The following is a 72,089-nucleotide window of genomic DNA, read 5'->3' as shown; positions in this document are numbered from 1 at the left end:
TATGAGGTTATTTCTCCTTGTACTTCAATGAGTATTATACTGGTTTATATGTGGATTACATGGCTATGATTTCCTTGACATTTCTGTTATTATGTTGATTATGAATATGTATTATGATAGTGGCTATGTATGGATCCCATCATGATTTTACTTGTAAATGAATGAAAAATGTATCTATGACATCATGGATGAACTGATAGCTAATGTGTTGAGGCACCAATGCTTCTTAGTGATTCTCAGATGAGTATGAGACCCCTATGCTTAGATCTATTATTTACACACATAGATTACATATTTGTGATATGTTTGATGAAATTCCTATCATGGCTAGTAGGGGTCCAGTCAAGGGCTTGTTCAAGTATTCGCATTTGCCTCATTGTTTCCTTGTTAGCTTTCTATTATAAAGGTGTCATTTAATTATGTGTAGTGACCTGGGCTCTGGGCCTAAAAAAGTGTCTCAAATCCCGGGGACACTGGCACAACACTGAGAAAAATAGTCCTTGGACGCTGGCATGCCTTATTATGAGAGCGTCCAGAGCTCCCTGGATGCTGTCAGGCCCATAACATGGGAGATTCTAGGGGTAAAGTGGCCTAAAACATTAATGGTACCCAGGGGTTAGTTACTAGAAGTGTTGGGATAGTTCTTAGGGGTCCTGTAGCTGACGTGGAAGGTTTGTATGATGTGTTTCTGTCAATTCCATTTCCTTAAGGTCACCTAGGAGGTTAAATCCAATCATAGTAGCCTCTCGTCACATGTTTACCTCGATTGGTCGGTTACTTGGGTAGATGTGGGAGGAGGGTGTTACAAATAAAATTAAATTTAAGGTGCGAAATTTCAAAGAATAGTATGGTACCAAGTTCTTAGTCAATTTTTTTAATTATATTTATGGAATACTGAAGTTTCTCGGTCAGAGATATGTTTTTAATAGATGTATGGAATGTAGTAAAAGATAGTACCGAAATCTATTTTTATTAAATATATGTATCGAATAGTTTAGTAATGCATAACCCTAAAACCTATATCTGAGGCTATGGTCTAATGGCTACCCCTACAAGTCCCGAGGTCCATTTCTGGATAAGGCTATGTACTTTGATTCTTACAAATAATAACAAATATATATATATATATATATATGTATAAAAAAACCATATAAGATATATATATATATATATATATATATATATATATATATATATATATAGAATTTGGTAGGTATTTGTTGGAATCATAAGTTTGAGATGTGAACTCTCCACAATTCCAAGGCTTAACATTTAAAGAAAATGAAATGTTATTATTATTTTAATAAAATTTATTATAATTGCGCCGAGAGGCGTATTCTACAACCCAGTATGAGCCCAATGTGTAAGTATATCACGCCCTCAAAAAATAATGAAAATAATTTTCGCTAATGTTGATGAATCTTAAATTATATATAACTTTTTAATCTTATTAATCGATTAAGATTAATTATTAAGATATAACTATCTATTTGAATGGATAATAAATTATCTCACACATTTAATAGTTCCTTTATCATATACCTAAATTTTAATGGATCATAAATTTACCTTTAACATATTTTTTTACCACATTAAAGTTCCAAATTAGGTAAAATTTTAAACATTTTTACTCTTTACTAAAGCCAATTCCATTTCTTACATCAACGGCAAAATGTTAATTCAACACAAAGAATCTAAATTCTTGCTCCAAAATACTTTAATTTTTCTTTTAACTAAACATTTGTAAAATGAATCTTTAAAAGGAAAAACCATATCCTAGGGATATATGAAAATCTTTAAAGACAAATATTTCCACATCAAAGTTGTAATATTTGAAAATATTAATTTGATGTAGTTTTATTATAAATTTTGCTATCACGACATATAAAAAACTTCATTAAATCTAATATTGATATTATTATATCAATATTATATGTAATATTAATATTAATATATTATAATATTAATATTATTAAATTTGATAACTTTATATTAATGCAATATTAAATTTAATATAATATTAAAATTTGTTATAGTATAATATATTAATTTATCATGATATATATTAACTCTAGATATATATGGAGGGAAGAACAAAGACATAGAGTGATAGAGGTGGAGAGATTGGGGGAGTGAGAAGGGAGAGGAGGAGATACAATGAAGGAGAGGGAAGAGGAATGAAGAGACATGGAAAGAAAGGAGTGATAGAGGGAGAGAAGGGTAAGAAAGAGATAGGGGGAGACACAAAGATGAAGGGTGGAGAGTGATAATGACAAGGTTGGAGGGCAGAGAGAGAGATGTAGGAAGAGAGATAGTGACAAGGTTGGAGGGCAGAGAGAGAGAGGGGGGTATGAGAAAAAGGGAGAGAGGGGAAGGACCAAAGAGAGGACTTGAGAGAGAGGAGGAGAGAGGAAGGGACAAATATATGGAGTTGGAAGGGGAGAGAGGAAGTGATGAAGAAAGTCAGAGAGAGAAATATGGAGAGAAAGAGGGGGGAGATAGAGTGAGGTGGGAAAGAAAGGGACAGAGAGGAAGGAAGAGAGGGAGGGAGAGAAAGGGAGTTGGAGGGGGAGAGAGAGGTAGGTAAGAAGAAATACATAGAGAGAGAAAGGTGGAGAGAGAGAGAGGAGAACATGAGGGAAGAGAAATATAAGGGGGAGAGAGGGAGAGGGCGAGATAGAAAGATATGGAGAAAGAGTGTGTATGATTTGGGGGTGATATAGAGAGACAAAGGAGAGGCAGAGGGAGATAAAGATATAGATGGGAGGTGAAGAGAGGGAAGAAAAGAGAGATAGAGGGAGGGAGAGAGGGAAGGAGAGATAGATATATATGGAGAGAGAGAGTGTGTGTGTTTGGGGGGGTGAGATAGAGAGACAAAGAAGGAGAGATGAAGGGATAGATAGATATATATGGAGGGGGAAGAGAGGGAAGAATATTTATTGCACAAGATGCATTGATTTTAGTGTAGATGATGATTTATAATCCTATTTGATTGCTTGCACTAGATGCATTGATTTCAATGTAGATGTTCATTTGTAATTATATTTGTTTGTTTGCACTAGATGTATTGATTTGAGTGTAGTTTTTTTTATTTATAATCATATTTGATTGCTTTCTCTAGATGCATTCATTTCAGTGTAGATGGTGTTTTCTAATCCTATTTGATTAATTGCACTAGATGCATTGATTTCAGTGTAGATGTTGATTTCTAATTATATTTGATTGCTTGCACTATATGCATTGATTTCAATGTAGATTTTGATTTCTAATCTTATTTGATTGCTTGCATTAGACACATTAATTTCACTCACTATTAACAACATCCAATCCATCCTATTTGATTTCTTGCATTAGATGGATTGGATGTTGTTAATATTGAGACTGTAAAATATTAAAAATAGTTTTCAAGATTTGATGGAGGGGAGAGAGAGGGAAGAATATTTCTTGCACTAGATGCATTGATTTCAGTGTAGATGATATTTTCTTAGAATTATATTCAATTGCTTGCACTAGATGCATTGATTTCAGTGTAGATGTTGATTTCTAATCCTATTTGATTGCTTGCTTTAGATGCATTGATTTCAGTATAGATGTTGATTTCTAATCCTATTTGATTGCTTGCTCTAGATGCACTGATACCAGTGTAGATGTTGATTTCTAATCCTATTTGATTGCTTGCACTAGATACATTTATTTCAATGTAGATTTTGATTTTTAATCCTATTTGATTGCTTTTACTGGACACATTGATTTTAGTGCAAATGTTGATTTCTAATCTCATTTGATTGATTGTGTTAGATACATTGATTTCAGTGTAGATGCTGTTTTCTAATCTTATTTGATTGCTTGAATTAGATGCATTAGATGTTCTTAATCTTGACGTCTTAGATTATTAAGAAAAATGATTTTCGAGATATATTTAGTAAATACCTAAAAGGACAATATTAAGAATTAATTAGCTGTCAGAAATTGTGATACTTAGAATTAAAAGGAAATAGATGTGCATAATCAATCCTCTTGCAAAGTGAAAAATAATCCTTGACAAGATCATCTCCCTTCTACATCACCAACTAATTACTAATAGATAATTGCATATAATAATGTATTCATAATATTTATAAGAGGAAAATATATATTTATAAACATTTAAAACAAATCAAAATATTCTTGAATGTGATAATTGTTTTGAGAAACAAATAATGTAAATATTTTATAATTCTAGCCACTCATTAAAAAAAATAAAAAATACATTATTTCTTGACTTTGCTGAATAGACTATAGATAAAAAATCATCAAAATATTCTTGAAGGAAATAAATTATTTCAAACATTAGTAAAGAAAAAATTTTTATTTCAAGAGTAATCTTGACACAATAAATAATTAAAACTACTCTACAAGATATATTTAGTAATACCTGGAGGGACACTATCGAGAATTAATTAGTTGCCAAAAGTTGTGATACCTAAAATTAAATGAAATAGATGTGCAGTATCAATATTCCTACAAACTATTGACAAAATTGTCTCCCTTCTTCATCACCAACTAATTACTAATAGACAATTACACGCACATATAAAAATATAACACAACAACTGTAACATTCAAAAACATTATCATCCAAATCCAAACATATTAACATACAAACCACTCAAAGCATCCAAACACATATGCAAAGCATTCAAGCAAGCAACATAGACTAAATTAAAGAAGAGAATGATATGATCATGCCAAGGAAAGAAAACATAATGTGAATTTTGATTTAATCTCAAACATATACATAATAATGATAATCTAAAAATGTGAAAGTGTTGCCCTCAACTGGAACCTGTTTAGATCCATCTAACACTGGATATGTCATGCATCCAGAAGGATCAAATCTCTCGAGGTGCAAACCTTTACTCAAATTCTAAATTCCAAAAATAAGGTTTGCACCACAAGGGATTTGATCCCTCTCGAGGCATAATAGATCTAGTGTTAAATGTATCTAAGCTGGTTTATTTGTTAATAGATAACAAAATAAGTTCATTAATAATTGTTATGAATGTAAGATAGTTTAAGATTTTTTAATTTAAAATGATAAATTAGTGATTTATAAAGAGATAGACTTTTATTTTCACTAAATGAGTTTTAATAATTTATTTTCTTTTCTAATTTTTAAATAAATAAATCTCAACTTAAATTGTGTTTAAAAAAAATCATTTTCCCTTATAATTGTTTAAAAATTACATTAATTAAAACTATATACTTTTCAATAATATTTAAATTTAATTCCATAAATAAACAATATATTATTTTTAATTACTTTAAAATTATAATTATTTAATAAAGTCCGCTCGGGGTAGCTCAAGTGGCGATGGCCATGGAATGAAGTCTCATTGAACCGGAGATCTTGGGTTCGAATCTTGTGCTACCCTCCCCTGTAGTGGGGTGAATAATGGACACTTTGGAGAGTCCTACCAAGCTTACAAAAATAAAATAAAATTATTTAATAAAGAAATTTTACTTAAGCTTACAAAAATAAAATAAAATTATTTAATAAAGAAATTTTACTTAAAAATTTGTAACTCTCTCTTTTTTTTTTTCGTGGAAAAATCACAACTTTCTATTAATAATAAGAAGTTACATAAGTAGATGCACATAGTGCATTCATTTACGGTCCCAAGATGCACCACTCAAAAAGCTAGTGCCCATAGAAACATAGCAAAAAAAAAAAACTAAAAAAAAAAAAAAAAATGGGGCTAAGCAAAAAAATCTTAGTCACCCTTTTCTCCATTTCTTCTTTTCTGCTTTTTTTCATCCTCCTTGATTAGGAGTGGTCGTTACAATAATTAGTTGATTCTCTCCTATTTGCCTCATATGTTCCTTATATGAGTCTGAACTCCTAGATGTATAAGGATGTTTGGATCCTGCTACCTCTTTCTCCTTCGACATTTCTTGGCCTGAGTGACCTTCTGCGTTTGGATTTTGCGAATCTGATCCCCCTGTTTCATGCTGGCTCAATTCTTCATTCTCTGAAGATTTTTGTGGATTTGGGATTTCGTTAGTGATGGGGGGTCCCAAGTCCTCCTCTTCCTCTTCTTTGTCGGGTTGTGGTGTTGGGAAATTCCATCCCTTTGGCTTCTTGATAAGTTTCTTTTTCCTCCCGTGATCTTTCTTTGCCAAAGGACATGTGGTTTGTAGATGTACAATATGAAGACAAAGATAACATCTAAATGCAACGTTCTCATAATCTAAGAACTGAGTCCAACACTCGTTGTTGTGTGTCAAAAGGATACGATCATGTAGTCCTTTACTAATGTCTACCTCAACACATATCGTGGTAGAAATATAAATTGCTTCTTTAGTTCTTTGTGTATCCAACTTGATGTATACATGTTGCTGATTCCTTCAAGTACTTTTTGGTGCCAGAAGTGAAGGGGTAAGTTGTGCAGTCTTACCTAGACCGATATTTTGGAGACCGTCATTGTATTAACATCAAAATATGGGAACCATGGGGTGATAAATAATCCCACGTTTCCCCAAAACCAAGGACCTATATGTAAAACTTGATCTTTGATCTCTGATGATTCAAATTTTACTATGAAGAAACCCTTTGAGCATAAGTGAATCTCACAATTTATCGTCTAAGTCATAAAGATCCACTGAAAAAGATCCATAGGTTTTGTCCAGAATCCGTTGAACCTACAATTGATTGCCCAAGATTGTTATGTTGTACAAACATTATTGATCTCTGCTAGATCTACTATTATTTCTAGAATTTCATTCATCTACCTTACAATATAGGGCCCAGGAATATTGAGGATTTGTTCAGGTTTACCTAATATTGTAGCCTTTCATTTGAGGGCGTCTTTGAATGATGTAGATCCATTGGTTTGTCCTTTGGCTAACCTCAGGCCTTTAGGGATATTAGATCTTGCTGAACCCCCCGCAACCTCAGGTTAATGATGATCAAGGAATTTTGTTCTATGCCATAGTCTTGTAAGCGCCTATGGCAATGCATGGATCTGCCCGCATAGATAATAGGTTTTGCAACCCTATTGGAATACCATTTTTTTTTATAAATCACCAATTTCAGATCTCTCACCAGTGAATCCATTCAAGTCCACAAGATGATCGATCTTCCTATTGGGGTTTGTGCAAAAATTTGGAAATATTCATCCTTACCAGAAACATAAGTTTTCTCGTAGCTTACTAAAGATCTGCAGAAAACCCATGATTATTGCTCATTTCTTCATAAAAATTAATAAGTCTGTGGTTACCATTCTCCCAGTAGAGAGATCTACCAAATCTCGATCGCCAAAGTAGAAAACGATTGAAAAACCATTCCATTTGCTGCAAACCGTTTCTGGATGGGGGATCAACTTCCCCTACCTTGGATTTGCAGAAGACCAATCATTATTGCTCATTTATTCATAAAACTTACAATAGGTCCGTGGTTACCCCTTCTCCTAGTAGAGAGATCTGCCATATCTCGGCCACCAGAGTAGCAAATGGTCGAAAAAACCCTTCCATTTGCTGCAAATCGTTTCTGCCTGGGGGATCAACTTCCCCTGCGTTGTTCCATTCTTGACCGTCTTTGCATGCTTTGCTCCTTATGAACAGCCGATATCGCAGCCACCACGGGGCTCAAGAAACTTGATATATCAAATCGCTGCTAAGAAAAAAATATCGGGATCCAAGGACGTGCTCGCACTCTCCCAAGTAGACGACGATTATATTTTTAAATAAAATTAATTTATCCACATCCATATCTAGATTTATTTGCTTATTTAGTCACTATTCTCTCTTAATTTAAGTATTTTAAAGTTTTCAAAACGATAAATCCATCTATACATCATAAATACATTTTAAATAACAAAAAAAAAAAAATCTCACTAAAAATTATATTACCTAATTTCAAATAAAAAACAACTCATCCCCATTTAAACTATACTTATTAAAATAGAATGCAATACCTTATCCACCTAATGAAGAAGTTAAATACCAAAGACTAAAAAGTCTACTTCGCTGCTAACTCATCCCTGTTTCTACTTCACTGTTAAACCATCTCTATTTCTTAATTCTCATATATACATATTTGAAGGTCGGTGAAGCTTTTTCAAATGGAAAGTGGTACAACATCTACGAAATAAATTCAAGAACAAAAAGGTCATATTTCCTGGTAACTCTTTCCCATTTCTAAATTGTTTCAAATCTACACTTCCGCAGCATTTTAAAATTCAAAGTTCCAACAACCATTTCAGAAGATTTTGTTGCTTCATTCCCATTTCTTAAGTGTTTCTAATATACATATTTCTAGGTAGACGCAGTGTTTTAAAATTCCAAGTTTCATCAATTATTATTATTATTTTTTATTTTTTATTTTTTATTTTTATTTATTTATTTTTTTTCTTCAGGTTTTAGTAGTTTTATGCACAGTCTAACAAATAATTTTAAGGATTATCTTAGAAAATAATAGAAATTTTGACAATATTATAATAATAATAAATTTGAATTACAGTTGTCTAATTTTAAGATTTTGGGTGCCCAGAAGTTTTTAATGGTGCTGAATCAATTTCCACTATCAAAGAAACAAACGAATCAAACACTCCAACGATCTGATTTTTTGATTTCTTTTTACCCATTCCTGACAGACAACTTTTTTTTTGCAAATATAGTTTCGCTTTTTGTTTGGAATATTCTAATTCTTTTCCCCTTGTCTTAAATTTATATGATCTTAAATGTTTCAGACCTTTTAAGAAACTAAATCTATTTGTGTATTAATAACATATAATATCTGATTTTGATAATGTCCTTTTGATTAATCGCATTTCATGTGGCTGGTCTACGAAGTAACTAATGTGGTTCATCCTCACCTTTGTCCTGACGAATGAACCACATTATTTGGTTTGAAACTAGACCAACAACATGAAATGTGATTTGTCCGAAAGACATTATCAAAATCAGTATGGATCACAAAAGTATAAAATCAAACAACATATAACATCAATATAATATTAGGATGGTGATAACATAACTAATAAATGAAATGGTTTGACTTAACATGAAATGTGATTAATCCAAAAGACATTATCAAAATTAGTATGGATCCCAAAGTATAAAATCAAACAACATATAACATCAATATAATATTAGGATGGTGATAGCATAACTAATAAATAAAGTGGTTTGGAGGCACTCTGTTGAACAACAAAATTCCTCGTGTGCGCCCTGCTCTGCCTCTGCTAGGTCAAATTGCTATGCGTTTGTCTTGGCCTTCGGCTTCGCCATGGCCCCTCCGAACGCTACACTGGAGGTCGCTAATACCCAACAAGCTTTCTCAAACATGGTAAAATCCTTGCCCTCGCAGTGCCCTCATCCAGCCATCTCCAAGTTCGTAAAAAATCTTGATGTGCTTCAAGAAGTTAATCTTCCTCCAGCCCTTCCACGCATGGCTACCCTTTCTTTAGTAGAAAAATGACTCATTGGTCAATTCACAGGGCTCTAGCCATCCCTGAAGACTGTGCAAACATGGGTCGAAAGAAACTAGTTTGATAAAATCCAAGGCAAAATATCCATTAGATTTTGCGGGAAAGGTTACTTTACCTTTCATTTTGAATCTAGAGAAGACAAGGACCTAATCTTTAGAAATGGCCCTTATTTCATGGATTCTAGAGGCTTGTATCTCAATAAATGGACTCCAGATTTTGATCCAGAACTAGACGTTCCTAGTGCTGTTTCGGTTTGGGTTCGGCTTCCTCATCTCCCCCTTCATTGTTGGGGAGATGAATCGGTTCGAGCAATCAGGAACGCAGTTGGCAGATTCATTGATCGCAACGAACCAAAAGATAATATGCAAGCTTGTGCGCGTATATGTGTTGAAGTTGATCTAGGCAAAGGCCTACCTGAAGCCTTCAAACTTAAAGTGAATGACTGGAACCATATTCAGCAGCTGGATTACGAGCAGATCCCATTCAAATGTAAGGTATGTCATGAATACGACCATTTTTCCAATCGTTTTACTAAACTTGTTGATGTTGAGAATGGCTCACAAGATGAACAATGGGAAATAGTTAAGAAAAAGAAGATGGCCCCCATGGCCAAAGGCCCTTCTAAAGCTGCCCCCCCAGCTTCCAATGCAGCTCGCCCCTCCTCTTCCTCCCCCTCCAAATCTGCTCTCCCTCCCCTCTCTCATCTTCCTCCCCCTCCAAATTTGCTCTCCCTCACCTTTCTCATCTTCCTCCCCCCCTTCATCCAATCCTTTTTTTGTCCTCTCCTCCCCCCCCCCAGAAATCACTCCCCCAGATATTACCCCCCCCTTCTTTGATCCAATCTGATGCCTTCGAAACCTCTCTTCCTCTGAATATCTCCTCCCAGCTTTCCCTTGATCCTCCTCCTATTAGGCAAACCAGGAATTCCTCCAAAGAACATGGAGTAGCCAATGACTCTCATAAAAAACTTGGGCCGGTTAGGAAAACTGCTAAGCAACATAGAGACGAGAACGCTCAGAAAGACATAGCCACGGGTACTCAAAATCCTACAGAATTCTATATTCTAGTGCAATATGATAAATAAACAATCCACAAAGAACAAGGGGGGCGAGCACCTCTCCATACCTCACATACTAAATGATGAAGTTTCTTTCTTGGAATAGTAGGGGACTAGGGCACCCCTCCAAAATAGTTGCCCTAAAAGATCTTATTCATTGTGACAAACCAAAAATTCTCTTGTTACAGGAAACAAAACATGGTCAACAAGAAATGATTGGAATTATTGATCAACAGAGGCAGTACAATGGCAGCATTAGTGAATCAAGGGGCACCTCCGGAGGAATCGCAACTCTCTAGAACCACAACATATGGAATCATATATCGGACACTGTTAATCAGCATTGGATTAAAATTGTTCTAGAAAACAGAACAGATAAACAAATTATAGTCATCTATAATATCTATGCTCCTAATCACTACAGAGACAAGGAGCGTTGTTGGGATGATCTCAAAGCCAGCATAGATGCAGAAGAAAGTAATAATATCATTTTCGGGGGAGACCTCAACCTTATTCTTCATTGCAATGAGAAAAGAGGAGGCAGCTTCTCCCCTGATCCTTACAGAGCTCATTTAGAAAACATTATGCAAGATCATGACCTCATCGATGTTGCACCAAAAAATCGAAGGTACACTTGGAGCAATCGTAGGTTGGGTAAAGGTAACATTATGGAAAGGCTTGACAGAATCTTAATCAATGTTACGTTTCTCTCCTCCTCTGCGGGTTATGCCTCCATCCTTCCTTTCTCTGCCTTTGATCACTACCCTATAACTCTCACTCTGGAAACCCACTGTCCTCTTGGCCCCATTCCCTTTAAGTATAGGTCACTGTGGAACTACATTCCAGCTATCAAAGAGATCGTAAAAAACACTTGGTGCCAGCGTGTTGAAGAGTCCCCTGGTTACATTTGGGAAACCAAGCTAAGAAGGACTAAGCAGGTTTTAGAGGAATGGGCAAAAAACTGTTATAAGGAACCCGAGAAGTTCAAAAAGGGGATAAAGAGCAAATTGGACGGTATCCATTGAATAATAGAAGAGCATGGCCTTTCACAGGAGAACAAAGACCAGGAGACCGATCTTTACTCACAATTGTGTCGTGCAAACAGAGAAGAGGAACTTAAATGGAGGATAAAGTCCAGGCAGCTTTGGCTGCAAGGGGGAGATAAGAATTCAGCTTTCTTCCATAAGCAGGTTACTGTCCGAAAAGTAAGGAATAATGTAAATTCTATTTTGGATGTAGATGGAAATAATCAAAGCACACAAGAGGCTATTCAAAAGGTAGCCAAAGATCACTACAGAGCTCTCCTAACTGAAACAAAAGAAGAGGAAGATTATACAGATCTGTTGCAATATCTCCCCAACAAGATCAGCAAGGAAATGAATGATAATCTGAACAAGGAAATAGATGAGGAAGAAATAAGAAGAGCTATTTGGACCCTCCAACCTGACAAAGCTCCATGTCCTGATGGTTTTCCCATCCGCTTCTACCGAGTTTATTGGGGAATAATTAACAAAGACTTAATCAAAATGATCAAAGTCCAACGCAAGGGTAAAATTGGAGGCTTCACCAATGCCACCCACCTTGCCTTCATTCCCAAAGAAAATCGACCCTCTTCCTTTACTCGTTTTCGACCCATCTCCCTATGCAACTCCTCTTACAAAATCATGACCAAAATCCTTGATTCCCGCCTCAAACCCCTCCTCCCTTCCCTCATTTCTGAAAACCAAGGAGGTTTCTTGACCAATATACAAATCTTTGATTCTATCCTCCTTGTTCAAGAAGCCATCCATTCAAGTCAGTCTAGAAAAGAGAAAGGGTTTATTCTTAAACTTGATTTGGCTAATGCCTTCGACAGAGTAAGACACTCTTTCTTCATGGCTGTTCTTAAGAAGATGGGGTTTGAGGTGGCTTATCAAAGCTTGCATTTCAGGCCCCTGGATCTCTCCTCTAGTTAATGGCAGACCTGGAAATGCTTTTCAATCATCTCGAGGTCTAAGACAAGGGTACCCCCTCTCATCTTATCTTTTCATTATGATGGTTGAATCCTTTAGCAAAGCATTGGAATCCAATTAGAGGGTCGGCCTCATCACAGGCATTAAATTTTGGAATGGGGTAAAGAATATAAATCACTCTCAATTCGCTGATAACACTTTGCTAATTGGAGGAGCTTCCAATATAATAGCCCAACGCTTCAAAGCTCTTTTAGACAAATATATGCAATACTCTGGAGGAATGGTCAATCAGTTGAAAAGCTGAATTTATGGATGGAATACTTCAGCTCAAGTTCTTCACAATATCGCCAATACCTTTGGAGTCTCTTGCAATTATGATTGGACGCATTTAAGTTATCTGGGCATGCCAGTGAGTGCAGGTCTATTAAAAGCAGAAGTATGGGATACCATAATTGACAAAATGAAAAGGAAAGTGCAGCAATGGAGTTCCATCTAGCTCAGTCCAGTAGGTCACCTAATTCTCTTAAAATCAGGTATTTCCTCTCTGCCCTTCTACCAATTCACCCTTCTCCAAGCTCCAGACTCTTTTCACCATAAAATGGAAATCATCCCCCGTTAATTTCTTTGGCAAGGAGGAGAAAATAACAAAAAGAAGTTCAATTTGGTAAATTGGAAGCAGGTCATTCAGTCCCAAGATCGAGGAGGCCTTGGAATCAGATCCCCCAAGTTCCTCAATCTTGCTTTTGGAGGCAAGATTGCTTGGAGACTTATCTCCGACCTTTCTGCTTGGTGGAAAAGGGTGTTGGAAGCTAAATATTTAAATTTCCCAAGGCAACACCTTCTCGACCACGACATTCCTAACAGAGATTGTTCCAAAATTTGGAGACTGTGCAAGAAAGCAATTCCCTTTATGGCTCAGAACATATCTAAAGTCCCCAAGGGAGGTGCTAATATCAAAATTGGATCTAATAAAATCATGGGACAACACCCCATAAACAACCATGTTGGATTTGATCCAATCCTCTCCTTTTTTGACAACATTGGCATTTAGCACCTAGATCAGATTTCCTAGTGGGATCCCCAATCCCAATTATGGATAGGGTGGACCTTTCCACCCATTCCCAATAATCTTAAGGCAAGCTTCTCTGTTCTCCAAACCCATCTTCACAACATAGCTCCTATAAAAAAGAATGAATTAGATGACTTCCGTTGGGATCCATCTGGATCTAATTATACCATTCAAGCTGCCCACCAACATATCTGCAACAACAATCATCCCACACCCATCTGGACTCACTGGAAAACTGTATGGAAATCTGAGGGCCTTCCTAAAATTAAATTCTTCCTTTGGACCCTTCTTAAGGGGAAAATCCTTACTGTTGAAAACTTGCAAAAGCGAGGCATTAGTGGCCCTTCCTGCTGCCGTAATTGCCAAGCTGCTGAAGAAACCATTCAACATCTCTTTATTGCCTGCCCCTTTGCTACCACCTTTTGGAGATAAATATCCTACATCGATCACATTCCTTGGAATCCTCAAAATTCCATAGGAGAAGTTTTGCACCATTGGAAGAAAAATTATCCATGGCAGCATAAGAAGAGTAATATAGTCAAAAGGGTCTGGGATACCCTTCCCTATTCTACGCTGTGGAACATTTGGCTGGCTAGAAATTGCAGGGTATTCAAAGACAAAGAAACAATCATAAGAAAGCTCTGCAATAAGGCAAGAAGCCTCACTCTAGAAACTATATTTGCCAAAAACCAAAGAAATATTGATATCACTAGTCTTAGTGTCGAAGAGCGGAATTTTATTGGTTATTTGCTAGATAAAAACAACAGTAACCAGAGTGGGAACATCACCAATAATAGGTGCAACAATGCAAGTCATAACTGGAAAATAAGATTAAAAGAAGAAGAGTTCTCAACATGGCTTAAAAATTGCAACATCTATTATCTCTGTGTGTTGTTTTCTTCCAGAGTTTTCGCATCCATGATTTGTTTGTATCGACGTTTCGAGCCCTCCACCGTGGCTCATCATCAGGAATTACTTATCTATCCTGATGTGAGCTACGGTGGAGGGCCCGAAACATCGATACAAACAAATCATGGATGCGAAAACTCCAGAAGAAAACAACACACAAAGCACTGATCGTAGAAGCCTCAAAACAATAATCTATTATCTCTTCTTTGATGGTGCCTCCAAATCTAATCCTGGAATTGTAGGAGCAGGAGGAGTCATATTCCATGCCAATGGGGAACGCATTGTTACTTATGAATGGGGACTTGGCCCCATCTCCAATAACAGGGTTGAAGCTTTGGCTTTATATCAGGGACTCGTCCAGCTCAAAAAAATTGGCATAGGTACAACTTTGATATTTGGTGACTGGGCTGTAATCATCAGCTTAATGGCTCATAACAAAAAATCTCCCAATGTTCTTCTCCAACAGACCATTAGCCGTTGTCAAATCATCGACCAATCAATGGCAGAATTGCAATTTCTCCACATCCTCTGCACTCTCAACAAGGAGGCCAAATTCCATGCCAATAGAGCTTGTGCCAGACTAATGGGTAATCTACTTTGCAACACAGTGAAAACTCAACATTATTTACCATGATTTTTTTTTTATTATTCAATCTAAATTTGATCTGTAGTAATTCTAAGAACTCTGACATCTGCGCCTTGTCAAAGATTTATCAAATCCCTATCTCTACCAAAATCTGCCTTGAGCTCCAGCATCACCTTGAGTATCCCATTAATTTGCTTGCAATGATTCGTTTAGTCGTCTTCCATCATGTCGCCCATCCCTCCCTGTCTCGATCTTCCCTACCCCGTGATTTCCCCCACTTCTTCTCTGATTCTCCCTCCATTCCCCTGCCTGGCCCTCTGCATTCCCACCCCTTCTTATACGCCCCTTCTTTCGTTCATTCCCGCATCCTGATCCACTCTCAGTCTATCGCCCCGCTTCCTCGATCTGAGTCTTCCTCCCTTCTTTTGCCCATTCTTCCTTCATGCTCTATCGGTTTTGAGCTGCCCCCCTCGTCTCTGTTTACCCTTCCCTGCTTCGTGGTTCCTTCTGTGACCGTTGCGTGCTTCCAAGTTAAGCATCTTCTGCATTTTTCAACTTCTCGGTATACTCAACGCTCCAAACATCATCTTCTGTCTTCAACAATGGCAAGAAGTGAAGATTGTCTCCACTGCGCCGACCTTCAGGCCGAGTTGGAGCAAATTCGTGCCCACCAAAAGATTCTGGATGCCAAGATAGACAATCACAACCGGCTCACCAGTGAAAAGTATGAAGCTGACCTCAACTTGTTCCTCCACAGAATTTCTTCGCTCCAAGAGCAGTTCAATGAGCTCTCCAACAGGTGCAGTCACGCACAGGAATCCATTGAAATTCTGAAGTTTATGATCGAAAATAGAAACGCAGTCCATACCAGCTTGTCAAGTATCAAGCAAGCTGATGTTGATAACAAACCTGCAGAATCTACAGCTCGACAAATTAGCCATATCAACATAGACTGAGTATGCTTTGTAAATTTTGCTTTCTGTTGTTCCAGTTTATTAGAATCTACTCTTGTCTAGCTTTTTCAAAAGTCAGAAAAGGTAGGAACAAAGAGAAATTTTGTCCATCCCGTAGCATTTCCTCTCTTTGCTCTTCCAGCATAAAGTTTTGTAACACAGGAGTTCAGCCTCCTTACCTTTTTTCTGAAATATAATACAGCACCCAATTATGTTAAAAAATAAAAATAAATAAATAAAGTAGTTTGATTTAACATGAAATGTGATTAATCTGAAAGACATTATCAAATCAGTATGGATCACAAAAGTATAAAATCAAACAACATATAACATCAATATAATATTAACATGGTGATAGCATAACTAATAAATAAAAAGGTTTGACTTTTTAAAGATATTTTCCTGATATATTTTTGGAATCTTCAGTATAGATTTTCAAAAATCACAAACATAAGTTGTTTACTTTATAGAAATAGAATATCTCAATTTCTTTTTTAGTCTGGTTGAATCTATTTATGTATTCAAAAATACATTTTAAACCACCATAAATCATAATCCCTTTAAAAATTGTATTAAAAAATTTCAATCATGGATTATAAAAATTTCACCAAAACTAATATCACTCATTTCTATTTAAAAATAAATTTATTCATAAACCAAAATGGAAAAAACAATGTCACCAAATTCTACCATTTATTTAAAAAAAATTCAAAAACCCTTTATCTAAATAGCAGATTTTTGGAAAAAAATAATATAACCAAATTCGTCCTTTCAAAAAATTATATATATATATATATACTTCCTTCCTGATTAACCTATGCTCTTTCTTTTTCTGGAAAAGCCTACCGGTGCCATGAGTACCATGTCTGAAGTTAGGTTTGGATGCCTCTTGTTCAGCAGAGTTGGAAATATAAATGGCCAAACGGTATCATTATTACAATACAATGTCTGAGGTTAGTGTTGGATGCCTTTTCCTGAGCACTTTTGGATATGTGGAGAGCATAATGTGGACAATAGGTTAGCTTTGGATACTTGTCTGGAGATGCTGCAGAGAGGGGTATATGGAAAAGCGGATAAAATTATTAAATCAAATTAATTTGGATTCAGTTATGACTCTTTTTTGTTTTTGGTAGTTCAATTTCGAAGGGAATTTTTTGAAGTTTGTTGGCTAGATTAACCAGGTCTAATCCAAGAATTGACCCCGTCTTTTCAAACCATAACCATTGAGACAGATGACTGTGTTAAAATAATGCCCAGTCACATTTCTACGGGCACAATCCAGTAATTGAACTGACCTTCAATATATACTTCCCCTAACAAGCTATTGATAATCAACTCCATCTCTCTGTTTTAGCTGGGAATGTTAGAGTGTGTTCACCTTCATGGCTTACAGTCATCTTTGCTCTCTGATATTATTGTTACTATGCATTGTTTTCTTCTCTTCGTCGGGCACTGCTACCACCACGATCATAGTGGGAGCGGGCATGTTGGGTACTCTTAAAACCTTATCCAAGCTTCTTCACATGACCATGTCTAAATAGGCTCCTTCTTGTAACAGTAAGTTCTGAGTAAGTTCTGATTTTTTTGTTTGTAGGAATAATGGCATCAAAGACATTATCGGACAATGTAGTGAAAGACTTTGTGATACTGGAAGTAACCAACAGAATTGGGGGAAGAATGCGCAAGGAAACCCTAGGAGGGTATGCAGTAGAGGTGGGAGCCAACTGGGTAGAGGGCGTTGGAGGGAAACACATGAACCCCATATGGTCTCTAGCTCAGAAATACAAACTTCGGACAACTTATTCTGATTACAGCAATATCAGTTACAATATCTATCATCAAGAGTAAGCAGCCTGTCACACGATAATCAACATTGCATTATGCCCAGATCCGCCATTTACCCTGTTTTTGATAACTGTTTTTGTTTTACAGAGGAGGTATTCTACCACAGTCAGTCGTGGCACGACCATATGCTTTGGCAACAGCATCATCTGACTTCAGTTCAAGTCTCTCTGAATTGTTCCACAAGAGTGGACAAGAAGATATTTCGATTTTGGCATCTCAACGGGCATTTGGACAGTAAGACGATTAGCAAATCCCTCTGTACATTTTACTTCTTCACATAATCACAAAATGATGAGTTATAAACTGATATTAACTTGCACAATATGGGGTTCATAATGTTGATAAATAAAATTTTGCAGTGCGCCAGTAACGCCTCTGGAGATGGCCATAGATTACTACTTTTACGATTTCGAAATTGCAGGTTTTGATAATCTCTGGAAATTTATCTCAACAATTATTGGGTTTGACATTTGAAATGATAATCAAATAAATGAAAAAACAATTGATTGCATTTGGGTGTGCAGAGCCTCCAAGGGTAACGAGCTTAAAGAATGTGGAGCCGATTGCAACATTCGAATATTATGGGGACGATGAATATTTCGTCGCCAACAGTCGAGGGTACGAACATATTGCTCACGAGTTAGCCCAAGAGTTCCTTGAATCTCATAACGGAACTATATGGGACGACCGTCTCAAACTCAGGAAGGTAGGCTCCTTGATGAAGCATATTTATCCTTTAAAATCTTTTGTCCTGAAACACGCTCTTAGTAAAGATACTTTTTAGGTAATGATTTCATGGTCCAGATCATTAAAGAAATCGAATATACAAACAAGGGTGTCAAGATTTTGACTGAGGACGGTTCAGCATATACTGCGGAAAGCGCTATTGTTTCTGTTAGTTTAGGGGTTCTTCAAACGAAGCTCATTAGTTTTAAACCTGATTTACCGTATGTATATCTACTTGCTGTATCAAATTTTATATGAAGTCACTAGATCTATTATATTTAGTGAATTTATAACGCTACTCCATAAACACCTGCAGCTATGGAAGCTACTGGCGATATATAAGTTTAATATGGTTATTTACTGCAAAATTTTCATGAAATTTCCATCTAAATTCTGGCCGACTCGACCTGGCACTGAGTTCTTCATTTACACTCACGAAAAAAGGGGTTATTACAATTTCTGGCAGGTAATTAGTGCTTAATATCTTTTCCCACAGAAATAGCTAGACTTGAAATCATTCAACTGATTAACATGTTATTTACATTTTTTCCTTAGCACTTGGAAAGTGAATACCCTGGAGGGAACCTGGTGTCATTCTTTTACATATTGATACTTCAAAGTTGAGAACTGATGTTAAAACTTGAAGGAGGAGCTGGGACGAATAGGAAGAGTGAAGAACAGCTAGGGTTGAATTTGTGCAGGCGCTGTTCTCCATGGTAGGGCGGGGAGGAGGGAGCTCTACTCCCTCCTACAAGCAAGCGGTTACTTGCCATGGTAAGAAGCCACTGGAGGAAGTCAGAAGAAATGACGAGGTGAAAGAGAGCAGGGAAGAAGGGAAGGATAGAGACAAACATTTTGAGAATCAAAGCACTAGAGACAAGAAAGAAGATGACAAGGAAAAGGGAGCAAAAACTAAGGCTCAGAGTGGCCCTTGTAAGCCTAAATCTAAGGTTACTGTTGACACCTAATCCGAAACGGATGGGTGAACTGGACAGTCATCTAGAAGATGAACTGATCCGTTTTTATTTTTGTATATAAACATGAGTTACCTAATGAATAATATCAATCAGTTTTGTCTCTTTTTCAATGTGGAGTTACCCTGGCCTGACATGGTATCAGAGCACAGGTCCCAAAATAGTGTAACTCCTGCTGAGCGCTGTATCATCCTGAGCGATTCCCTGACTGCAATACGTTTCTGATTTTTATTGAATGCCCTGCACTCTCTGACTGCCAGAGACTGCGCATTGTCTTTTATAAACGTTTGCCCCTCTCTGCGCATACCTGAATTCGCTGCAGGAGAATTGATGCCGACCTGCAGCACGTTACTCTCAGGTACATTCCTGACACTGCGTCCTCTACGCTCTCTATTCCATTTCCGATTCAATAGCTAGGACCACCTCTCTTTTGTTTTTCTCTTCTGCGAAATTTGAACTCAGCATCACTTATCTGAGAGACCGCGGCCTTGATTATTGTGAGTGCTCGACTGATAGCTGTGGTAAAATCCGTGAATGCTGATTTGCATTCTTGGGTTTTTCGGATGATTTCAATGTCCCTGCGTCCTCCATCGATCCATTCAGAAACCATACGCTCAATATTTCGGGGTTTTATGAATGAGTAAAAACTGTGATTTGTATTCCTCTTGCTCTGGTCAGGGTGCTGGTCTTTGGGGTTGTGCTTTCGATTGGTTTTTTGGCTTGCAAATTGGCCCTGTTTGGATGAAAGGACAGGCAGAGCCCAATGCCTAAGTGGAGAGGTGCATTGATGTGGTATCACTCAGTTTTTTAAAGAGGCCTCAGTTTTATTATTCGCTGCGTTTTTTTTTTGAACTGTGGTATCGCTGCGTTTTTTGTAAAGACTGTGGTATCGACTGCGTTTTTTTGTAAAGACTGTGGTACACCTGACCCTCTGCAGAAATCTCATCACATCCGATTGCTTCTTCTTCCATAACTCCTCTATGTACTTATACGCACCCATGGATGGATTGCTCTTGGATCTGGATGAGCGGGACTCTTAATGGGAGAAACATGGAGTGTCGAATTAGAAGGGCGGAATTTCTTGGAAGTCGAAAATTCTGTATCTTCTTCATAACAATATGACCTCTTTCGTGACATGGAATTGCTGTAACATGGTTGGTATATGAGCAGAGTATTGTCATCAGTATATACAAATGGTTATACATAATGTCTGTTTGGTTGGTATATGAGCAGAGTATTGTCATCAGTATATGTAAGCGTTGTGTTTTTTATGAGTTGTTGATTTGGCAGCACGAGCCTTTAAATATTCCACAACGTTTTTTTGATTGAGCAGTTTTATGTGATAATAGCAGTTTTTGGTTGAGCAGTTTTGGGTCTAAAGCATCTGTAGTATTACATGATATGCATTGATATATATTGAAGTGATATATGTTGAAGAGATCCCTTAGCGCTTTTTTTTCTCTCAGTAGTGTGGCAGTGATATAAGAAATGGTGATGCTGATGCAAATGTTAGAAGAAAAATAAAATGCATAAGGCTATGATATAAGGATTTTTTTTAACAGAAGTTTTTTGGCAGAGATATTTTTTTTACAGAATGCATTCAATCATTTCTATGGTAGGAATAGTTCTCACTGGCAAAGAGAACTATTCAGAATGGTCTCGAATGGTAAAACACACCCTCATCTACAATGAGCTGTGGAAAGGAGTGTGTGTCGGAGAAGAAGACAAAGACCCTGTGCAGCCTACATCAGATAAATAACTTGTCATTTGGGAAAACAAGAATAGCAAAGCCTATGCATTGATCGCAGCATCTGTAAATGAGGAAGTAAGTCGTCATATTTCATCCTATTCCACTGCCTTTGAAGCTTTACAAACGCTGAAAGAACTCTATGATACACATTCTGCACTTGAAGTTGTTCAGCTCATGATTAAACTCTTCACTCTTGAACTGAAAAATAATGATCCTCTTGCTCTTGCATCTGAAATAAAGTCTATAATGCATGATATTAAATCCACTAAGGTTGAGCTGGATATCTCTCTTATTGCCTTTCTCAAAGCACTCTATCCTACCTACTCTAATTATCTTGAGTCTTTAACAATGTAAACTTTGAAACGGGAACTGATACTGTTACCCGTTTCGTAGAGATAGCAAAAAAGTGACCTGATTTTGAAAATGGGTGATGCAGAACACACGTGTTCTTTTTAGAGCATAGTTTTTGGCACTTTAATTTTTTTTATGTACATTACATTTTAGAATGGTAGTGATTTTCATGCTAATTTAAAAAAGTGGGTATTCTGCATCAGACCCTTTTTTTAAAAGACCTATTTTTTGACTTTAAATTTTCTAATGTATGAAATGTAAATAATTATTTTGTAAATTTAATAATTTTTGAAGTGGTTGTTTTCTTCATATTTTTTTTTTTTTTTTTTTAATTTTAATTTTAATTTTTTTGTAGTGAGGTTTTTATTGTTTTGCATTTTTAAATTAGAAGGTTAATATTTTGAATTTTCGATATTCTACATATTTATACATCCTTAATTAATTTTTCAATCCACATGAAATAATTGTTTCTAAAAAACAATATTTTTTTAACAATGGACATAAAAATAACTATTTTTAACATAAACATAACTAAAAAACTACACATTTTGATAATTTTTTGCTAGAATTGACATGTCAAAATCACAATTTTTATACGAAAATTTTAACTAAAAATGGTTAAATAATAGTTATTTTTATGAATTTCATGTCAAAAGAATAATAATAATCACTTTTTTTTTCAAAAAATAATGACTAACTTAAAAATTAATGCGAAAATCACATATTACAAATATTGAACGCATAACAACCTTAATTGAGTGTTTATTCTTCTCATAAAATGTCAAAGTCAAAACATTGCAAAGCTTGATTTCCAAGCATAGCTTAAATTAATCAACAATGTCACGTAATCCAAACTCTTCGTCCTCTAGAGTTTCATCATTGTCTTCTTTCACAATATTTTCTGCTTCTTTTTGCTCATTTTCCTCTTCTAATGCATCTTTGATGTCTGCGAATCTCCCAATGTATGTCTTTCCAAACATTCCATGTAATGGTGGTTGGGGTTCCTTTGCCTTTTTTGCCACACGTGATTCATTAAAGTCCCCTTTCTTCAACCCAATTTCTTGCATTGCATCTGGAAGAAATTGAAGAGCATTAATTTTTTGCTGAATGAAATTGCACTGTATTGGATCTTTTTCAATTGCAATGCAATTTCTTCCTTTTTGAAGGCAACATGCTAGTGTTGTACCTAATTATCAAGCACAAAAGAAATAATGAAGTAAATTAGTACAATGACATATAAATTAATAAATAACATATTGAAATTCAATTCCATATAATAAAACTTACCTGAGCCAGAAAAAAAAATCCAAAACCCAATCTCCTTCATTTGTCTGCCGTAAAGACATGGCTAAATTGAGCTCCTAAATAACATTGGGTTACATTGTTTAAGTGCTCAAACTACTCGATCGAGCGCTTAAAAAGGGCTCAATTGAACAATCATTTTTCCCACCCAAACGTGCCATCTCTTGCCAAAAAGTGTCACCCAGCTCCATGCTTTCACCCTTATAAATTATGAATTTCTAACAATCTATATCCTAATTATTATTATTATCCAATTTTAAGGTCATAGCCAAGCCAGACACCAAATTGGTGTATGAAACCCCCTTGTTTTTGGGACAAGAGACCCACCTCCATGCAACGATTTGATTATTGTCTACCAAGGCATACCTACTCTAACCCCTTCTAGTTTTTGAACCTATAACCTCTTAGGAGGAAACACATGCTCTTAACCATTAGGCACTTGATCTGAGATGCCTCATGTTTAACTCTAATGTTATAGGAGCATTTTCTCAAGAACTCTATCCAATAATTGGACCTCACACACTCTATTGACCTCTAATTTCAGCTGTGGCATTTCAAAATTTACTCTCCAAAACTCATTTAAGGCCATAAATCACACTTCATATTGGTTTACTATATTTGTGAAATTTCTAATTCTTTATAACTAGTCATTTAGTTTAGGTTGATTTTTTGGATTTAATTATAATGATTTGAGTCTTGTCAGTGTTAACTATAATACCCATCCTGGAACAATTGTCATAAAAAATCCTAAATTAATTATTCAGTGCTCATGGTTTAATGATAATACCACATATATATATTTTATAATTTATTGTTATAAATTAAATATTAAACCTAACTTTTTGATTAATATTTTAGCATCCATAAACATATGCTTTTAACCTTTAATAAAGCCATGCTAAAACTTCATATATATATATATATATATATAAATTTTATAATTTATGGTTATAAATTAAATTTTAAACCTACCTTTTTAATTAGTATTTTAGCGTCCATAAACATATGTTTCCAGATAATAATGATAATTTTGATTGTATCCCTGAGTTAAATCATATTTCAAAAAACATAAATGCATACTTAACACTGAAGACTTAGCAATGAAAAATTATGATGTTAAATCTTTGGAGAGGGAGTTAAATTTAAATAAAATTAGTTTCCCAATTTCAACGAACTATTTAAAGTTTTCCAGGAAATCAAACTTAAAATTCATAACGTTGATTGGATAATGAACCAGCACAATCGTGTATAATTTCAATTTTTTTGGTATTATCAACAGGAAAATACATATAAGTTGTGAGAGTTATCCGTATCGAGCGATTTTCAATATTCAGAGGTTAAGACAGCCGGAATTAAATTAGCTGCCAAGGAAATGAAGATAATCAAGTTTTCAAGTAGCCCACAGTATCGGGGAATGCCGCGATAAAAGCGTTCTTATCGTTACTTCAAAGTAAGATATGCATGGGACCGTAATTCAGTACTGAAAATCTACGTGTCACCCAACCATAAGGGGACACTGTTCTGGATAAACATCCAATGGAATGACGTTGATTTAGACGTCAGCCACTATCCGGGATTTAGAGTCGGTGCCCAGTGGGCGATTTACACAATTGGCGGCGGCCACATCTTGGTTTTCTTGGCTTTTTATTTCCATAACAGCAGAGGGAACAATACAGTGAGATCACTTGAGATTTCAAAGAAAAAGTCTGTAAATTTGCTTGATTTGATTGAAATTCTGGTTTGTGGAAACTTATTAGAGAAATGGGTTCGTTAATGGGAGGCTGGGATTCTCCCACTTCCAATGCTGGGAAAGGTATAATTGCAGAGAATTATTCAATCTTCTTATGAAGAGATCTCTAACTAATGAAGAGAGAAAAAAATGAAGAGGTATGCAGTTTGCCTTATTATATTTTGTGGGTTTGGTTTTTGGTTTTTCCACAGGTAGATTTGAGAGAAACAAATCTCTAACTAATGAAGAGATCGAGACGTTCTGGAAGATAAAACGCCAGAGTGAAGAAGAACATCTCCAGGCGGTTGCTGAGGGTCAGGCTCAAGAATTTTCAGCCCATAACAATATCAACGTACGTTACCTAGCAATTTGGTTTATTTAGTTTATTTCTTGTGATGGGAAGGAATGATGATTATCTTCTTCGCCCAGAATGGAAGCTTATCTTTATGGTAATTACGTTGATGTTTTTGGGGTTATTGTTATTGTTTCGGGCGATTCTGGGAATCGCCAGGTGGTGGGGCGATTCTGAGAATCACCCCACCACCCGGCGATTCCCAGAATCGCCCGAAACAATAACAATAACCCCAAAAACATCAACCTAATTGATATATGGTGGCGGGGGGCTTAAGTGTGAAAGGGGTGTGGTAGATCTTACATGAATACGAATAATAGAGCTAAACGTGTAATGAAGGCTCCCACGTAGAGAATTAAACCCTCAGGGATTTGTAAATATTCGCTCATTATAAGCGGGCCTGAGAGCCTACCCCGACGGTTTCGGAAAAGTCTTTCTTGATCGCACCGATATAATAAGAACGAGCTTGCGTGGCCAATCCATGGAGATCAAAGTGTGTCCTGCCTGAAGATTTATGCCCGAAGGTATAAGAAGCGGGCTCTAAAAATCGAAAATGTGTGGTAATATATCAATTACGTTGATGTTTTTGGGGTTATTGTTATTGTTTCGGGCGATTCTGAGAATCGCCCCACCACCCGGCGATTCCCAGAATCGCCCGAAATAATAACAATAACCCCAAAAACATCAACCTAATTGATATATGGTGGCGGGGCGATTCTGAGAATCGCCCCACCACCCGGCGATTCCCAGAATAGCCAGAAACAATAACAATAACCCCAAAAACATCAACCTGATTGATATATTACCACACATTTTCAATTTTTAGAGCCCGCTTCTTATACCTTCGGGCATAAATCTTCAGGCAGGACACACTTTACGACACATTTTCACCCGCAAAAGTAATAGGGAGAGGATTTTGAGAGCCGAATAGGCCAAAAAGGTTGAGAGAGTGTCAAATGATGAATTTTTGGCCCAGGGCCAAAAATACACTTAAGTTTTTCTATTATGTACTTTAAATCTGATGAAGACACTTAAGTTTTTCTATTATAAGAATTGAAATATGATTTAGCTTGTGAGCGAAATGTATTCAGTGTTGACAGCATATGATAAGATTGATAAATAACTTTTGCTGTTCTAACGATTGAAATATGAAGAGGACATAGAGGTGTATATTAGTTTTGAAGATATTTCATAAGTTTTTAAATTCATCCAAATATATTAGTGTTGACACTGTTTTGTCAATTTAATGAAAGATATATAAATTTTAACAGGTTGCGGATTGCCTTGAAATATCAAACATATTTTGCTACTAAAGATACAGAAATTTCAGGTAAAAACAGTCTGATAACCCGAATGAAACATGTATCCTAAAAAATGATATATACTTCGCATTAAAATTTCTGCTATATATTCACAAATATATCCTTCTTATACAGGTCCATGTCTTCTATTTATAGGCTACAACTACGATCTAAGCATTGGATCAAGGTCGAAAATCCAATCTTTAGCCACTAATGAACCTAAATTCATTACAGTAATATTCACATGATATCAAACATCATGGCTCGTCCTTATGTATAAGAAAAGGCTCTTATTGTAGGATTTGCCCTTATGTACAGTATGGGCATATGAGAGGCACTTGCTACTTTTCTCTTTTGTACATATATTTCTATTTATTTTGCTCCACTGGACTGCTATTTTTCATAAACGCTCCCAAAATTTTAGAGGTAGAAATTTGTAATGAGACTGTGGCTTCCCAAAATTTAAACAAAGGCGAATAAATCAGATCGGAATGTGAGGGTAAATCGGAATGCGAGGGGTCGGAATGAAGGCTCCCACGTAGAGAATTAAATCCTTAGGGATTTGTAAATATTCGCTCATTATAAGCGGGCCTGAGAGCCTACCAAACGGTTTCCGTAAAGTCTTTCTTGATCGCACCGATATAATAAGAACGAGCTGAGAGCCTACCCGATGGTTTCCGTAAAGTCTTTCTTGATTGCACCGATATAATAAGAACGAGCTTGCGTGGCCAATCCATGGAGATCAAAGTGTAAACTGCCTGAAGATTTATGCCCGAAGGTATAAGAAGGGGGCTCTAAAAATCGAACTTTTGCGGGTGAAAATGTGTGGTAATATATCAATTAGGTTGATGTTTTGGGGTTATTGTTATTGTTTCGGGCGATTCTGGGAATCGCCGGGTGGTGGGGCGATTCTGAGAATCGCCCCGCCACCCCCGGCGCGGGGTGGCGGGGTGAGAATCGCCCCACCACCCGGCGATTCCCAGAATCACCCGAAACAATAACAATAACCCCAAAACATCAACCTAATTGATATATTACCACACATTTTCACCCGCAAAAGTAATAGGGAGAGGATTTTGAGAGCCGAATAGGCCAAAAAGGTTGAGAGAGTTTCAAATGTTGTATTTTTGGCCCAGGGCCTTTTGTAAATTATTGCACATACTATACGAGGATACTCGGTTTGAGTGTATAAATCCATAATGTTGAGCCTTTGTTTATTAATCGCAAACTTGATATTTATATGTATGTTGAATTATTTTATGATTGCACACATTAAAGCTTAGGAAGGATTCACTCCCTAACAAAACAAGAGATTGAATGAAAAGGTCGATATATATCGCAAAACTTAGGCATTTTTGAGCTTCGATCGAAGTCTGTCATTTGACAATGTCAGAAGACGTTAATTAATAGCACCAAGTCAGAATAAGGTCCTTTTTAGCAGTTTTTAAGTGGAAACATTGCAAAGCATTGGGTGTTGAGCTAGTAGAACAGTAATGGACTGAGTTTGACAGTTGACAGGAAATGTTCCGTAACTCGGAATAGAACTACCTTGCTGGTTTAAGTACATTCGCTTGTTGAGGAGCCGAGCTTGAGGAACTGGGCTTACGTGTGAAAGGGGTGTGGTAGATCTTACATGAATACGAATAATAGAGCTAAACGTGTAATGAAAGCTCCCACGTAGAGAATTAAACCCTCAGGGATTTGTAAATATTCGCTCATTATAAGCGGGCCTGAGAGCCTACCCCGACGGTTTTCGTAAAGTCTTTCTTGATCGCACCGATATAATAAAAACGAGCTTGCGTGGCCAATCCATGGAGATCAAAGTGTGTCCTGCCTGAAGATTTATGCCCGAAGGTATAAGAAGCGGGCTCTAAAAATCGAAAATGTGTGGTAATATATCAGTTAGGTTGATGTTTTGGGGTTATTGTTATTGTTTCGGGCGATTCTGGGAATCGCCGGGTGGTGGGGCGATTCTCAGAATCGCCCCGCCACCCCGCGCCGGGGGTGGCGGGGCGATTCTGAGAATTTCCCCACCACCCAGCGATTCCCAGAATCGCCCGAAACAATAACAATAACCCCAAAACATCAACCTAACTGATATATTACCACACATTTTCACCATAAACCGCAAAAGAAGGAAATCATACTATCTGCCAGGGTCGAGGTGCATTCATGCTATCTGCTAGCTTCTAGTAATTTCATGTCGATTCTAATTCGATTACTTACTTCTCCATAATTGCAAGTGCTCGATTGATGAATGCAGTATTTAGAGTACGAAATGAAAACGCCAAGAACTTGAAAAGAGGCATGAAAACGCCAAGAACTTGAAAAGAGGCATAACGGACACGGATGAGATAATTTTAAGGTTTAAATATTAACTTATTAATAAATTAATTTTGGCTTTATGGGGTTATATTATATATGTTATTGTTTCGGGCGATTCTGGGAATCGCTGGGTGGTGGTCGCCGCGCCACCCCACGCCGGGGTGGCGCGGCGATTCTGAGAATCGCCCCACCACCCGGCGATTCCCAGAATCGCCCAAAACAATAACATATATAATATAACCCCAAAACATCAACCTAAGTGATATATTACGACACATTTTCACCGTACACCGCAAAAGAAGGAAATCATACTATCTGCCAAGGTCGAGGTGCATTCATACTATCTGCCAACTTCTAGTAATTTCATGTCGATTCTAATTCGATTACTTACTTCTCCATAATTGCAAGTGCTCGATTGATGAATGCAGTATATAGAGTACGAAATGAAAAAGCCAAGAACTTGAAGAGAGGCATAACGGACATGGATGAGATAATTTTAAGGTTTAAATATTAACTTATTAATAAATTAATTTTGGCTTTATGAATGTCTTTACTTTGATTTCATATGACTATTACGATTTAAATATTATTTTATTAATAAAAGAAATCACATTTTTTAAAAATAAAATGAATGTGATATTATTTAACTATCAAACGTTTTTATTTTTTTGGCTTTATTTAATGTCTTTCTTTTTCTTTAATTATGTTTTATAAATAAAAATTTTAAATAAAGTTTACGTTAAAACCTCAATTACCTTTTATATAATAATTTTCAAGAATTTATCACACATTCCAAAACATAATTCACTTTCCTATCTTTGTCATGGCAGCGAGGTGGCATTATTCTGGGTTTGGTTTCCTAAGTAATTCCGGGGATAAATTCTCTTTTTCAGACTTTGTTCTGCATGCGAGTTTCTTTGTTGGAGCTACTAGTCGGTCTTCTTGTCACCTGATGGAGGGTTTTAACTTTCCTTATTGTTGTAGTGGTTTACGATATTAGCTAGATAGTCCAAGGCGAGGAAGCCTCGGTCCTGTATTTATCTTTGGGATTTTGGCCCTGTTCTTGTAGGCCGGGGTCTCTGGTTGTTGTAATGCCGACATCACTGTGGCTTCAGTTTATTCATATTAAGTCTGTATATATTTTGACCGACCTTGTAATACAATTCTTGGGTCCCAGAATCGCCGGGTGGTGGGGCGATTTGGTTTTACTAGCATTTTTTAAAAAGTTTGAAAATTGACCCTAAAAAAAAAATCATCATTCCAGTATCATCACTTTTTCGTTTTGAAGCTATATTTTGCACGAAAATTTGGTAGTAAATTTCGTAGCACTGCGATTTTTAAAACATGTTCAAAATTGACCCCTAAAAAATAAAAGCATCGTTCCAGTATACACACTTTTCATTTTTAGCACTGTTTTTGATGTTTTTCTGGGGTTTTTTGGCCAGAGTTCCTGTTTTGAGTTTATAGTTCCCGTTTCAAAGTTTACATTGTTCTTTACAAGCAAATGGAAATCTTAAAGATATAACCTTTGACACTCTTGTGAAAAAGTTTGCTGAAAGAGAGAAAGCCTTTGGAAAGAAAACAGTCCCTGAATCTTCTGAAGAGACTGTTTGCCTTGCTCATAAAGAAAAGCATCCTGCTCAAGATTCTACAAGAGGAAGAGGTGGACGAAGAGGAAGAGGAAGATACTTCAGAGGCAGGGGGGGTAGACATCCTCAAGCAGAAAAGGAAGATCTGCATTGCATTCGCTGCAAACGAAATGGATCACATGATGCTTCTACATGCAAGCTACCATGGGACAAAGTTGAGCAGAGAAGAAATCAGCAGAAAGGTAAAACTGATGACACAGACAAAGGTAAAGCACCTGAATCCGCTCACTATATTGAGGCACAATGTAACATTGGAGTAAATGAAGATTTGTTTAATGCTTCACTTGCTTCTTCGAAAATGACTGGTTGCTTGATTCAGGAGCAACCTGTCATATGACTCATAGGAAAGATTTCTTTGAAGAATTTCACTGACAATGTTGATGGAGCAGTATACTTTGCAGATCAGTCAAAAATCAAGCCATCAGGGCTTGGCACAATCAGGCTTAAACTGCCTGGTCTTCCAGACTTTCTTCTGGATCATGTTCTATATCTCCCACAGCTCAAGAGAAACTTGCTGTCCCTGGTCCACATCCGCCAGCAAGGTCACTCCATTCACATGTTTGATGGCAAGCTTGAGGTAAGAAAGGCATCTGACCACTCACTTGTCATGAGGGGTATAGAAGAAGAAAGACTTCTTAAACTGCAAGGAACCTCTGCTCATGCACAACATTTCTCATATATTTCTCATCATGAAGAAGGTGCACTTCCATCAAGTTTATTATGGCATGCTAGATTTGGACATTTAAACTATGATAGTCTCCGCTTGTTGAAGAAAAATGGTGTTGCTGGTTTGCCCACAATTCCTAGAAAACATAAACAATGTGATGCTTGCATTCTAGGAAAGCACAGCAAACAGTCTTTTCATGATTCACATTCAAGAGCACATAGGAAGCTTGAACTTATTCATTCAGATTTATGTGGTCCAATGCCCGTTTCTTCTGCAAATGGAAATAAATATATCATGACATTTATTGATGATTACACTAGAATGTGTTGGGTTTATTTTTTGAAGAACAAATCTGATGCTTTTCAAACATTCAAGAATTTTCATAAATGGATTGAAAATGATGCACAATCTCATATTGGGTCTATTCGCACTGATAATGGAAAAGAATATACATCAAATGAATTTGAACACTATCTTCGCCAACATGGGATTAAACATCAAACAACTGTGCCTTATAATCCCCAACAGAATGGTGTAGCTGAAAGAATGAACAGAACAATTTTGAATATGGTACGATCCATGCTTTTCTTCAAAAATGTAAAGACAATGTTTTGGGCTGACGCTGTTCTATGTGCTGCATATATAAAGAATAGATGTCCATCTAGTGCTATAAGAAACAAGACTCCTTATGAATTGTGGTATGGACATGTTCCTTCGGTAAAACATCTCAGGATTTTTGGTTCCACCTGTTATGCTTTAATACCAAAGGTACATAGAAACAAACTTGGTGCTAGAAGTCGTAAGTGTATCTTCCTGGGGTATTCAAACACATCTAAAGCATACCGCCTCTATGATGAAGTAAATAAAAAGTTTGTTTTATCTAGAGATGTCATTTTTCTTGAATCATCCAAATCTGACAGTGTTGTTGAGCGGCAACTTGATCGCTTGGATAGATTCACAAAACCGAAATCATTCCAAGAGTTTGATAATCAGATTCCACATCTTGAAGGGGGGATTCCTATACTAGATCAACATGTGGAATCTTCTTCTGAAGAACAATCTCCCCTGCATGACACTCCAACAACGGATGATGCTTTAAGTGATGTAATTGATAGAATTGGGAGACTCAATCTTGATTCAGACCTAACTCAATCAACAGAACAGCCTGGACCATCTCAGAAAGGTCCCCCAAAGTGGCTGACAAAGACACTTGAAAGTGTTCATCCTGATGAAATTGGAAAAACAGGAACCAGAAATACAAACCGACAAGATGGAGGTGATGTAGATAACTCTAATTCACCTGTTGATATGGATGTTACTTATGATTGTGAATTGAACTTGTCTACAGATTTTGAACCAACTTCCTTCAAAGAAGCTGCTTCTCATGATAAATGGAAAGAAGCGATGCAGAAGGAGTATGATGCCCTCATAAAGAATGGCACTTGGAAGCTGGTTGATCCTCCATTTGGAACCAAACCAATTGGCTGCAAGTGGGTCTACAAGAACAAGTACAAAGCTGATGGCTCACTTGACAAGCACAAAGCTAGGCTTGTGGCAAAAGGTTTTGCATAGAAGGAAGGGGTCGATTATGAGGAAACTTTTTCTCCCACAGCAAAATGGGCCACCATCCGGACACTCTTTGCACTAGCTGCTCAGAACGGTTGGAAAGTCCATCAAATGGATGTAAAAATTGCATTCTTGAATGGAGATCTAAAAGAGAATGTTTTTATGTCCCAGCCTGAAGGATTTGCTGTGAAAGGACATGAACACAAAGTATGCAAACTTGTGGAGTCCTTGTATGGCCTCAAACAAGCACCACGAGCCTGGTAAAAAAACTAACTGAGCATCTTCTGAAACTCAACTTCAATCATTTTGATCTTGATGATGCAACTTTATTTGTCAAGAAAGTTGGCAAAACAGTTGTATATCTTGTGGTATATGTAGATGATCTTTTAATGACAGGGAACAATGAAAGCTATATTGCATCCATAAAGAAAGAATTAGGAAAAAATTTTGAAATGACTGATTTGGGCTATGTTCATTACTATCTTGGCATTGAAGTAACCCAACATCCAAAGTCCATATTTCTTTCTCAAAAGAAATACATTGGAGATTTGTTAAACAGATTTGGCATGACAGAGTGCAATCCCCTTTGTACTCCAATGGAACAAAACTTGAAGCTCACATCAATTGAAGGAAAGGAATTTGAGGATGCAACAAAGTATAGACAGCTTGTAGGAAGTCTCATCTACCTCACTACTACCAGACCAGACATTTCATTTGCTGTTGGAATCCTCTCCAGGTTTATGCAAAAGCCTTGTGAGGGACATTGGTCTGCTGCAAAAAGAGTTCTAAGGTACTTGAAGGGAACTCAAGACCTTGGAATCAAGTATACACAGGTGGACGACTTCAACTTGATTGGATACTCTGATTCAGACTTCGATGGAGACAAAGAAACTGGGGTATCTACTTCAGGATATGCTATGAGTCTTGGATCAGGAGCTGTCTCCTGGAGATCACGCAAACAATCAGTACCAGCAGATTCCACAACAGAAGCAGAATACGTGGCAGCAGCTGAAGCAACGAAAGAAATTGTGTGGCTCAGGAAAATTCTCGAAGATTTGCAAGTAAAACAAATACAATCTACTCCACTCATGATTGATAACACATCTGCAATAAAGTTGGCCAAGAATCCAAAGTTCCATGATCGTACTAAGCACATCAATACTAAATATCATCTGATCCGACATCATGTTGAGGCCAAAACAATCCATCTCCGTCATTGTTCCACAAACGAGCAAATTGCAGACATCTTCACCAAAGCGCTTGGAAGAGAAAAGCTTGAAAGATTCAGAACGATGCTTGGACTCACCAACATCCCTTCAGATTAAGGGGGGGAATGTTGACACCTAATCCAAAACAGATGGGTGAACTGGACAGTCATCTAGAAGATGAACTGATCTGTTTTTATTTTTGTATATAAACATGAGTTACCTAATGAATAATATCAAGAAGTTTTGTCTCTTTTTCAATGTGGAGTTACCCTGGCCTGACAGTTACTCCCAGGGTGGTCCTAAATGATCTTGCACTGCAGGCACACAGGGACCACATGAGCACTTATGCTATTATTTGTAAATTCATGGGAGTGTGGCCCACTGAAAAAGCTTTACAGACATGGATTAAATATCATTGGAAACCCAAAGGGAGCATTGACCTACATCTGGGGTCAAAAGGATTCTTCACAGTGGTCTTCACTAACATTGAGGATAAAGACAGAGTGTTTGAAGGAGGGCCCTACTTCTATGCAGCTGCTGGCCTCTATATGAGGCCGTGGATGATGAACTTTGTCCCGGAGCGGGAGACTTTCACATCAGTACTGGTTTGGGTAAGACTTTACTCCCTTCCTCTTGATTACTGGCAAATAGAATCGTTAACAGCTATAGGGAATAAACTGGGACGTTTTGTCAAGGCTTCAGAAGCTACTAGAAGAGGAAAATATACTTCCTTTGCACGAATCTGTGTGGAAATGGATCTCTCTGGAGCTCTACCAGATGAGTTGATCTTGGAAGTTTTGGATGAAGAATGGGTGCAAACAGTAGATTATGAACATATTCCATTTAGATGTCGTAGATGTCATGAGCATGGGCACCTGTTCAGAGATTTCCCTCTCAGTAAAATCGAGAATAGGAGCAAAGATTATACTATGAAAGATACAAAGAGTTTTCAAAAAGTGAGCCACAGAGGAAAAGGCGGCAAAAGGGGTCTTAGGCACCATCAAGCTGAAGGGTCTCAAGTTATGCTGAATAGGTTCCAGGTGCTCGAGGAGGAAGAAGAGACCATAAAAGCAGATCAGGGATTAGAGGTAAATCTAGAGAATAAGGAGATAGAGGAGAACAAAGACCAACCAAAGCACAATAACATACAGAAAGAGGCCATGATGAGCGATGTAGAACTAGATATGGACCAGGAAATTACCCAAAGTGAGATAGAAATGGAGGATCAGGAGCTGTAGGAGATTTTAGATAGAGAACACCTAGATTTAGAAGGGTTCTTGAAACAGGGAACCATGGAAGGGTTAGATTCGTTACCTCAAGAAGAGTTCTTTAGAGTACAACAGTTGTACTTATGGAAAACACAAGTTGGTGGGGAGGAAAGGCAAGGCAATACAGCAAAATAAGGCAACGAAGGTGTGAAATCTTCAAAAAACACACCAGGATTAGCACCTCGAGGCCCTGGAAAGAAAAGAGGCAGAAAAAAGCAGAATGAGCTGCTGATGGAGTGTGGAAAGCTAATGATAGACTCGGGTAAGATGAAAGACCTAACCAGTTACTCTTTCACTAATCTTTAATGATGAAGTTTACTTCTTGGAATATTAGGGGTCTAGGTAGTAAAAGGAAACAAAGATTACTTCGTAACAGGATGAAACAAGAAGCTCCAGATATCATTTTTATCCAGGAAACCAAATGTTCTATACAAAAAATTAAAGAACTTCATAATAAATGGCTTAGTCGTTTTGAGTTTCTAGAAGTTAAGGCAAAAAACATAGCAGGTGGTATTCTAACTCTTTGGAATCCTCTCAAGATTGGCTTAATAGATGTTGAAGCTTCCAGAAATTATCTTTCATTGGTCATACAACCTGAGGGGATAGGGAGTTCTATCTGGTAACGAATGTTTATGGCCCTCAGAGAATGGATGAAAAATTAAGATTCCTTGATTCTCTTATGGATCTCAGAGAGAGATATGCTGGGATTCCATGGATTTTGGGTGGGGACTTCAACATGATCAAATCATTATCAAAGAAAAAAGGGGGCACCAGAGCTCTCACCAAAGATGCCTTAGCTTTTCAATCCTTTTTGGACACTTCGAAACTAGTCGACATTGATACAAGTAATGGTCTCTTTACTTGGAACAATAGGAGAGGAGGAGGGTCTTTGGTGGCCTCAAAGTTAGATAGATTCATCTTATCAGAGGACCTTATTCTCAATGATACAGGTATGGGAGCAAGGATTCTACCCTTTGGAGGTTCTAATCACTAGCCAATTCAACTAGAGATCAGGGGCATTGGTACTTCCAGGAATAGACCTTTTAGATTTAAGAACATTTGGCTCACCCATCCGGATTTTATCAACAACATTTCAAGTTGGTGGTCTGAGGATTTGCATATTCAGGGTACGAGTATGTTCATTCTTCACAAAAGACTAAAACACATAAAACTCAGGCTTAAAGAGTGGAACAAGAGAGAGTTTGGCAACATTTTTGAAGGTAAAAAAGTTGTTGAAAACAAATTGCAGATACTCAACCAATCCATCATCGAGGTTGGCTTTGATAAAATCAGCAATGATAGAGCCACCAATCTTCAGCATGAGTGGGAGAACTTATGCAAACAAGAGGAAATTTTCTGGAGACAAAAATCTAGAGTGCAATGGTTAAAGGAAGGGGAAAGAAATACCAGATTTTTCCACAGATCAACCTTGGCAAACCGGGCTCATAATAGAATCTCCTCGATTAAGGATGAGGAAGGGCAACTTGTCAGTACCCATGAAGAAATTGAAGCTGTTTTAGTTCAACACTTTAGGGGGATTGCACAGGAAAATATTCCAAATAGAGAGCCTTTCATTAAGGATATAATAAGACATATACCAAGACTAGTGTCTAGAGAGGATAATGTCAACCTCAACTGGCCAGTTACTGAAGAAGAAATCAGTGAAGTCATCAAGGAAATGCAGAATGGTAAAGCACCGGGTCCTGATGGTTTTAATGTGGACTTCTTTAAAGCATGCTGGAATATTGTAAAACAAGATATGCTAAATGTGGTAGAAGATACTAGGAGGAACAAAACTATTCTGAAAGCACTCAATACCTCCTTTATTTCATTGATCCCTAAACAAGATAATGCTCTTACTCCAGATAAGTTTTGACCCATATCATTGTGCAATGTGGTTTACAAGATTATATCCAAGGTTGTAGCTAACAGACTCAAACCTCTTCTCCCCACCCTTGTTTTTGGGGAGAAATCTAGTTATGTGGAAGGTAGACAAATTCTCAATAACATCATTCAAGCACAGGAAGTGGTGCACTCACTGACTAGCAACAGGAAGGCAGGAATGATCATTCATCTGGACATAGCTAAAGCCTATGATAAGTTAAACTGAACCTATATAAGGAGGGTTCTTATAGCTTTGGCTTTGATCATATTTGGGTTAGATGGGTCATGGCTTTGGTAACCTCTTCTAGCTTTTCAATTTTGGTAAATGGCTCTCCCTCCGAGATTTTTATTCCTTGAAGAGGCCTTAGGCAGGGAGATCCACTCTCTCCCTTTCTCTTTATTCTCATGATGGAAGGACTTGGTAGATCGATTAAGCAAGCAAAAGCCGAAGGCAAAATCAAGGGTCTTCAACTTTGTGAGAATGGACAGAGTTTGACTCATCAACAATTTGTGGATGATACCATGTTGCAGGGGGTTCCTACAGTCAAGGAAGCTTTGGCATACAAACAACTTCTAAATGAATTTGGTCTAGCCACAGGTATGGAGGTTAATCTTTTCAAATCTAAAATCTTTTTCTTCAATATTGATATTGCTATCCAAAGGAACATCTCTAGAATTCTAGGTTTTCAAAGAGATTCTCTTCCTTTGAAATATTTGGGAGTCCCCCTTACTGCTAAACCTCTTCATAAAAGTATCTGGGAACTGGTGATTAATAAGATGCAGGATAAAATCAGGAATTGGACCTTCAGATCTTTAAAATTAGCTGACATATTGGTGCTTACAAAGGCTGTTTTACAATCTATCCCAATTTTTATGCTTTCAGAACTCCCTATTCCAAAAGGAGTCTTACAAAAAGTTAGAACCATTCAAAGAAACTTTCTCTTGGGGAAAGGAGAAAAAAAGGAAATGGGCCTTAGTGGCTTAGGAAAAGAATTGTAAACCTAAAAATCAAGGAGGTCTGGGTTTGGATGATCCAGAGGTTCTAAGCAGGGCTTTAGGAGCTAACTTATGGTGGAGATGGGTAAAAGAACCAAAGGCCCAGTGGGCTAGTATTTGGACAGAGAAATATGGCAGCACTTTGGACAATAACGATCTTATAAGGATGTCTGGCAATATAAAGGGCTCCTACATCTGGAATAAGGCCTAGGAGAACAGAGGCTTAGTTCAAAAGAATAGCTTATGGGATATCAGAGAGGGGGACTTGGCTTTTTTTTGGGAAGATAAATGGCAACAAGAACCAATACTGCTAAATGAGCAATTTCTGGACCTCAAAAGAGAGACAGATATCAAGGGGTTATCACAGGTCAAAGATTTTTGAGACCAAAATAATAATGTAAGTAAGTGGAGAAGGTGGAGGAATATGTTTTATGGGGAATATAACCCCTTGAAAACTAAAGCTGAGGCTCTCATGAGGACACTAGAACAAAGGAAGATCTTAGTAATAGGGGGACATGACCAATTGAGGTGGGGCAACAATAATAAGGGCACCTTCAATTTGAAGGAGGCTAAACACAAACTCCTTGAATTAGACTCTCTGGCTTCGAATAGAGTTTGGCAGAATCTATGGAGACATCAAGGATGGATGAAGATTAAACTCTTCATGTGGCTTGTCTATCATAAGAGAATTCTGACTTGGGATAACATAAGGAAAAGGGGTGTGCTGGGGCCTTCCAGATGCCAGCTCTGTGAAGCCCAAGAAGAAACTATGGAACACCTCCTCAATAATTGTAACTTTACCTCTAGTTTATGGGATTATTTTGCTAACATCTTCCAAAGGAGCGACAGGGACAGAGGGTGCATCTTCAACACCTTAACTAGATGGAGAAGTAATTACTCAGATAATGAAATGCTCGGTGCAGCTTGGGCTCTAACACCTAGCTTCATTATTTGGAATGTCTGGAAAGAAAGGAATCAGAGAATTTTCAAAAATGAGAAGAGATCCCTTCAGTGTCTTTTAAAGCAAACTTTGACTCAGCTTAAAGAGACAGTGGGCACCATAGTTCGGAATTCCCCTAATAATCCACCCTCAGAAGCTGACTTGAGGATTCTGGGACTGTTGGGAATGCAGGAGCTTTTGTCGCAAGGCCCGGACAGAAGAGTTTTGGTTAGGGTCTCTAAACAGGAATTCTGGCATCCTCCCCCTTTGGGCTTTCTGAAGTTTAACATAGATGGGGCTTCTAAAGGAAACCCGGGCAATGCGGGCTTTGGAGGGGTGTTAAGGGATGTTAATGGAAATATCCTTTCCATCTTCCATGGACATTTAGGCAGGGCTACAAACAACATGGCAGAAGCCATGGCTATGGAGCAGTGCTTAGATCTCCTGGTGCAGGATAACCGATAGAATGTAATTATCGAAGCGGACTCTGAAATAATTATCAACTCTGTCAAAAAAATTAGTTGGGGCTTAGAGCCAGAGAGGGTTTCAAAACACTAGAGGCTGATCCAAGTCTTCCAAAGGATCTAGTTCCACCTCAGAGGCCTACGCACGGTCAGTTTTAACCATGTTCGAAGGCAGGCCAATAAACTTGTTGATTTACTGGCTAATCAAGGGGTGAAATGTTCCATGTATAGGGTGACGTTGGGTGGGCATAGGCGGACTCAGGACAGTTTCATGGACCAGTGTGACATCCAAGCTGTCGAGGATATGATGGTGTACCGGACTAGAACTATGGAAGCTCTGTCCAATAATGTGGTTGAATTATGAGGTGCTATTTTCCCCTTTTCTCATTTTTTCTCATGTTGCTTGGAGGCATTTGCTACCAGAACAGATGTTTGGAGGGAAGAGTTGGTACGACCCTCAGGATCACTTACGGCGGCAATAGTGACAGTGGTAGCGGCTGGAATCCGGAGTCCAACGGCGACCTGTACGTTCCTTTTACGCCGTCAAAGGTTGTTAATCTGCTAGCGGAGTGGTTTCCGGTATATCGGGGGCCTCCCGGGCGGGAAGTGGTTTTCAATTTTTGGGAGCGATCATACTCCTCGGTCGACACGTGGCGGTGGGGCAGTTTTGGTTTCCACCCTTATCGGGCGTTAAACAATAGCTATTATGTTCGAAGCGATATGTTCCTCCGCCGTAGGATCTGGCCCGACAGATCTACAGTGGTGATTTGTCGAGCTGGTCAGTGGGGCCACAAGGTTAAAGGGCGGACATCTAGGTGGCACAATATTTTCCTACACTGTTGGATCAATTTGGGTGGATCAACGGTTAGGAACAGGCGCGCTCATTGGTGTTTCCAAAAGGTTTTTGGCGGAAGCCTTGGTTCTGCGAGATCATCCACTGCAGTTGGTGGGAGCTAGGAGCTCTGAAGGCAATTTAAAAAAAAAAAAAAAAGAGAGAGCGAAATTTAATAGTTTTGTCGGGTTTCTTTTGTGGCCGAGATACTCGTTGCCTTTTTGGGGGGTGTAGTGTTGTGGGTTAGGGTCGGAGTTCTTACACTTAACTCGAGATCCTAGTTTCTCTAGAAAGTAGTGTTGGTCTAAGTTCCATGTTTCCATATGGATGGTTGTACGCTATGTAAATAATTTTATGATTTAATGAATATGAAGGTACGACTCTTGTTTCAGCAAAAAAAGAATACCCTAGAGGGAACCTTCTTATGGTAATTGTTACAGAGGATGAAGCCCGACGCATAGAACAACAGCATGACCATGACACCAGAGCAGAAATAATGGGCGTGCTGAAGAAAATGTTTGGCAACGATATTCCAGAGATGGAGGCAATCCTTATTCCTAGATGGGGAAAAGATCCATTCTTCAAAGGAACGTACTCTAACTGGCCAATAGGGGTCTCCACAAAGGATTTCGACAACTTGAAGGTATTTTTGAAAGAAATCGTAGCAATATTATTTCTTGATGCATTCATTTGAAAGGGTCCTCGTAGATTTGAAGAGTGTTTTTTCATTTCTAGATGGCACTCCTAGCCTCACTTACAGAAAAATTTCTTGGACTAATTTACATAGAGTATGTCTTGCTAATGTTTCTATAAATGCAATGTTATGATGTTGCAAAAACTCTAAATTTGTATTTCTGCTTCTGCTGCAAGTGCAAAAACTCTAAATTTGTATTTTTGCTTCTGCTGCAAGATTTTCAATTTCAAGGTTTAAAGAGATTTAAGTTAATTTATCAACCTATTTACATAAATTTTATAGGCATCAGTTGGCCCTGTGTATTTCACTGGAGAGCATACTAATGAGGAACATAATGGCTATGTACATGGTGCCTATCTTGCAGGTATATATATATCTATATAATGTTATGAAAAACAATGAAACATATAATTCAGATATAGAGACGTTCTATTATCACTGATGATGTCTCTGGTCATGATCAGGTATAGACACAACGAATATGTTGTTGGACTGCATAAAGAAAGGACGTTGCGACCAGAAATCTCATGAACAAAATAAGCTAGCCAAGAACGAGTCTCCCTGTAACACAAATATTCAATTGGTAGATTCAGATTAATCTGTAGTAAATATAAAATGTAGTGTAATACCATATATTATATATTTTTATGAAAATAAGTTTGAGCATACAAAGTAAAGTTTGAGCAACGTAAAGTTTGAGCATACATATATGCATTGGAAATAACCGATGAATAATAGGAAAATGAAATTTGAATTTAGAAAACTGTATTGAATGACAATTTATTGGACAATAAAGCCGTACACGTGAAAGGTGTCTTTGTTGAGCAATTTTCTATATTTACTCGCTGCTTTTTTATTTCGTTGGTTGAATAAAAATAATATTATATTAAATTTTATGAGATGAAAAGATAATGATGGTTTTTTTATTTTATAATATGTAAGGGCACTGAATTCATTTTCATCCTTAAATAAACTTTGTAATTTAAGGAATTGTCTTTAGTGGGACTTTTTAGAGTTTTTGGTGTCGGAATCTGGTGGAAAAAATTGTGGTGAAATTTTGATTTGTGTTATTTAAATTAGTTTTTTCACTGTATAAATGGATTTGGCACCCTGAAAAACCCCTAGAGCACTTCTATTGTGCAGGTTTACTCAGCAAACTTGTGATTTCAATGAATTTCCGTAAGATTTTAGAGAAATTAAACCGGAAAAACTTCTAAAAAATAGCACCGTAGTTTAATGATTATGCTTTTTTGCCGGGAAAGTTGTGGAAATTCCGGCCATGTCTTGAAAAATACGGCAGGAATTTTTATAAATCTAAGTAAAAGCAATTAAACTTCATAATTTTAAGTCTCTTACAAGTTTTTGATGGTGCTGAATCCATTTCCACCATCAAAAATATGATTCAAACACTCCAACATTCTAGTTTTTTAAATTTAATTTACTAAATTTCAAAAAAAACATAGCAGTACATACGAAATTTATAACTTCAATAGACAACGCCTATTAATATAGGCAAAATATTAATGTGCACACAATACAATACACGTTTACGAAAGAAAAACGCAATTTAATATTTCTGATTTGCAATAGACGGTTACGAAAATAAATGCAATTTAACATGCACGTAAAGTTTTGATTGCAATACACACTTACCAAAATAAATGCAATTTAATATGAACATAATGTTCTGATTGATGATCTGGAAATCAGATGGTATGACTAGTTCAGAGTGATTAGGAAACATGATCCGAACTTAGATCTCTGCAGAGCATGTATACTTTATTGGAAAATAAATAGAATTCTCCATGTGAAGAGCAAGATACTCTTGCTCCATGTGGAAGGGGATGCAATTTAGTCTCCACAAGAAGTTAGTTAAGGAAAAAGCGAGGTATTTTTCTATTGATAAAATATTTAGAAATGACAAAATGGTGTGCATATATTTTTAAAATTATATATATATAAAATTGAATTGTTATAATTTTTTTTATTTAAAAAATAAAAAATCAACTTTTTATATAATTAAGTGTCATAATATTTAATAAAGAGTATATTTATCAAATTTAAATATTTATAAAAATGGATGGTTATTATATAAAGTATTAAATCAAGTATCATAACATTTAATAAAAAGTATAATTATCTAATTTATTTTAATATTTATTTTTACTATATAATTTTATTAATAAAAATATACAGGACAATAAATAAAGTCATTCATATATTATATTATTTTTAATTTGATAGCTTTTAATTTTTTAAGTAATAATTGGATAATGAAGTTAATATAAAATAAATAACAACACATTTTTAGTTATAATATTCATTTAAATTAATTTATTTGCATGATTTCTTTTTTAATATAATTTATTTAGACCATTTTTATTTTATTTTATTTTTATATGAAAAATATTGATGTCGAATTTCAAAATTTATATATTTATAATTTTTAATACAAATTTTTACATAATAATAATAATAATAAAATAATTTATTTTTAAGAGATATAAATATGACAATATATGTAAGGCTATCTTAAATTAAGGTTTATGATTACTATGTAGCATACTTTATATATCTGTATATATATATATATATATATATAGTTTTGGAGGTTTTTAACTTTAATCTAAAGTAGTTATCAATTACTCCTTAGATAAGAAGCAAGTATTATATTATAATATTACACTTGTTATTATCATGTTAGTGAAATACATATTTAATTGATTTTGGTTGAATATTGTTGATTATTGATTCATCATGTTTAAATATGAATTAATAATACCCAATTGAGTGCATATATAAATGTATTTCAACATATTTTCATTTACTAATAGAAATGGTCGCCTTTACCTAGCTTCTTCAGCAAGTTAATTGGTCAATGTGAACAAATTAAATGACAACTTGAAGCAAGCAAGGAAGCAATACCTGAACAATATAGTTTATTCCAATTGACTTGACTTAAAAAAAAACATCCCATCTCCTCTCCACCCAATGGGGAAAGAGGAATACACCCACACATGTAGCATAGCCTTCACCCAATGAGAATCTCACAATCAATATACCATTCCAACTACATTGGTCTCAAATCCCATCCATTATGGCTTTCCATCAAGAAAACCTCCACTCCATATTACCCCTACAACCATCCAAGAGAATCAGGTCAGACTAATAATACATACCACCAAGCTCCTATTGTTGGCTAGGCATTATTTTGATTGATCAATAGTCCATATTGATCAATGAGCATGCATTCCAGGCCTCTTGATGGGCACTTTCCTCTACCTTTAGAACGAATAGTGAATGAGACAAAATCATCCTGATGCATTTACATGTCAACTCATTTAACATATTTACTTTTCTAATTCTGGTCATTATCCCCCCTACCATATGAGTAACTTATCGGTGCATAAAGAGAGGACACTACGATCTAGAATCGTTTGACCCCCAGTTGTTTCCTTACCATCCTTAAATAGCTTACCACTATTCATTCGTAAGAGGTTATACTTAGCAATAGTTAATTTCGGTTAAGCATGTTTGAATGCTATTTGTAAGGCTAGATTGGCTCTAAGGCCAAGCACACTTACACATTAGATCAAGTATGGAGATTGCATAACAAATAAGGAGAGTGAGCTGCAGGGACCAAGTGTTGTTCCCTCACCTTGAGCATGAGATGGGCATGTTGGTCACCTTAGACTCATACGCACACTAATGTGTATGTGTGAGCTGGACGTGTTGGACATTTGGAGCGTTATGTGTGATGTTGAAAAAATTGCAAAAATAGAGGCATGGGTATGGCATGCAGGTCAAGCAAACAAGTGAACATGGGATTGGCTATATAAAGGAGGGGTGTAGAACATGGAATGCAACAAGTTGTCCAACTACCAAACTATCGCACATGGGTGGAAGTGTGGATCATAAGTTGGCTAACACATCGATGAGTTGGAAGGGTGGCACAACTCTAAAATGATGGGTAGGTTGGAATCCCAAATAAGAACCACACACTACCATATATATCCATTTGAGTGATAAGTGGAGACACAACCACTCTACCAACACAAGTTGCATACACACGAGTCACATGGGTGATCTTACTGTATCCATAGGTACATGATCATAGTACTAGAGTCTAAAGGGAAAAATGAAGAAGAGGGAAAGAAGGAAGTTTGCACAATTGCATAGTTATATAGATGTGTCACTTGGGAGGAAACAAATTCGTTACACATGGGTCATGTCATGATTTTATTCAAGCTTTGTAAGCAAAAAATGGCACAATCTTTGTATTTGGGAGTCACATAACTCTAGGGCTAGACAATATTATATGAGCTTAGATCTTGTTGTATTCTTTGTTCTTGTGTATAAAAACATGGGTGTTACGTTAAGTTAGGTTTCCCAAGTTATAAGAACTTGTGTTATTCCTATTTATTATGTTGCAAGGTGTGTTATTTCCTCTTTGAATGGAATGATTGGCTTAAATAAGTAAATGTTAAAGATAATACTTGTAACAAGATTAAGTGTGAGCCTGAGGTATAGTTGATCTAGGTGGATATTAGTGGCCACCCACCTATTCCACTTGGAACCCCACCATTGTTTATTTTAATTTCATTAATTGTAGCAAATTTTACCATTTTTGTTAGTTTTTTGGGTCTGGAACTTCCGAAGCCTTTTGAGACCTTAAACAACGTTTATTTGGAAAATGGGAAAATCCATAATCTACAGCAAGGGTTTGTATTCAAAAGTTGTAGTCCTTGAATATATATTTCTAGTGAGGTATCGTACGCATAAAACAAATATTGTATGCCAAAGTTATGACCCCAAGAAGTTGATGTACCAATTTACCCCAATGGGGCCCACAAAATTTTGGTGCTTCATCTCCTAGGGTTAGGTTTTTGGATGTTTAGGGTTTTCAATTGTTTCTCAATAATAAATAGGCCTTTGAGCCTCATTGTAACACATTTCATAAGGCATTTAGTTGCCACATCTCTTCTCAGAGACAAGATACCATCACTTGAGCTAGTTTATTTCCATTTTGCATGTAAACAATTTTCAGTACTTTGTTATTAATGAATTGAAGTTATGTTTTCACTGTACCTATGTGTTTCTGCTCATATATGTATTTCATTTCGTTCCTTCATAAATATGCATTAGTGGTATCAGAGTGGTTTACGATTTCTCTGTTTTTCTGTGCATGTCCCCAACGAGGTCAGGGTATAAGGAGTTAGGGTTCGAACTCATTGAACATTTACCAGACCAACTTTGCAGACCCTGACGGTATCCCTTGGTGGAAGAAAATAAAGATGAGGGAGAAGGAGATCCTTTCAAAATATTTTTCAAAGAAGCTGTTGAGCGATAAAGGAATGCAATGATGGAAAACTTTTCCTAGATCCTTTAGCAGATGCCCACTAGCGATGCATCTTCATCCAATAGTCACTTTGGAGGTACCACCCCCTTAAAATTACAAGTAAACTTAAATATCCCTATATTCGAAGGTCAAATAGATGTAAATGTTGTAGATAAATGGTTGAATCTATTGGAAGGTTACTTTTCGGTCCATAGTTTCTCTAATCAAGAGAGGATTAATTTTGCACTGCTTAAGGCTACTTCCCATGTCAATAACTGGTGGGAAACTTACTGTGAGAAAATGGAAGAGGAACCCTCTCTATCTAAAACCACCCCCTGTTGGAAATATTTCCGAGACACTGTCAAGAATAATATTACCCCATGGGGAGCTATGAGGACAAGTACATACAGTGGGCCACACCACGACAACAAAGGGACCAAGATGTTCATGAGCTCACAAATATTTTTCATACTCTACGCATAAGTTTGGGTATCAAATACTCTGAGCGACATCTGGTGCTCAAGTACTGCGACTATCTGCACAAATATATTCAAGAAGAAATGGAGTTCCTGGGCATCTCCTCGCTTGGTGCAACATACCAATATGCTTCCAAGACAGAACACAAATTTAAACAAAAGAAGCACAAATTTGGATCTGCAAATTAGAAGCAGGGAAATAGCACCCCTAAGCCGTAGAACAAAGGAAAAAGCCAAGGCAGGGTGACCTAGGACAACCCGTCAAAGCTACAAGTAAAGAACAACACCACAAAGACAAAGAAGGACACATGAAAGTGGTGTGATTTCCATAAGAGCCCTACTCACAAAACAAGTGAGTGTTGAACCAAGCAGCCACTAGTGGCCAAATTGAAGGCTTTAGAGTCAGATGCATGTTCCAACTTTGAGTCATAAATGATAAGGCGAAGGACAAAGGGAAGAAGATTATTGATGCAGAGCCCAACGCCACCATTGCCACCACCAAGATCTAGAAGATTGATCCTAAAGATCGAGAGGAGGGGAAGCATCTCTTTCACTTGCAGATGTGGGTGAAGGGTTTTTCGCCGCAGTTCATTGTCGACAACGGGATCCAAAAGAACCTCATTTCAGCAAAGGTCATGAAGCAATTGGGCCTACCGACCACACCACACCTGCAACTGAACACCGATGGGTGGATTCACTAAGGACGAGATCTAGTCACCTTTCCTACAATCTTAAGGCCTTCATAGATGAGGTATTATGTGATGTTGCTCCTCATGAAGTTTGTGATGTATTATTAGGCCAACCATACTTGTGGAAGCGTCATACTATGTATGAGTCTAGGCCTCACATTATTATTATTACTTTGGGCAATAAGTTATATAGGATACTAGAGGTAGCCCCACCTATCACCATCTTTTTGTTCTCTACTAAACAATGCACTAAGATCATCTCCCAAACCAAGAAATTTGTTTTCTTACTGATTTGATCTCAAAGTAAGGGGAAGATCATGGCCACATATATGGCCCTCAAGAAGGGTTCCTCCACACAATAGAAGTAAGCGAATAAGGTTTTGGCTGAATATAGGGACATATTATCCTCACCCATAGGGGTACCCTTTCACTGTCAAGTCAAGCATTCGATTGATCTGACTCCCGGAGCACCCCTACCCGATGGGCCAATATACCACTGCTCCATTCTAGAATATGAAGAGATCAAGTGAAAGATCCAGGAGTTGTTGCAAAAAGTGCACATCTGACCAAGTTCCTCACCCAATGGGAGCTCGATTGTACTTGTACAGAAGAAGGATGGGACTTGGAGGCTCTTTATTGACTATTGGGCACTAAACAAAATCATTGTTAGGAACAAGTATCTAATCCCACAGATTGATGTCCTTCTGGACCAACTCAAGGGGGCCAAGTATTTTAGCAAGATCGATAAGAATTATGGATATCACCAGGTTCCAATAGAGCCCACAGATGTATGGAAGGCCACCTTAAAATCCAAGGAAGGCTTTTTTGAATGGTTTATCATGCCCTTCGGGTTGAAAAATGCCCCTGCTACTTTTATGAGGCTGACGGATGAGATATTGTGGCCCTTCACCAACTCATTCATGGTTATTTTTCTAGATGACATCCTCAACTTCAACAAGTTTTGAGAGGAGCACTTGCGAAAAATTTGACAGGTCCTTCAAACCCCGTGACAACACAAATTGTGTGCCAACTTGGAGAAATGCACCTTTGGCATGAGCCATGTCCAATATCTGGGTTACATCATAGATAAGCAAGGCGTGCATGTGGATCCGGCTAAGGTCCAAGTCATTCGAGAGTGGTCAACCCTGACCACTTTAATAAAGCTTTGCAACTTTTTGGGCCTCGAAATTTTTTATCAGAGGTTTGTGTTAGGAGACTCCCATATCACTTGTAATTTGAGTCACATTATCAAGGGCAGAGCAAAAGTAAAGTTTTCTAGGTCTGAGTCCCAACAAAAGGCATTCATTGAGCTAAAGCATTGCCTCTGCTATGCACCTGTACTCACATTTCCAGACTTGCAACAACCATTTGAAATTGAGGTGGACACCTTCGACTATGTTGTTGGTGCAGTCCTCACTCAACACAGATATCCAGTGGCCTATCATAGTGAGCCATTTTACGATACAATTCTTAGGTACCCCACCTATGATAAATAGATGTATTATATCATGCAGGCTTATCGGTAATGGAAACATTACCTTTTGGGGAAGGATACAGTCATCTACATCGATCACCAACCTCTTCGGTTTATACAGACACAAGGGAAGTTACAAAATGATCACCATCATAAGTGGTCTACATATCTCCAACAATTCCACTTAATATTAAATACAAAAAGGCCAACACTGAAGATTACCTAAGTTAGCCCCCAGTTACAACACTGACTACTGTTTTAAACTCTTGTGGCCATGAGACCTTTGGATGGTCACAACTGTACAAAAATTATCTAGAGTTTTCCACCACATATCAAATGCTAGTGGATGGAAAACAAGTTCCCGATTTCCATCTCCATGACACATTATTATGCTACCTGGGCCACCTTTTCGTTACTTCAAGAAAGCGTGCCATGCTTATTTAGGAGGCGCACTATAGTCAGGTCGCAGGACACTTTGGTGTGGAAATAAATTGTGGCCATACTACAGAAGTAGTTTATTGGCCAAAACTCCTATAGGATGTTAGAAAATATATCAGATCCTACATTTCTTGTGACATCACCAATCCAAACATTAAGAAGAAAGGCTTGTACACTCCTTTTCCTACCCTTAGCCAGCCTTAGGAATCCATCTCCATGGACTATCTTCTGGCCTCCCTTCTACCAAGCATGGTAATGACTATGTATTTGTGGTCATGGACAAATTTTCTAAGATGGCTATATTGGCGGCCGGCAAGAAGAGTATCACAACAAAGGACAATGCCAAACTCTTCTTTGAATGGGTATGGGTACATTTTTGGATGCCGTTGACTATTATATTAGATCAGGATAGAAGGTTCCTGAGAACATTTTTCTCGAGCCTTTGGACACTATTGGACACCAAGCTCACCAAGTCGACTGCATTTCATCCCCAGATTGATGGCCAGACAAAGGTCATCAACAAGATGATAATGCACATACTCTGCATGTATAACTCCAAGCATTCACAAACCTGGGATGAGAGCCTTCCCTATGTGAAAAAAAACTATACCAAAGCTCTCTATAGCTCGACTAGTAGGAGTCATTTTTAAGTGGCCCTGGGATTTCAACCATTGTATCTGATTGATGTCGCCATGCCTCATGCGACTACAAAAACATAATCCACACATGTACAGTCCAAGGCTGATAAAGAAACCAAGTTTATTGAACACATACAACACATTCGTCAACAAGTTCATGACACATTGGAGAATTCTAATTCCAAGTACATGCAACAACATGATCAACATCGGGTGCCACACAAGTTTCAGGTGGGCAACAAAGCTTGGTTTCATTTGCAGAAAAAATTCTTTACCGGAGCTTATCAAAAGTTAATACCACTTCGATATGGGACTTACACTTTCACCAAGGCTATGGGAGACAATGCTTTTGATCTCAACATTCCTCCATTCCTTGGCCTACAATTAGTGTTCAATGTGGATAGCCTTCGGCCATACTTTCCACCATTACTAGACACATCAAACATTGCAGAAAAAATCACATCAATAGAGCTAAACCCAGACTACATGGAACAAGCCATAAATGATTGGATCATGGACACAAAAATTAAGAAAAATTTCCAGTAAAATATCCAACTCTATCGGGTTTTCAAAGCTGACCAACTCCTGCACCAAGGCAAGTGGCTCACCAGGGACAAAGTTCAGCATAAGTTTCCCCATCTCATGGAGGCACTCAACACAATGGAGACAATTGCTTCCTAAGGGGGGAAGGATTGATCCAGATGGATATTGCTGGCCACCTAGCTATTCCACTTGGACCCCCACCATTTTTTCTTTTAGTTTCCTTAGTTGTAGTACAATTTACTATTTTTGGGAGTTTTTCGGGTTCTGAACTTTCAAAGCCATTTTGAGGCCCTAAAACGTGATTTTTTGAAAAACAAGAAAGTTCAAAATTTATGGTAGGGGTTGGTAGTCAAAATTTGTAGTCAATAGATAGAAATTTCTAGTGAGGTATCATACGTGTTAAATGAAGATCGTATGCCACAGTTACGACCCTAGGAAATTGATGTACCAATTTACCCCAACAGGGCCCATAAAATTTTGGCGCTTCATCTCCTAGGGTTAGGTTTTTGGATGTTTACGGTTTTCCATTATTTATCAATAATAAATAGGTCTTCAAGCCTCATTGTAACACAATTAAGAAGACATGTAGCCACCACATCTCTACTCAGTGATAAGCTACCATTGTCTGAGCTAGTTTATTTCCATTCTGCAGGTAAACAATTTTCAGTACTTTGTTTTAATGAATTGAAGTTATGTTTGTACTGTATTTATGTGTTTCTGTTTATATATGTATTTCATTTCGTTCCTTCATAAATATAGATCAATGGTATAAGAGTGGTATACTCTTTCTATTTTTCTGTGCATGTACCCAATGAGGTCGGGGTATAAGGAGTTAGGGCTCAAACTGTTTGAACCTTTACAATACCAACCTCGTCGACCCTGACAATCAACCATGGTGGAAGAAAATAAAGACGAGGGAACAGGATATCATTTCAAAATATTGCTTGAAGAATCCCTCAATTGACAAAGGAACACAATGATGGACCAATTTGACCAAATTCTTCGACGGATGCCCCCCGACGAAATATCTTCATCCAACAGTCACTTAAGAGGCACCGACCTTTTCAAGTTACAAGTAAACTTCGATATCCCTATATTCAAAGGTCAAATAGATGTAATTGTTGTAGATAAATGGTTGAATCTGTTGGAAGGTTACTTTTCAGTCCATAGTTTCTCCGATCAGGAGTAGATTAATTTTGCATTGATTAAGGTTGCTCCCCATGTCAAGGACTAGTGGGAAACTTGTTGTGAGAAAAGGGTTGAGGAATGCTCTCTATTTATAATCGCCCCCTCTTGGAACTCTTTCTGATATGATTTCAAGGAAAAGTATTACCTTGTGGGGAGCTACGAGGACAAGTACATACATGGGGCCACTCTATGACAACAAAGGGACCAAGATGTGCATGAGCTCATAAATATTTTTCATACTTTATGCACAAAGTTGGGTATCAAAGACTCTGAGCAACATTTGGTGCTCAAGTACTATAGCTGTTTACACAAATACATTCAAGAAGAAATGGAGTTCATGAACATCTCCTTGCTTTGTGCAACGTACTGATATGCTACCAAGATTGAAGACAAATTTAAACAAAAGAAGCATGACTTTGGAGCCACAGAAAAAAGGAGAAAGCCAAGGCAGGGTGACCCAGGACAACCTGCCCAATCCACAAGCAAAGAACAACACCACAAAGACAAAGAATGACACAAGAAAATGGTCTGATTTCCATAAGAGCCCCACTCACAACACAAGTGAGTGTCGAGCCAAGTAGTCATTGGTGTCCGAAATGAAGGATTCAAAGTTAGATGCATGTTTCGACTTTGAGTCAAAGCCCAACAAGGGGAATGGGGTGAAAGCATGAAGATGGGTTACACTTTTGGGCCAAATGTGGTGATGAAATTTCAAATTTTTCCTCTTTTATTGAATTGAAGCCCTCAAAATTGATATAAGCACTATGAATTTTGATTCGGAGTAAAAATAAAATTTTTGGAGAATTATGTTGTTGTCCTAATGATATTTTTTGCAAAAATATTTAATGTCATATAATATGTCAATTTTTCATTAAGTGAAATGCTTTTCCTTGCAAAATTTCACACATGGTAATAGGTACATGTGTGTTCACATAGCATAACTTAGTCTAAAATGTGTAATATATATATATATATATATATATAGATATATATATATATATATATATGATCTACACATAGAGAGCTAAGTTTTTCATATTAAAAAAATATTTTTTTATGCAAAATTATATTTTTTATTATTTTTCGAAGTTGATAAAGTAATATTTGAATTTTATTTTGCAAACACGTGTTCACGTAAGGTTTTTTACAACTATTTAAATAAATTGAGAAACCAAGAGTACTCTTTTGAAGAGGAATCATAAATGAAGATATTGGTATTTTTTGAAATTTTTTCGTTGTGTATATTATATGATATTGATTTTTTTTATTAAACCTCTTTAAAGTTGTTCAAAGCAATTTCAAGCATTTTGTTTAAAAGAAATTAGATGAAAAATATCATATGCATTCAAAAATGTCAAACTTATATGCCATTGGATAGAGGATTCCTTCATGAATTCAACATGATCAACTTTGCCACCTATGAACAATTTTTTCCTAAGTCCACTAGGTTACAAAATGGTGTTATAGAGAAATCTGTAGAAGAGGAGATACAACTCTATTTTTTAGGTGCTCAAATGCTTGATCGAGTGCCTAAAATGCTAGATCGAGTGTTTGAAATTCAAATTTCAAATAACTCAATCGAGGGATCGAGCTATTATAATTATCTATAAAAATAGAAAAAAATAAATCCTCTCAATTTATTCCACATATTTTTTATAAATATTCAAATATATTCAAAACTCTATTTTGTATAAAATATTTTAACTTTGTTTTTTCAATTTTGAAATTCTTAAAAATGATAATTTGTTTATTGTTTTGATTTTAAATATAACATATTTTTACACTTAATCATTTATTTTATTTATTTATTATTATTATTATTATTTTTTATGTAGATTTTTTCAATAAAAATAAATAAAATTATAATAAATAAATAAATAAAACAACAAACTAAAGTAAATTAAATTTTATAATATTATTATTTTAAAAATAATTTCATACACACATTTAAATCTAGATTACTCAAATTCAAATTAGTCAAATAATGTTTTAAAATTTATGATTTCCTTATGTTTTATTATTTTAAAAATATATATTGCAAACCTAAGTGAGGCCTAAAAATTTCTATATATACTTTTCACTTGTGCAAACTGAAGACATAATTGAGTGCAATCACATTTTACAGGTTGAGAGAGATTTATAGCTACAGATACATCAGAACATCAGATTTTGATCCATAAAGACTCCATATGATCTCAAAACCCTTTGGAGGGTAGATGGCAACAATAATGAGAAATCTGCATCAAGTATTGAAGACATAGGTGGAAACATTGTCACCTCTCAAGAAAGTCCATGTCACAAGTCACTATGGGTCCAATTCATCAATGTCAATGGATTGTCATGTTGTCGCCACATGATGATGTGGAAATAATGATGTAATTTTGTAAATATGAATATTTAGAAGTCCAAGAGTCATATATGGACAAAAGAGCCACATGGAGAAATCTAAAGGTGACATATAGAAGTCCAAAAGTCACGTTGAAGTTCAAAAGTCATTTGGAAGTCCAAAGGCTATTTAGAAGTCTAGAGGTCATTAGAAGTTGAAAATTCATATTTGAAGTTCAAGAGTCGTGGCGATATGAAGAGTCATGCCTCTAGTTATAAAAGAAGCCTCATTAATCAAAGAAAGAAATTTTCACTTTGACTTCTCCCACAAGGCATTAGAGGGATATAGATAGTTTTTTCAGAGAGTAAGTAGTGGCTTTAACACTCCACTATTCGAGCTGGTAATGTTCATCATACTCATGTATCTTAGAACTTTTTCTTAATACTTGAAGCCTATTAGGCCAACACATTTTCATGCATAGATCATGGATGTTTTAAGACTATTATTTGATGTTTGTGGTTTATATTGGTGTTCTCATGCATTAGAGAAATTGAACTATTTCAGTGGATTTGGTGCTTATCTCATTGAAAGTGTGTTGTGATGGTTATAATGCTTGTTGCATATATTTGAACTATTTCACTCAATGACGAATGATTCTTCCTCATTTATGTGCATGTGTCTTTATTAGAATAGTATTATTACTTTTCTTTTAGAGACTCAATTTTATTTCCTTGTAGTGAAAAAAACTTGATACATTTGAAATTGAACATTTCACAGGGCACATTTTCTTTCTCATTCAAAATCACATATACACTACTCCCTTATGTTAATAGCTTAATCCAAGGAAAATGGTTAAGTAAATGGAAACTGAGCCATATTTTGGATGAGACTCCTATACCAAATAGTGTGAGGTCTAATTGGGACTTCATATCGATGAGATCCCCCGTATGTTGGTAGGATCCAATACCGTCAATAGTACAATAATCCAAAATAGTAATTGCATAAATTGGAAGGCTAATCCCCCTAGGGTCATGCCCATATTTTCTCCCAAGCAAAATGTAACACTTTATATCAATTTAGGAGGCTAAAAATACTTATAAATGAGATGTGTATGCAATTAAAACCAATTAAACTAGGGTTTATATGGTTGGATCTCAACTTATTTCCTTCAAACCCTAGGCTAGGGATTCACAAATCCTAGTAGAAGACGGATGTAATTTTATTCTAGATTTGAGAAGGCCTTGCAATACCCTAAAAATTAATGTTAGAGAAAAATAATTTGTAAGAAATAGGACTCATTTTTCCTTGGGAATTAGAGGTTTCTAGAAAGGAACAGATCTCAAGACATCAACCTTAAAATAAGACTATTTTTGGTAATTTTATCTTTTGCAGTTTTTTTTTTTTTTTTTTTTTTTTTTTTTTTTTTTTTTTTATTATGGATTTTTCAATAGTATAAATAAATAAAATGAAAATAACTTGAATTATTTGAAAATTTATGGTTAGTAGTGTCAGGCTAGGAAGGTAACTCCCAATGTGTTGCATTCCATTAAGAAGAATATTATTATATACAATTAGAATGGTGACCTTTGGGATTCAAATTCCAAGGTGATTTCCTATTCTAACTTATGAAATTTCTTTGTTTACATATTTACATAGTTTTCCCCAATCCTAAAGAATTAGGTATCTAGCCCCCCTCGGCCTTTAACTTGAAGCAGTGTTTTTGAATCCAAGCATCATTTTGAATATTTCAAACTTTTCTCTTCTAAGTGCTTTGGTGAAGATGTTTGCAATTTGTTCATTTGTGGAATAATGTCATAGGTGAATAGTATTATCCTCTACATGATATCAAATCAAATGATACTTTGTATTGATATATTTTGTTTGATCGTGGATTTTTGGATTATTGGGCAATTTAATTGAAGAAGTATTGTCAATTAAAAGAGTAGTAGAGTTCACTTATTTCTCCTACAAATATTCAAGAAATTTCCTAAGTCACACAATCTTCTTGGTTGCTTCTACAACTGCCACATATTCTGCCTCTATTGTGGAATATGTTGGGACTGGCTATTTGCATGACTTCCAGGAGACAACTCCTAATCAAAGAATCATAAAATAGCCTGAAGTAGATACTCCATTTTCCTTATCTCCATCAAAGTCTAAATCAAAATATCTGATCAAGATGAAGTCATCCACCTGTGAATATTTGAGTTCAAAGTCTTGAGTTCTTTTAAAGTACTTTAGAACATGTTTTACAACAAACCAATGTCCCTCACAAGTATTTTGCATAGACTTGGAAAGGATTCCAACAACAAATTAAATATTTATTCTGGTAGAGGTGAGATAGATAAGACTTCCTACAAGTTATCTATACTTAGTTGCATCCTCAAATTCATTTCCTTCTTTAGATGTGAGCTTTAATTTTTGTTCCATTGGAGTGGAGAAACGTAGAATTTTCTCTACAAATCAGCTAGCTCACTGATATCATGTAGAAATTTCACCTGTAGATCAAACTGATATATGCAATGTACTAAAGCATAATACTAGATCTACATCTACCATAAACTTTGCGGAAGCTAATCAACCATGAGCAACATCAAGCATGAACACATATAACTGATAAGAAGGAATCAATCACACATAACATAGAATAATTTATTCGGGAAAAGCGCCAGCCTAAAACCCCATCTCTGTATTATCAATCAAGTGGAAATCCTCAATAGCATACAAAAAGAATCAGCTCAAAAGCTATCCAGCTCTCTCTGTACTCTGATGATAAAGCTCATGGACTACCTAGACTTTTATATAAAGGCTGCACCTCAAGTCCAAGCTCCTATTTCCTTGCGCAGTTTTGATTGGGGTCCAATTACAAAACACACGTAAATTGGCCTAATCATACCTGCTGTCACCTCAGGTCCAACTACGCAATACTTGCGGACTCAAGTTACTCCTGCATGCAAGGAATACTTACCAGAAATATCCTAGCATTTGATAGTACACTGTTCCACATCTAATCTCAAATGGGTCTCTGACAGAACTGACATGCATCAGTTATCCATGAGAAAATACATAGTTATCTAAAAATAAAAGTTGTCACATGCATGCAAGCATTAAAAAACTATATCTCATTAATTAAACAACTTGTTAAATTAATCTAACTGAACTTGACTAAGTTAAAATAAGTCAACTAATCCTCTCAATATAGAACTCATCATTAATTCCTCAATCAGTGGAGAAAATCAAGGACACATTCCCCAATCAGTGGAGAAATAATTGCATGTTCTCACAAAGACTTCAAGTTTGCTTTTGCTTAACTAATTAACTCATGGAAAATTAATTAATTAATATTCCAAATTGCTGGTAAGACCAAATTCGAATTTACTTCCTATAGATAGACCAGGGACTACTATAAATAGGAAGGGACCCAAAAATGCTAAAAATAGAAGATGCTATTTTTAGCAGTTTCACCTCTCACCCAAGGTGGCCAAAATTCCACACTGGCCAAACTGCTATTTTTAGCAATTTCTATTTTTACATTTCTTGTTGCACACTTTTCAACACTCCCTCTCAAAAAGAAAGCCTTCCTCTCGAACGCGATCCTGTAACTTTGGAATGTTTTGCATGCAACACATCTACCAAGTGCGGTTGCTCCAGCAACACTCGGAACAAAAAACTCCCAACTGACCACTCTGTTGGGCTAGAAACATACTCTGATGCTGAAGCTCTACCTGTTGCTGACAAGTGCTCCCTCTCTGACCTCTGTGCTACTGCAACATCTCCATGCGTCTCGCACCGTTGCACCCTTCTCTGTTCTACCTTGCACTGTGCAACACACTTGTGCCTCTTGCATTGCTACAGCTTGCATGCTCTACGCTGTCCTGGGCTTCCATGCACTGTAGCTCTCTCTGCATCTGTCTCTACCCAATCAGTCAGTTCTTGCTACTCCACATTGGGGCTCTCGTAGCAAAGTCGAATCAAAGAGGTTGGGTACCTCAAGGATCCTACCCCTCCTCCTTGGGACGATCACTCCACATCGCCCCACCTCCTATTTGGAGGTATGGCTACATGTGATCCCTCAGCCCACCTGGCTCGAAGTTTCCCCCTACTGGAGGTCTCTGCATGAGTAGATGTCTCTACTCGATCTCCTCTCAGCTTCCCCTGTTGTGGCTGCTCCACAACCTCCTGAAGCTGCTGTACCAATCATGGCTCCTCCAAAATCATTTGAGAATTCTTCTGGAACTGCATGTTGAGAGGTAATATACCCTCCCTCTCAGCCACAAAGTCTCCATTAGTTGCCTTACGACTCAAGGCTTTGCATGTATCTTGAACCTCAAGAGCATACAGGTTTTGACCCGTGAACCAATTTTCTTCACCTGTCTAGTGATGATGTGTTTAAGGAAAACCTTTCTGTTACTGAAGACTACATCATAGTCTTTGTCTTCCAGCATTGTGAATAACACCAAATTTCTCTTCAGTCCTGGAACATACTTGACATCGGTCAAGGTAAGGCGAGCTCCATGCTCCCTCTGAAAAATAACCGTGCCTACACCTGAGACACTATACTTCTCATCATTACCCATCGCTATGAGTATCTGGAGATCTTTCTCCTCCAAAGTACTGAACAAACTCTTGTCACCGATCATGTGGAAAGAAGCTCCATTGTCAAGAAACCAACCACTTCCCACCATGGATGAAACCATACATGCGAAGAGTGTGAAATCTAACTCGCACTGTGAAGCAAGTGCCTATCCTTCAGATCCTTCCCCGGATCCCTTCTTGGATTTCTTCATGGACAATTTGTACCGAAGGCATCCCACTTTTGATTTGTCAAACTCCTTCCCACCATGGGAAGAACTGGACTCTGAAAGAGAAACCTTCTCCTCCCCTTTCTTTGCCTTACTCGCTAAGGCACAGCTCTCTTCATCCTCCATGGATGAAGAACCATCTCCAGTGCTTTGTCCGATCTCCTCCTGCATCAAATCTGACCATAATCGTTCCCAATCTAGCAATTTCTCCCTTCCATTAATCGAGTCCTGGTAGCTATGCCAACTCTTAGGAAGGCCAAGGAGTGCTAGACTCACCATATCATCATCAGCTGTCACGACCCCTACACTTGCAAGCTCATCCCTGCATGTGATGAGCTTGGTCAGATACATAGAGATCATCTCATCCTTTTCACACTTGATATTTCGAAGTTTTTCCTTTAGTGCTAGCTTCCTCTGATCACTGCTATTCTGATATAAATCTTTCAATTTTTTCCACATTGCAAATGAAGTCTCCTCCCCATGGAGGCTCGAGACAATGTGATCTTGCACTCCCTCCAAGAGAATTCTCCTAGCTCTAGCCACACACTTCTTCCATTCTGCCAGTTGGGTAGCATTAGTAGGCATAGGGACTTCTTGATCAATGAAGTCCTTAAGGCCGTTATCTTCCAATACTGCCTCCATGTGATCCTTCCAAGCTATATAGTTTGAGCTGCCATCAAGGGCATACTCAAGCCTCAAACCATAGAACGCCATCAGTGAAATAGATATGATAAGAACTTGAGATCTATATCCCGAATAATAAACTTTGAATTCCTTCTTGTATACTATTCTTCCTTGATCACCTGTGCTCCGATACCGTATAGACTTTTCTCTACAAATCAACTAGCTCACTGATATCATGTAGAAATTTCACTTGCAGATCAAACTGATATATGCAATGTACTAAAGCATAATACTATATCTACATCTACCATAAACTTTGCGAAAGCTAATCAACCATGAGAAACATCAAGCATGAACACATATAACTGATAAGAAGGAATCAATCACACATAACACAGAATAATTTATCCGGGAAAAGCACCAGCCTAAAACCCCATCTCTGTATTATCAATCAAGTGGAAATCCTCAACAACATACAAAAAGAATAAGCTCAAAAGCTATCCTGCTCTCTCTGTACTCTGATGATGAAGCTCATGGACTACCTAGCCTTGTATATAAAGGCTACACCTCAAGTCCAAGCTCCTATTTCCTTGCGCAGTTTTGATTGGGGTCCAATTACAAAACATATGTAAATTGGCCTAATCATACCTACTATCACCTCAGGTCCAACTACGCAATACTTGAGGACTCAAGTTCCTCCTGCATGCAAGGAATACTTACTAGAAATATCCTAGCATTTGATAGTACACTGTCCCACATCTAATCTCAATTGGGTCTTTGACAGAACTGACATGCATCAATTATCCATGAGAAAATACATAGTTATCTAAAAATAGCAGTTGTCACATGCATGCAAGCATCAACAAACTGTATCTCATTAATTTAACAACTTGTTAAATTAATCTAACTGAACTTGACTAAGTTAAACTAAGTCAACTGATCCTCTCAATATAGAACTCATCGTTAATTCCTCAATTAGTGGAGTAAATCAAGGACACATTCCCCAATCAGTGGAGAAATAATTGCATGTTCTCACAAAGACTTCAAGTTTGCTTTTCCTTAACTAATTAAATCATGGAGAATTAATTAATTAATATTCCAAACTGCTGGTAAGACCAAATTCGAATTTACTTCCTATAGATAGACCAGGGACTGCTATAAATATGAAGGGACCCAGAAATGCTAAAAATAGAAGATGCTATTTTTAGCAGTTTCACCTCTCACCCAAGGTGGCCAAAATTCTACACTGGCCAAACTGCTATTTTTAGCAATTTCTATTTTTACATTTCTTGTTGCACATTTTTCAACAAGAAAGGATTCCAAATTTGTTCAATGATTTTGCAATGTACTTATTTTGAGAGAGGAATATATATCTAGGATATTGGGTCACTTCAATGCCCAAATAGTAATGAAGGTTTCCAAAATTTGTCATCTCAAATCCTTTATTCAATTCTTTATTTATGGATGCAATATAATCTTCATTATTCCTTGTTATCAACAGATCATCTACATATATCATAACATAGAGAATAGTTTTTCCAACTTTCTTGATTAATAAAGTTGCATCATCAAGATTAAAGTGTTTGAAATTTAATTTTAGAAGATGCTTAGTCAATTTTTCATACCAGGCTCGCAGTGCTTGTTTTAGGCCATACAAGGATTTGATGAGTTTACATACTTTTTCTTCTTGTCACTTCACAACAAAGCCTACTAGTAAAGACATATAGACATTTTCTTTCAGGTCTCCATTCAAGAAAGTAGTTTTCACATCCATTTGATGGACTTTCCATCCATTTTGAGTTTCCAATGAAAAGAGAGTCTCAAAGGCCCATTTTGTTGCGGGGGCAAAGGTATCTTCATAATTTACCCCTTCTTTATGTGCAAATCCTTTTTCCATGAGCCTTACTTTGTGTTTGTCAAGTGGGGCATCTAATTTACACTTGTTCTTGAAGACCCACTTGTAGCCAATTGGGTTGGTTCCAAACGAAGGTCTACCAGCTTCCATGTTCCATTCTTTGTGAGAGAATCATACTCTATCTGCATTTCTTCTTTTCATTCATGATGAGAATTAGCTTCTTTGAATGAATTTGGTCTAAAATTATTACACAAATTTGATTCACAATCATAAGAAGCATCCATATCATCAAATGAATTATAATCATCTACATCACCTCCATTTTGTTTGCTAGAGATTCTAACTTCTAGGGACCCACATCCTTTTTCCATGAGCCATATTGGAGGACCTTTCTTAGATGGTCCATACTGGTTTGTTGACTGAGATGGGATTGCATCAAGATTTAGCCTTCCAATCCTCTCAATCAACATCACTCAAAGGATCTTCCTGATCTGAAGAAGTGGCTAGACTTCATGAGGGGGAGAGATGCTTCAAAGGGATATTCCATAGATTGAACCAAGATATGGAACCCCCCTTCAAGATGTGGAATCTCATTATCAAATTCATGAAAAATTTTTGCATGACTGAATTTATCCAAAAGATCAAGTTTCCGCTCAACAGTATTGTCAGTCTTGGAAGATTCAAGAAAAAATCACATCTCTATAAAATATAAACTTATTATTTACCTCATCATAGAGATAAAATGTTTTGGTGGTATATGATTACCCCAAGAAGATACACTTTTGACTTCTTGCACTAAGTTTGTTTCTTTGTTCCTTAGTTTCTTAGGAATCAAGGCATAGCAGGTGGAACCAAAGACCCTGAGATGCCTTACCAAAGAAATGTGGCCATACCATATTTCATAAGGAGTCTTGTTTTTGAGAGAACGAGATGAAAATTTGTTTTTACTATATACTACATAGAGAAATGCATCACCCTAGAACATCAACTTTACATTTTTGAAAAACATCATTGAACGAATGATATTCAAGATTGTCATGTTCGTTCTTTTAGCCACACCATTTTGTTGGATTGTATAGCACAATTGTTTGATGTTGAATCCCATGTTGGAAAATATATATTTTAAATTAATTTGAAGCATATTCTTTTCCATTATCAGTAAGAATAGAGCCAATATGATATTTTGCATCATTTTCAATTCATGCATGAAAGTTTTTGAAAAATTCAAAAGCTTTTGATCTACTTTTCAACAAATATACCCAACACATCCTAGTGTAATCATCAATAAAAGCCATCATATATTTATTTCCATTTTTAGAAGGAATAGACATAGGAACACACAAATTAGAATGAATTAATGCAAGTTTTCTAGTGCTTTGGAAATAGAATCATTAAATGGATGTTTGTTATGTTTCTTAGGATACAAGCATCACATTGCTTCAATTTCCTTGAAATGGTTTGAAAACTAGAAACTTCATGCATTTTCAATAAAAGAAGGTTGTCATATTTAAGATTTCCAAATCTTGCATGCCTTAGAAGATTGGATGGAAATGTACCTTCATTGTATTGAGAACTATATGCACAGTTTTGTGCATGAGCATATGTTCCTTGCAACTTCAATAGTATTTCCTCCTCTATTCCAGTCATGATAATTATGTTGTCTGATGCTTTTCTCACCTAAAATTTTCCATCAAACATGTGAATGGAGTGTCCTTTCTAGCGAATGTGAACAAGGGACAACAAGTCTCTTCGTAGCTCTAGAAGGTAGAGAAGATCATGCAGAAGAAAGTCAGGAAGTCTAGGTAGTTTAAGCTTAATGGTGCCAAGTCCAAATGGATTGACACTAGACTTGTCTACAAAGGATACTGCTCCATCTACGTTGTCACTGAAATATTCATTTTTTTTTAGAAAGTCACGTGACAGGTTGCACTTGTATCAAGTAACCATGCATCTTTCCCAAGGGATTTTTCATGTGGATGCATCATATCCATCTCTGTTATAACAAATACAATGGAGGTCATAGTTTCCTCCTTGAATATTTTTATCCTGCCTCTGTTATTCTTCCTTCTATGCCCTCTTCTGCCACCTCTTCTTCTAGAATAATATTGTGTTTGATTCTTCTCTTTTGTGAAAGGAACACAACTTCTTCAGGAAACTGAGAATATGTCTTCCTCTTCCCAAAATATTTCTCCCATCCTACAAAGTTCTCCACAAGAGTGTCAAAAATAATGTCCTTGAGTTGGGCACTAGCTTGTAAGGATTCAATATAGTGAGAATATGTGGGAGAGAGGGCTTGACAAAAAATATGAGAGGGATGTCCATTTTAATTCCAATGGCTTCTACATTATGCATGATAGCACTAATCTATGAAGCTATGGCCAGGGGATCATCATCCTTCATTCTATATTGAAGAGTTTGATCATCAATTTAACTACCTCTAGTTCTGCATGTGAGTCATATAAATCTTTTAACTTCTTTAATACATTGAAAACATTCGTAATTGGAATATATGATGACTCACCTCTTCACTTATAGAAGTAGCAATAGGGGCATAGGCCTTGTTATTCTTGTTCTCCCATATGTTGGTTTCTTTATCTGATGTGAGTTTGACAGACATATTGCGAGTTCTTTAAAAAAACATGTAAAAAAATCATGGAGATTCACCCTTACTTTAACATGGAGATTTTAATATATAAATATATTTTGTTTCAATACCATGGCTTATCAATATCACATGTCCAAAAAACCATACCTCATTTCATGACACTTATTCATATAGCGATTTTTTTGGTTCAACAGGCAAAAAAGGCATAACTACTTTGAAAATAAATCTCACTTTTTTTATTTACGTATACCACTAAGAATATTTTATGGAGATTAACTCTCTATCATCCACTTAATAATTATTAATAATTAAATTAAAAATCCAAAATCCCTATTTCAAAATAAACATATATATTAAGATAATTACACAATGCAAATAAATTTTGTATACATACTTCATAAATAATTTATCCTATATACTTCATAGATAAAATAAATTATGGAGTGAAAAATTTCAGTTATATTAGATGCTAAAATTTGAAGCATGCATTGAACACATTGAAAATATATAATGAATAAACTTTCCATATAAATATAAATAATGTAACAACCCTGGTGAAAAATCCATATAAAAAATATAAGATAAGGGTTGATGGGACATGTATTCCAAGCTAAATGTTGGGCAAAAACGTCCTAGTGGGTGTTCATTTCGGTTATTATGGCTAAAGGAAATTGGAAATGGCAATGGAAAAGGCTTTGGAAAGACAAAATGGAATTTTGGCATATTTATTTATGAAAACAAAGGAAATTAGGAGAAAAGGAAGGTGAAAGGTCATAGGTTGCATTGAAGGAAAATAATGGAAAATGAGGAAAATAGAGGCCTCATTAATAAAAAGGTTTCTGAGGATAATTTGGCAAGCTTAGTCAGTGTAACCTTTTGTCAATTCAGTTTGGAGCTTTCTCATTATTCTCTCTCTCTCCCTCTCACTCTTGGACACTCAGAGTTTTCTTCGAGCACTTTGGTATTGGATCAACAAAGGAAAAAAAGGCAAAAGGAAGGAAAGATCAAGCAAGGAATAATAGAATCAAGCAGCTACAACAAGATTCTTTGCAGGTATCAATTTGCATGTGTGTTTTCCTTGCTAGATTTGGCATGCATGGTATTGCATGTGGTTCTTTTCTGTCACAACATGGGTTTTTCTAGGTGTGACAATGTTTTTAGCCTAGCCTTGACATTTCCAAAGAGCCTTGATGAGATGGGATCTCATACTTCAATTGAGCTAGATTTCGGGATGGATTTGAAGCTGAGTGGGGTGGATCTCCAAAATGACAAACACATGGCCTAGTGGTCCATGAATCAGATTGTGGATCACGGTAAAGCCATTGGCCTAGTAACTCCTGAGCCAGATTGTGGGTTGCATTAAAGCCAAGATTGTTTGCCTTGGTGGGCTTAGGAATCCTTGTCGGTGAATGGCGGGATATACGGTAAAACCAAGAGGTGGATTGCTCTTTGTTGGGCCTAGTAGTCCCAGGATGGGTGTACGGTAAAGGGTGGAGAGTGGGTCTAGGTGTAGGGCCTAGTGATCCCTGGATCAAACTGTGGATTATGATATAACCTGAGAGACTAGGAGGCACTAAAATTCCTCACGGTGTAGGTGTAGAACTCCGGTAGCATCCACGCTTGTTTGGTTCTTTTTGGTTGGTTATGAGTCCCACAGTCATGCTTGAAATATGGCACAGGGGTGAATGTCAGAAGAGAGATTTGGCTCATCCATTCTATGGCCAGCTGGAATGTGATAGTCCCATCCTGGGTTTGGATTTTGCATCACCAATATGAGGTTATTTCTCCTTGTACTTCAATGAGTATTATACTGGTTTATATGTGGATTATATGGTTGTGATTTCCTTGACATTTCTGTTGTTATTATGTTGATTATGAATATGTATTATGACAGTGGCTATGTATGGATCCCATCATGCTTTTACCTGTAAATGAATGAAAAATGTATCTATGACCTAATGGATGAACTGATAACTAATATGTTGAGGCACCAATGCTTCTTAGCAATTCTTAGATGAGTATGAGACCCCTATGCTTAGATCTATTATTTACACTCGTAGACTACATATTCGTGATATGTTTGACGAAATTCCTGTCATGGTTAGTAGGGTTCCAGTCAAGGGCTTGTTCAAGTATTTGCATTTGCCTCATTGTTTCCTTGTTATCTTTCTGTTCTGAAGGTGTCATTTAATTACGTGTAGTGACTTGGGCTTTGGGTTTGAAAACGTGTCTCAAATCTCAGGGACACTGGCACAACACTGAGAAAAATAGTCCCTCGATGCTGGCATGCCTTATCATGAGAGTGTCCAGAGCCTCCTAGACGTTTTCAGGACCATAACATGGGAGCTTCTAGGGGTCAAGTGGCCTATAAGCTCAGTGGTACCCAGGGGTTGGTTATCAGAAGTGTTGGGATAGTTCTTAGGGTTCCTGTAGCTAATGTGGAAGGTTTGTATAATGTGTTTCCATCGATTCCATTTCCTTAAGGTCACCTAGGAGGTTAAATCCAATCATAGTAGCCTCTCATCACATGTTTACCCCAATTGGCCGGTTACTTGGGTAGATGTGGGAGGAGGGTGTTACAAATAAAATTAAATTTAAGGTGCGAAATTTCAATGAATAGTATGGTACCAAGTTCTCAGCCAATTTTTTTAATTATATTTATGGAATATAGAAGTTTCTTGGTCAGAGATCTGTTTTTAGTAGATGTATGGAATGTAGTAAAAGATAGTACCGAAATCTATTCTTTTAAATATATGTATCGAATAGTTTACTAACACATAACCCTGAAACTTATATCTGAGGCTGTGGTCTAATGGCTGCCCCTACAAGTCTCGAGGTCCATTTCTAGATAAGGCTATGTAATTTGATTCTCTCTCTCTCTCTCTCTCTCTCTCTCTCTCTCTCTCTCTCTCTATATATATATATATATATATATATATATATATATATATAGAATTTGGTAGGTATTTGTTGGAATCATAAGATTGAGATGTGAACTCTCCACAATTCCAAGGCTTAACATTTAAAGAAAATGAAATGTTATTATTATTTTAATAAAATTTACTATAATTTCACCGAGAGGTGCATTCTACAACCCAGTATGACCCCATTGTGTAAGTATGTCACGTCCTCAAAAAATAATAAAAATAATTTTCGCTAATGTGGATGAATCTTAAATTATATATAAATTTTTAATCTTATTAATGGATTAAGATTAATTATTAAAATACAACTATGTATTTGAATGGATAATAAATTATCTCACACATTTAATAGTTCCTTTATCATATACCTAAATTTGAATGGATCATAAATTTACCTTTAACATATTTTTTACCACATTAAAGTTCCAAATTAGGTAAAATTTTAAACATTTTTACTTTTTACTAAAGCCAATGTCATTTCTTACGTCAAAGACAAAATGTTAATTCAACACAAAGAATCTAAATTCTTGCTCCAAAATACTTTAATATTTCTTTTAACTAATCATTTGTACAATGAATCTTTAAAAGGAAAAACCATATCCTAGGGATATATGAAAATATAAAGACAAATATTTCCACATCAAAGTTGTAATATTTGAAAATATTAATTTGATGTAGTTTTATTATAAATTTTGCTATCATGCCATGTAAAAAACATCATTAAATCTAATATTGATATTATAATATTAATATTATATGTAATAATAATATTAATATTATTAAATTTGATAACTTTAGATTAATGCAATATTAAATTTAATATAATATTAAATTTGTTATATTATAATATATATTAATTTATCATGATATATATTAACTCTAGATATATATGGAGGGAAGAACAAAGACATAGAGTGATAGAGGTGGAGAGATAGGGGGAGTGACAAGGGAGAGGAGGAGATACAATGAAGGAGAGGGAAGAGGAGGAATGAAAAGACATGGAAAGAGAGGAGTGGTAGAGGGAGAGAAGGGTAAGAGAGAGATAGGGGGAGACACAAAGATGAAGGGGGGAGAGAGATAATGACAAGGTTGGAGGGCAGAGAGAGAGAGAGAGAGAGAGATGGGGGGAGAGAGAGGGAGGTAGGAGAGAAAGGGAGATAGGGGAAGGACCAAAGAGAGGACTTGAGAGAAAGGAGGAAAGAGGGAGGGACAAATATATGGAGTTGGAGGGGGAGAGAGGGAGTGATGAAGAAAGTCAGAGAGAGAAAAGTGGAGAGAGAGAGGGGGGAGATAGAGTGAGGTGGGAAAGAAAGGGACAGAGAGGAAGGAAGAGAGAGAGGAGAGAGGGAGGGAGAGAGAGGGAGTTGGAGGGGGAGAGAGAGGTAGGTAAGAAGAAATACATAGAGAGAGAAAGGTGGAGAGAGAGAGAGAGGAGAGCATGAGGGAAGAGAAATATAAGGGGGAGAGAGGGAGAGAGTGAGATAGAAAGATATGGAGAAAGAGTGTGTATGCTTTGGGGGTGATATAGAGAGACAAAGGAGAGGGAGAGGGAGATAAAGATATAGATGGGAGGTGAAGAGAGGGAAGAAAAGAGAGATAGAGGGAGGGAGAGAGGGAAGAAGAGATAGATATATATGGAGAGAGAGAGTGTGTTTGTTTGGGGGGGTGAGATAGAGAGACAAAGAAGGAGAGATGAAGGGAGATATAGATATATATGGAGGGGGAGAGAGGGAAGAATATTTCTCGCACAAGATGCATTGATTTCAGTGTAGATGAATGATTTATAATCCTATTTGATTGCTTGCACTAGATGCATTGATTTCAAAGTAGATGTTCATTTGTAATTATATTTGATTGTTTGCACTATATGCATTTATTTCAGTGTAAATTTTTATTTATAATCATATTTGATTGCTTTCTCTAGATGCATTGATTTCAGTGTAGATGGTGTTTTCTAATCCTATTTGATTGATTGCACTAGATGCATTGATTTCGGTGTAGATGTTGATTTTTAATTATATTTGATTGCTTGCACTATATCATTGATTTCAATGTAGATTTTGATTTCTAATCTTATTTGATTGCTTGCATTAGACACATCAATTTCAGTGTAGATGTTGTTTTCTAATCCTATTTGATTTCTCGGATTAAATGGATTAGATGTTGCTAATCTTGAGACTGTAAAATATTAAAAATATTTTTCAAGATTTGATGGAGGGGAGAGAGAGGGAAGAATATTTCTTGCACTAGATGCATTGATTTCAGTGCAGATGATATTTTCTTAGAATTATATTCAATTGCTTGCACTAGATGCATTGATTTCAGTGTAGATGTTGATTTCTAATCCTATTTGATTGCTTGCTCTAGACGCATTGATTTCAGTATAGATGTTGATTTCTAATCATATTTGACTGTTTGCTCTAGATGCACTGATTTCCAGTGTAGATGTTGATTTCTAATCCTATTTGATTGCTTGCACTAGATATATTTATTTCAATGTAGATTTGGATTTTTAATCCTATTTGATTGCTTTTACTGGACACATTGATTTTAGTGCAGATGCTGATTTCTAATCTCATTTGATTGATTGCATTAGATGCATTGATTTCAGTGTAGATGTTGTTTTCTAATCTTATTTGATTGCTTGCATTAGATGTTCTTAGTCTTGATGTTGTATATTATTAAGAAAAATTATTTTCAAGATATATTTAGTAAATACCTAAAAGGACAATATTAAGATTTAATTAGCTCTCAGAAATTGCGATACCTAGAATACCTAGAATTAAAAGGAAATAGATGCACATAATCAATCCTCTTGCAAAGTGCAAAATAATCCTTGACAAGATAGTCTCCCTTCTACATCACCAACTAATTACTAATAGATAATTGCATAGAATAATGTATTCATAATATTTATAAGAGGAAAATATATATTTATAAACATTCAAAACAAATCAAAGTATTCTTGAACGTGATAATTGTTTTGAGAAACAAATAATGTAAAGATTTTATAATTCTAGCCACTCATTAAAAAAAATAAAAAATACATTATTTCCTGCATTTGCTTAATAGACTATAGATAAAAAATCATCAAAATATTCTTGAAGGAAATAAATTATTTCAAACATTAGCAAATAAAAAAATTATTTCAAGAGTAATCTTGATACAATAAATTATTAAAACTACTTTACAAGATATATTTAGTAATACGTGGAGGGACATTATCGAGAATTAATTAGTTGCCAAAAGTTGTGATACCTAAAATGAAATAGATGTGCAGTATCAATACTCCTACAAACTATTGACAAGATTGTCTCCCTTCTTCATCACCAACTAATTACTAATAGACAATTACATACACATATAAAAATATAACACAACAACTATAACATTAAAAAACATTATCATCCAAATCCAAACATATAAACACACAAACCACTCAAAGCATCCAAACACATATGTACAAAGCATTCAAGGCAAGCAACATAGACTAAATTAAAGAAGAGAATGATATGGTCATGCCAAGAAAAGAAAACATAATGTGAATTTTGATGTTAATCTCAAACATATACATAATAATGATAATCTAAAAATGTGACATTGTTGCCCTCAACTGGAACCAGCTTAGATCCATCTGGATCTGTCATGCATCGAGAGGGATCAAATATCTCAAGGTGCAAACCTTTCCTCAAATTCTACACTCCAAAAATAAGGTTTGCACCACGAGGGATTTGATCTCTCTCGGCCCATAATAGATTAGTGTTAAATGGATCTAAGCTGGTTTATTTGTTAATAGATAATAAAATAAGTTCATTCATAATTGCTACGAATGTAAGATAGTTTAAAATTTTTTAATTTAAAATGATAAATTAGTGATTTATAAAGAGATATACATTTATTTTCACTAAATGAGTTTTAATAATTTATTTTATTTTCTAATTTTTAAATAAATAGATTTCAACTTAAATTGTGTTTAAAAAAAATAATTTTCCCTTATAATTATTTAAAAATTACATTAATTAAAACTATATACTTTTCAATAATATTTAAATTTAATTCCATAAATAAACAATATATTATTTTTAATTACTTTAAAATTATAATTATTTAATAAAGTCTGCTCGAGGTAGCTCAAGTGGCGATGGCTGTGGAATGGAGTCTCACCGAACCGAAGATCTTGGGCTTGAATCTTGTGCTACCCTCCCTAGTAGTGGGTGAATAATGGACACTCCAAAATTGGAGAGTCCTACCAAGCTTACAAAAAAAGAAAACTATTTAATAAAGAAATTTTACTTAAAAATTTGTACCCTTTTCTCCCTTTCTTCTTTTATGCTTTTTGCCATCCTCCTTGATCAGAAGTGGTTGTTACAATAATTAGTTGATTCTCTTCTGTCTACCTCATATGTTCCTTATATGAGTCTAAACTCCTAGATGTATAAGGATGTTTGAATCTTGCTACCTCTTTCTCCTTTGACATTTCTTAGCCTGAGTGACCTTTTGCTCTTGGATTTTGTGAAGTTGATCCCCTTGTTTCGTGTTGGCTCAATTCTTCATTTGTTGAAGATGTCCATGGATTTGGGATTTCCTCAGTGATGGGGGGTCCCAAGTCCTCCTCTTCCTCTTCTTCGTTGGGTTGTGGTGTTGGGAAATTCCATCCCTTTGGCTTTTTGACAAGTTTCTTTTTTCTCTTGGGATCTTTCTTTTCCAAAGAACATGTGGTTTGTAGATGTACAATATGAAGATAAAGATAACATCTAAATGCAACGTCCTCATAATCTAAGAACTGAGTCCAACACTCGTGTTTTGTGTCAAAATGATACGACCATGTAGTCCTTTACTAATGTCTACCTCAACACATATCCTGGTAGAAATATAAATTGCTTCTTCAGTTCTTTGTGTATCCAACTTGATGTATTTCCTGAACATGTTGCTGATTCCTTCGAGTACTTTTGGGTGCGATAAGTGAAGGGGTAAGTTGTGTAGTCTTACCTAGACCGATATTTTGGAGACCATCATTGTATTAGCATCAAAATATGGGAACCATGGGGTGATAAATAACCCATGTTTCCCCAGAACCAAGGACCTTCATGTAAAACTTGATCTTTGATCTCTGATGATTCAAATTTTACTATGAAGAAACCCTTTGAGCATAAGTGAATCTCACAATTTACCGTCTAAGTCGTAAAGATCCACTGGTAAAGATCCATAGGTTTTGTCCAGAATCCGTTGAACCTGCAAATGATTGCCTGAGACTGATATGTTGTACAAATATTATTGATCTCTGCTAGATCTACTGTTATTTCTAGAATTTCATTCATCTTCCTTACAATATAGGGCCCAAGAATATTGA

The 72,089-nt window shown here is 36.4% G+C and overlaps 1 protein-coding gene and 1 long non-coding RNA gene across 2 annotated transcripts; both read left to right on the top strand.

The window, feature by feature from the left end:
- The first annotated feature begins 17,378 nt into the window (after positions 1–17,378).
- LOC149207726 (polyamine oxidase 1-like) lies at positions 17,379–41,417 on the top strand. Its single transcript, XM_089398129.1, has 11 exons — positions 17,379–17,487; positions 17,591–17,840; positions 17,929–18,075; positions 18,201–18,262; positions 18,366–18,547; positions 18,646–18,792; positions 18,884–19,033; positions 19,123–19,157; positions 40,537–40,768; positions 41,102–41,183; positions 41,284–41,417. Exons 1-11 carry the CDS (start codon positions 17,379–17,381, stop codon positions 41,415–41,417), a joined length of 1,530 nt encoding a protein of 509 aa, XP_089254255.1.
- Positions 24,523–25,133, top strand: LOC149207727 (uncharacterized). Its single transcript, XR_016252042.1, has 2 exons — positions 24,523–24,757; positions 24,886–25,133. It is a non-coding gene; the product is annotated as an uncharacterized LOC149207727 (long non-coding RNA).
- Positions 41,418–72,089: the final 30,672 nt, after the last annotated feature.

The sequence above is a fragment of the Pinus tabuliformis genome, chromosome 1_2 (genome assembly GCF_031772625.1).
Source record: "Pinus tabuliformis cultivar Carrire ecotype Pingquan chromosome 1_2, CPIR1, whole genome shotgun sequence".
NCBI classification, from domain to species: domain Eukaryota; kingdom Viridiplantae; phylum Streptophyta; class Pinopsida; order Pinales; family Pinaceae; genus Pinus; species Pinus tabuliformis.
The sequence above is the reverse complement of the archived record's forward strand: the minus strand, read 5'-3'. Positions and strand labels throughout refer to the sequence as shown.

Bases quoted from the DNA above. Each gene is read 5' to 3' on its own strand.
- LOC149207726 (XM_089398129.1), top strand. From the start codon at position 17,379: ATGGCTTACAGTCATCTTTGCTCTCTGATATTATTGTTACTATGCATT. The intron at 17,488-17,590 runs GTACTCTTAAAA...TTTTGTTTGTAG, and splicing joins AGTGGGAGCGGGCATGTTGG to GAATAATGGCATCAAAGACA. The intron at 40,769-41,101 runs GTATTTTTGAAA...TAAATTTTATAG, and splicing joins AGGATTTCGACAACTTGAAG to GCATCAGTTGGCCCTGTGTA.